The sequence below is a fragment of the Corvus moneduloides genome, chromosome 7 (assembly GCF_009650955.1).
Source record: "Corvus moneduloides isolate bCorMon1 chromosome 7, bCorMon1.pri, whole genome shotgun sequence".
Classification (NCBI taxonomy): Eukaryota; Metazoa; Chordata; class Aves; order Passeriformes; family Corvidae; genus Corvus; species Corvus moneduloides.
The window spans coordinates 26,988,573-27,060,235 of record NC_045482.1 but is presented as its reverse complement, the minus strand read 5'-3'; the positions used below and the strand labels follow the sequence as shown (position 1 = coordinate 27,060,235).

Sequence of the window (71,663 nt, the reverse complement as noted above, 5' to 3'; positions counted from 1 at the left end):
AGAAAAGAGTGTATTCCTGGAGGAATCCAGGATGTAGTGTGGTGGTGTGCACGGAGGATGTTACAAGAAAACTGGCAAGCACCAATGTCAAGGTATTGAACCTGTGTGAAATATGTGAGAGAGAGAGCTGGGGAGAAAAGGAGGATGAGCATGTGGAGAAAGAGCTTTTGAGTAGAAGTGGTGGAGCTTCATGCCCTTCCTCTGCCCTGCCATCTCTCCCTCATCCAGTCAGATTTACCTACAGAATAATGGAAGTGGGAGGAAGAGGGTTGGTGCACAGAGTGTTTGCTGGAAACCTGCGTGGAGGCCTTTTCTGGACAGTAGCCAGAAAACCTGTTAGCAGGAATACAGGTGCATCAGGGAGCACAAATGTTACTTGCAGAGGGAGCAGGTTGGTGCTACTGGTCCTGAAAATGTGTGTATTGTCCAGCCTCTAGCAAAGGTTTGTAAATGTCACTTCATGGGGACATCACAATTACCACAGCCTGCCTCAACCCCCTGCCTTCCCCTTTGTGTGTGAGACTGAGAAGGTGGGGTGGCACCAGGTTTGTTACATGTCCCATTTGCACTGGCACCTGCAGCTGTTTCTCCCACCTGCACTTCTGAAAGCTGTTGGCAGTGTGATGCTATCCCAGGGCCACCTGGGCTAGAGTCCCTGTGACCCCCTGGGCATCTAACAGCGTTACCAGCATTCTTGCAATTAAACAGTGTGAAATTCAAGCACAGAGACAAGGCTTCTCCATTTCAGTCCCAATTGCTAGGACATGCTTACTCCTTTGAACCAAATGGAAAATGAAGAAATAAGAAATCTGAATGCCATGGCTAAAAGAGAAACACTGATTCCTAGAAAAATTCCCAAGGGTTTCCTGATTCTCATTTGCTTGGGTCTGCTCCCCTCATAAATTGGGCAACAGCTGAGCAATTGGGGAAGAGAGTGGAAACTTAGATTACACAAAAATTTGACTTGAAGACTCTGATTTGAGACCCATTTTAACCTAACTCTTCCCTTTACTTCATTTGCTTTCTCTGGTTGGTTGAAGCATGTTGCCTTACCGATGCAGACAGAACAAGGGACTTGCAGTGGGTTGAGAGGCTCCTGTTTTTTCCCTCTTTTGGAAATATCTCAGAGCAACCATCTGTCAGTTCCCACCAGCCTGGATAGCTGCTCTGACAGAAGATAAACACAGCATCTCCCTGCTGAGCACTGGCACTGTGAGAGGAGGGGATGAGGGAAGAGCTGTGCAGGGCTTGGGAGCAGAGCTGAGGGTTGCAGCTGGTGTGAACGCTTTTTGCTGAAGTGAAAACCCACCAAATGGCTTTTCTCTTCCACATGCACCTGAAATGGCTTGTTTGCTACAGTCAATAAGTAGAAATTTCATTTACTGCTTTCTGTGAAGGAGAGGAGGGCGGTGTGGCTGTCTGACAGCCACCTGTGCAGATTTGGTGAGATCTCCAGGGTTAGTTGGAAAGCCTCTTAAGCAGCATGCTGCAGGAAAGGGGCTGGTGGTGACTGTCTTAGTGGTGAACTGACAAGAGATGAGAATCACAACTTAAAATTTCTTGCATCTTAATGGGTTTTAGGTGAAAGTTTGCCAGAACAATGGATAAATAACATAACAGCAAAAAGCCAGTGCCAAAACCAGTAAGTACCAAAACATGATGAGTTACTGCCGTGTTTATAAGGCACATGAACAGTGAGTCTGCTGTGCAGGAGTGAATGCCACTGCTGCACATGGAATGTCAGAAATCAAATCCTTTATCCTTCTATGCAAGTATTTGTTCTGGAGGGGTTGTTGTTGTTATTCACTCAGGAAATGGAAATCTATCTTGCATTTTCACTCTACCCCATAAAACTGCTTCTGAAAGGTTTCTAGCAGTATGCTAATTGGATACAATACTTCCAAAATTTGGTTACCAGTAATTTACCAACAGCTTTACCTAATGCCAACAACAGGTTGGACATAAAAAAAAAAGCTCATGTTTTATATTTCAAAGTTTTCCCCCTAAACTTTTAGCCAAATTCTAGACTCCAATGATTACACCAAGCCTTTATGCATTTTCCCTCCTGCCTGGGATGTGATACCCATTTCCCTCCTTGGTTCCACATTCCCTGCTCCAACTGCTGTGTGAACAAATGCAGACTACACTCACTCATTTAACATAGTCCAAGTCCTGCATCCAGATTAACAAAATTATCCTGAATTATTTTTGACTCTAGTCTGCAAACAGTCAGCTGGTGCTGGCTACCAGTTGCTGGTGCTTTTGATCTAAGGCTTGCACAGGTAGAGCCAGAGTGGATATTGCTGTGCCCAGGTGCTATAGATGCCACAGCTGAAGCCCAGACAGCTTTTTTTCCAATAGGAGCTGAGAATACACATGCATTTTATGTGGTAATATGGCTGCATATGGTTAGAGGCTCTAGGTAAATGCAATTTTTAAATCACTTTCTTTTTAATGAAACTTTCATGCTGTGGAAATCCACGGAGGAAATAGAGGAAACAGATCGTACTAGATACAAGAAAAGCTCGCTCATGTTTGATCTGTCTCTTGTACCCTTTGGAAGCAGATATATTTATTTGCAGCACAATCTCATCTCCACTGAAGTTAGCAGGAAGTCTGCCACCATCTTCACAAGCAGCAGGCTGGTGCCTCTGCGGGCTGATCGGCTGAGCACGCTCTCCTCCTCTGCTGCAGAAGGAAGCACTAATGCGTGCCCTTGGCTGTTTGCTGTGCTAAACCCAGTTATCTGAACCATGGCAGCATCAGAAGCAGTTTTAGAGATTAACCCACTTTTGCTGCCATAAAACTAATCAAGCTGCTTCTTTTTATTTACTAGGGGAGTCCGTTTTAAGTTCTCAGATGCTGAATTGTAGGGGGGGAAGGTAAGTTTTGCATGTTTAAAATGGAGTATTGTATTCATTTAAGGAACAGGAGGGGAAGGGAACAGCAAGCGATCCTTTCCCTGCCCAGAGACTGACAGCCTGGCAGCCCCTGAAACAGAAAAGCCTTTGTTTGCTCCTTCATGGCCACAGTGCCCACAGCTGTCGGGTCCAGTGCTCCCATACTGGCCAGCTCCTAATATTACGAAGAAGCACTGTATCCAAGCCATCAGGGACAAACTGAGCAGATCCATCAAGGCAGAGTATGGGAGACAAGCCAACAGGTCAGGCTGTGTTTCAGGCTGCTGATTTCTTAAGGTGGGAAACCCTGAAAATCCAGGAGGGTTAAGATTCTCAGCACATCTATAAGGCTGTAGAACAAATCTTCAGGGAAAATAACAGTTCAGGAAAGCTGTCAGATGTAGTGGAGGAGGGTGGTTGGAAGGTACTGCTTCTCTTTGAAGTGGGTTAACGGCACTAAATGTGCGCTTTAAAGATCAATTATAATCTGAAACTGTAAACTATCTCACCTCCAACTGTCCTTTGCTGGCTGGGGGGCATGAGCAGCAGCTCCCTCCAGGAAACAGTGTGTGGATGGAAATAGAGGCTGGAAGGTGAGGAAGTCCTAGACCATGTGCTTAATGTTCATGTGGAAAAGTCCCAAGAGTTGCCAAGCTGAGTTATCCCTGCTGCAATGAGAATGTGGTGGTGGGCAAAAGGGACAAACAGGAAGCGTTACTCTTCAAGTTTCAATAATAAGAGGCCCTTAAAGCACAACACATCCTAGCCTCTGGGTTTCTAGCAAGAGCAGTTCAGATGAGCACCTGTGGGAATTAACAGCTCCCTTAGGGCCACAGAGCCCACCTTCCCCATGCTTTATAGCACAGAAGAGCACTGGTAATTCCTCTTGGCTGTAGGTGGTGGCCTGCTGGAGGGGTTAAAGCTCTTTCCTCAGCTCTGGTCCAGGCAGACCTTGAGCCAGCATCTGAACAAAAGAGCTTTGCCTACAGCTTCCCTCAGCCAACTTCAAACTGCAGCTTACACAAACAGTCCCTGGCAGTGGCTCGGAGCAGCGCCGCTCCCGGGCACGCAACCAGGACCTGCCCTGCGCCTTGCCAGCTGCCAGTTCAGCTAGTTGTGAAGTCCCCCTTCTTGCTCCTCATGTTTTCTAAAACACAGGACACTTCTCCTGCCTCCTTTATCCTCTAGGAACCATGACAAACATCTACTAGAAGTATCAGCGAGCCTTAACTCGCCAGAGCCACCCCACTGCACTTGCTGCCCCTTTCACCACAGCATTTGTACCAGCCCTGCTGCTCCTATGTTCCAGCTGGGGAACCATGGGCAAAACTAGTCAATCAAATATTGTCTTGAAAGCATTAAGATTATACCCAAGATTTGGACCTTCCAGACACTGCAGCAAGCAAGCTGAGGGCAAAGGTTTACCTTGCAGGGGGCCAATTGGCAAGAGCTCAGGCAGTAAGGCAAGCCTTGACCACAACTTCTGGCCCAGAGTGAGCCATTTGGAGTGCTTGCTAACAAAATATAATAAAATAGAATTAAATAAAGTGAAATAAAATAAAATAAAATAAAATAATCATTAAAGTGGCACAGAGGAGCAGTTAATAGCCCTCCTATATTTTAACCGCTGGAAATATGGAAGACAACTGATTTAGACCCTCTGTTGTTCTGTCTCGATTAGCTGCAAATGTCAGCAAAACTGATGAAGACAGCAGTGGGAAAGCAGCTTTGTTGTAACAGTAATTGGTTCTGAATTGCTTGACAATTCTAATAGCTTTCAGCTGACTTGGACAAAGGGCAAAGCTATGGGCATACAGCAACACTGAAGTGAGATAAGGGAGTATGAAAAGGCGACAGATATTATAAAATGCAAAAAACCCCACCATCATTTTCACAATCTTTTTCAGATGTCAAGTAGGTGCCCACAGCAGGGGAGAGGAGTCTGAGGAGCACTGGTAGCACTCAGGAATTCCTCCCCAGGAGCCACAGACAGGGTTTCAGAAACAGTTTGCCTAAAAGCAGCTGGCACATTGCTTGCTTTTGGGCTTTGAACCCAGGCAGAGGCTAGGGAGGCAATGGAAACAGAGGTGCACCACCACTGAAGCAAGTCTTCCACAGGAAGCAAACCTACTGGGAGTTCATGGTCCACGCCCCTGCACTGTTCCACTGCAATAGTTCATCTCATTTTTGCCGTTCCTTGGGACATCCCAAAGAGCACACCCTGCTCCTCACACCTCTCTGTGTTATTTTTCCCATGTTTTTATCTCCCCTTTCCCATTTGTTCAGGTCTTTCACTCCATGATATGGCTTCTAAGCCAACTTCCCAGCTGCCTCCTTGCTCTCCATCACCTTTTTTGCCTCTTGTCATGTCAAAAGGTGTTATGGGATTTGGCTGATCTGAAGCTATCAGGGCTAGCTGGCAATCAGCCACCATCAAAGAAAAGGGATGGCCCTCAATTTTCCCTCAGCAGAGGCATTAATAATTTTATCTTCTCTCCAGCCATGGATTTCTACATTGAGCTTATGGAAACTTCTTCTCTTGGACGCCTCCACTTGTCTGCCTAATGTGTTTATATGGACAAGGAATTCAGATTACCACAGGCAGACAGAGAAACAGGCAGAGGGACTGCATGGATGCAGTTGTCTTAGGGAACTATGTTAAAAAGCTGGAATGCTATATTTATGTATGACTGAAAGAAAGAAAAGAAATCGGTAATAAAATAAAGAGGTCTTTACTAGCTTCAAAAGAAAGATTTTTGGGGAGCTGACAGGTAGCAAATAGCTTTATGTGCATCATCTGATGTCTAACATGTGCCCCTAGAGAAACAAAGTCCATATTTCTACATGCTCCATTCATTCTTTGGGAGCCACTTCTTCCTCAGACTGACATTTTGGTTACGTTCATTCCCTGAGGCATTTTACAGGAAAACATAGGAATGTATTTGATTGTTCAGGAGGTACTGAACTTTACATAGATGACATTTGGAAATACACAGAGCTCACGCCTGGGAGCTTCAACAGCTCTGAAAGAAGCAACACTGCTGGGCTCAATTACTTAGAAATGTAAATTTGGGATGGCAGTAATACCAAAACAGGGAGAGAAGTTAGCACTGCTGGATTGCGCTAACCTTGGCTGCAAAGTGTACTGGAATTTCACAGTGAAGTGCCAAAAATGAAGCTTAGAGAAGCTTCTTTTGCGGCAAAGCCTGTGTGAGGAGGGCCACCTTCCTTTGGCTGTCTAAAGCCAAACTCCGGGAGCGCCATTGCGAAAACATCCTAACGAATGTGAAATGTAAATGTTATAGGAAACCCAGGATGTTTCCAAGGTCCCAGTCCCAACAATGAAAACTGAATAATCAGTCATGTGTTTTGGATCCTGCCTTGGTAGAACCGGCTGAGCTGAAGCAGAGTGTGAGGGAAGTACAGGAGCAGATACTTTACCCCTTTTTAGCCCCTGCACACACCCCCTGTGTGAAGGAGAGTGGGTCCAAATAACAACATGCCACAGATGTGAGAACGTGCCCAGTCAGCCTCTACCCCGTCCCCAGCATTGTCAAACCACAGAAGAGCACCAGGCAAATAGTCTGTCTCATGCTGCCAACGGAAAAGACAAGCACAAGCACTGCCAAATGCAGTCACAGGAGAGCTACAGTGACACAAGGAGCTTGGCGAGCCAAAAACCCAAATCTGCCATCCTGGTGATGCCTTAAGAGCAGCCCCCGGGAGATGTTTCATGTTGTGGGTGCGGTGGCGAGTGGCCTCAAGGGGGCTCAGGTGTTACTGATGCGGGACAGCTCTATGGTCAGAGGAAGGTGGAGATCCCGGGGGTGATGCACCCTCCGGTGCCCAGAGGACAAGGTGGCCATGACCCAGGAAAGATGCTGGATCATCATCACCCTGCACTTGCTTAAATGATCACTTGGATTTCACCTGCTTTAGGCAAAGCTGCAGCGTGAAAAAAGGCACAGGCTCCTGGCCATCATGAAAGGTTTTATTTGAGCCCAGTTTGTTCCAGTGACCAGCAAAAGCTGAGCATTTGGCCCCATCACCTGCATTTACCCTCTCAGATCTGGAGTGAACGGAAAAGCACAACACAGTGCCATGAATTTACAGAAACTTGGGACAGAGGAGGGAGTCTCAAATGTAAAGTCAAGATATGGCAAGTCTGTGTAAAATACACATTTCTCACTTGCAAACACACACACATATGGTCTCTCTCCCATTGCTGAGTACATCTTCCAGTAAAATCTCCTCCTAGTAAAATCTCAACTCCCTTCTTCCAGACCAGAGAATGCAAATGGGTTTGTGAACCTTAGTACATCATTTACAGCTGCTGTAAATCTGGAGCAATGTACACTATCAGATGTGCAGGTTTCATTTATAAAGCAGGATTTATGGTTTCACCCCTTAGATCTGCAGATGGGTTTTATTGTGATTTATGCCTGTGTCATGAAGGACCATATATAAGAATTACCTGATATTATCGAGGGACCTATTCTTTTTGGCCCTTATCTTTCTTCTGAAAGCAGAGACTACTTAATCACTGTTAGCTATATACTGAGTACAGTGTCCTTTGTGAATTACCCATATCCCTGTTTTCAGTATTATTAGCTTGTGATGTTAGGACTAACCCAATGAAATAGTCACAGCACTTGCTGAATTGCAACTATATATACAATTTATAAATGACTCTTTGGTGACCGTGTTGGTAAATTTAATTACAGTCTTTTTAAAAAAGACATTACCTCAGCATTAACTGAATGCCAGCCTCAAACTGAGGTATGAAAAAGGCTCTTTGGGTCCTCTGGGTAAAATATTTAGGTTTCTGCTATTATTGTTAGACGCTACACCTCAATAGCTTAAATCATAGGGGAAATTTCCTATTTCTGAGAAAGGTAGAGGCCAGATTTCTGAAAGCATTCAGCTATCTAACCACCACTGATTTTAAAAGGCATTGTAACACTCCAGAGGATCTTGCCTGAAGGAGGAGAGTGACACCGAATAGAGTTTCACTACGTTCCTATTCATTAGGCTCCCATGGTTTTCACCAGGCCTGGATACCCAAGGGTACCTTGTCAGAATGCCACTTAGGTTTCCCCACGTCTCTTCAAGTGCTAACACACCCCCAGAAATCAGACTGAATACATGTTTTTCTTTGAAAGCTAATAAGTCATAGGGTCCTGGAGATGTTTTGGTATCTTACACTCACTAGAATCACCTTTGATGGCCTGGGTCTAACAGCATAAAAAAGTTAACCTATGCCCCTTAAGTGGGTTTGAAACCTGCAGTAATTGCCAGGAGATGCTGCAGTATTTCAACTGATCTATTTACTCTCAGTTATACTAACAGCCAGGTGAAGGCCCAAAACATGAAGCTCCAGAATTGTGCCCTATTCTGTATGTGCTCCTTGGCCTTACAGGCCTGACAGTCCTTTTCTCTGCTTTTGGTCCAGGAGAGAGGGACTCAAAAACTCCTATAAGCCTGGAGCAAGGCACTATCTTGATGAAAGAGGTCTTTGAATCTCCTTTGAATCCTGCTTCTTGCTGATCTCAGCATTAGGACGCTATACAAAATGTGGCAGTGCTGCTGCCTTCCTAGCGACTGTGTGTTGTAAGAGGAGGGCCCAGGAGTGTTTATGGCTCCAGCCACACAAACGGGTCTCAACAGGGATTGGGCTTGAGCCCAGCTTTGGTCTCAAGCACCACAGACCCACCATAAGGGCAAACCTCACATCTAATCACACGTTCATCTAGATGAGGGGATAATTGGAGCAACAGCCCTTTCCCTCCTTCCATTTCTACCTCAGCAGTAAAAAGTGCTCCCGGGAAGAGGCTGGGGCAGTGAAAGGAGCAATCCCTCAGAAAGCACCAGGCTGTGAGGTGTAACTGATGAAACTCCTCTGATGTGCTCTCTGTTGGCCCTGACCGATGAGAGCAGCAGTTTTTGCCGTGCTGCCCCACGTCAGGGAAAGTGTTAAAGTGCTTTCAAGGAGCATTTTCCTCCCTTTGTCCCCCAGGATGTTTGTGAGAGCAGTGAGATAAGAATTGTAGGGAGCACCTTCTTATCTCAGGCTCCCTAAAGATTTTTGCTTTGAAGGAAAAGAACTTACCAGGCATACATCCCTGTTCTTGCCTTACCTGCCATGATGGTAGCTTCTTCCTCACCCATGGAGGAAAAATCCCCAGATTTCTGGAAACAAAGTTGGGAACATGGATCAATCTAAAAGATTCCGGAAAGGATGTCAGGGTCTGATGGAATGGTTCATTTAAATGAATTTGGCTTCAGGAAACGACTCTCATGATTTGAGTCCTGAGTGGTTTTTTACATCCATGTGAAGGTGTGTGATGTGCCAAGACTTTGATCTCCGGTGCTGGCACAGAATCCACAGAGGGTGAGACATCAGGCACTGGGCTTCCCTTGCTGTGGTCCATGTGTGGATGCAACCTCTAGGAAGTCCTTTTAGGAGCTCAAGAGTGGCCTAAGCTGCTGGGATAGGCACAGTCCTTTTGTCTGAGGTGTTCTTAGTGCATGCCTACCAGGCTGAGCCTGTGCAGGGAATTAGAGAAAGAAATGCTAAATTTCTGGATCCCAAGGAGCAGTAGATGCACATGACATTCCTCAGCAGCTCAGCCTGGATGGGGTGGGAGCACTTTGGAGACCCAGCGATCAAAATGACTGCAAACATCTGGGGAGCTTTAAACAGGGAGATACCTTTGGAGTTCATATACACTGAAAGTCTGGCAAAGGCTGAATAGGGTTTTTTCAGCATCGCAGTATTAGATTTAGGCACCCGCATCCCACTTTAGATTTAAATCCTTAAGTAGCTCTAGTTCATAACACTCAAATTTACTTCAAGAATTTTCTTATTCTGTGTGCAGCTTCCCACTGACTGTTCAATTTGCTTTCAGGCTGACAGCCTAAAGCACCTCAGTTTAGATACTTAGCTGCTAAGTAATATATTTTTTTCATCAAAGCAAGTAGAAAACTTAAATGAGGCATATAGATTCTTACCAAAAATTCAGCTTTCAGCAGTTCTTGTTACACCCATTAAAAAAAAAAGCGCAGGCAAAAGTTTTTCAAAAGTACAGAAACTAATTTCTTCTTCAGATTCAAACAGCAATTTTAGAACTGCATGACCCATTTTTAATGCATTCTATTACATCTCCCTATTTTTTCTCACACAAAAATTTAAGAACAAAAGTCTCACCCCCAGAGGAACATCCCACATAGCACAAGCACTTGAAAATAAGAAACTGTGATGTGATGCTCGGTGTTTTGTAGCTTTCTAAATGGGCCTAGAAACATTTACAGCCTTAGCTAATCACATTACATTTGCTTAATTAATGGGAAGAGCCTATGCTTTCAAGCTGACAGGCTTTGATAGATGAGTACAGCTGCCCTGGCTTTCAGCAGCATGTGTGACTGCTTAATGGGAATAGGCTGGGGGACAGCATCGGGGGCAAAGCAATGAAATAAGTGTAGTGTGTGAATACTAGTCGTGCTTACTCTGTGCCTGAGATGGAGAGGTAGCCCCCAGTCCCTGTTTGGGTTAGCTGTACCTGAGACCCCCTATCCCTGCCTGAGGAGGCAGCCCATTCCCTGGCACAGCCCAGACCCATCACCATGTCCTGGGTCACCAGTGCCTGAGGGTCCTCCCACCCAATTGGCATTGTTTTAGGCAGCTTGGGACAACCTTACTGTAAGAAAGAGAGTACTATAAATAGGAGCTAGAGGATGGGGAGAACATCAGTGGTTTCCTAAGCAGAGAAACAGAAATCCTGTGCTAGATGGCACAGGAACCTGCATTTTTCAGAGCTTCTCCTGTACTTAAATCAGAAAAACAGCCTTGTCTCCTGAATTATGTACTCCATTCCTGTCCAAATGATTCCTTGTGTGCTTGCATTGCAGTACATGAGCCTGAAACACATGATATAAGCAGCTGCCAGGCCAAATGCTCTGATGATAATCGAGCCAGTTGTACACACTTTTGTGCATCATACCCCATCCCATCCGACTCTTACTCACCCTATTGCCAACTGCTTCTTGTCTATTTTCTCCAGGAAACAGACTTTATCAGTGTAATTTGCAGGAAACCCTCCCAATCCCAGCTGGAAAGTCACACTCTCTCCCACCTCCCTTCCACCACTTTCTTCAGGCCTTTAAGTTGCTCAGCAGGGCCAATTAAGAATTCAAACCAGGTAGAAAGTGAATATAGAGTAGCGATAAGAGTCAGTGGCATGATTGATGATGCTTATACACATGCTTCTGGCTTGAAAAGCAGTGTCTGGGTTGATTCCAGGAGTTGGGTCTAATTTCAAAAGGATTTTCTGACAGAAAAAAAAAAGAGGGTTAGTAGCACATGCTACAGAAAGCAACTTCCACAGATTATTCCATCCCTAAAATATCAACAAATTACTAAGAGCAAAGTGTGAGAGAACTAACAAGAGCTTTCACTCATACTGATCCTCCTGCACATTTACTGAAATAGGGCTGAGACTGTTTTTTCCTGTGGGTTTCCCAACATTCAGACCTGAAGTGGTCTAAGGTTTTAAACTTACTTTGCTACATGTATTAGGAATAAAGGCTTAAAATTTTGAAAACCTGAGTAGTTATTAACTACAGTAAAAAAGCAAACACTGAATTTCCCACTGGATTCAAATGGACCTGTGAAATTTTTGGAGACAACAAGAGATTTTCATTCATCAACCACTGATATTTGCTTGCAATGCCTGTGGGTCTGTGTTTGTGCACAGCTTTGACATAGTTAAACCAAAAACCCTCATTCCTTGCTTGTCCTTCCTCATCAATCAATGGCTCTTCAGTACTGTCCTGGCACATCCCCTTCTGCCAGCCATGGCAGGAAGGGAACAGAAATCCTATGGAAAGATGTTGACCCAGATTTACCCTGGAAGCTGCCAAGCCCAGGAGCAACAGAAAATGAATGCGGGGCAGACGTCGAGGAAGTGTGTGGACCTGCCAGCTCCACAGTGGCGCTGGCAATGAGCTAGTGGATATCTGGATATCTGCCAGCTGGGCTGCTGGGCATCCGGAAATGCTGGGAAAATGCAGAGGGATGCTGTTCCACGCGCAGCAAGCCCTATGCATTGGGATGCATCAGCCTTCTCCTACATGTGCAGAGGCTATTCAGAGCAATCTAGTTCAGGATGCTTTCAAACACACTTTTGGACCCAAAGGACTGGTTAGCGTTGTGTATATAGGCTGTAACAGGACTGGGAGAGCCCCAGAGGGCCAGTGCACAGGCACTGGAAGAGTGGTTAAAGATGGACAAGGGAGCTGGAGGTCTCCACTAATACTTGGTGCCGTGATGTGTATATGCACAGCCCAAGCTGAGGCATTTAAATGAGGTGTCTGAATTTGGACTGTGGTTGCCAGAGCCCCCGTACTTCCCTTGGAGAGCAGTAGACTTTCCTGTGGCATGATCTGCAGCAGAGTCTGCATTACATGGGAGAGGAGCCTGTCTCACCCAGCAACTGCAGAGGGAGCCATGGTAGTTTGGACTCTGCCCTTGTACACCTAAGCCAAATGCAGAGTTAAATGCTGTGACCAGCATGCCTGTCCAAGAGGGAAGAGTCGTAGTATTTATGTGTTTAAGCAGACATCTGGATGGGACAGCACATCCTTGGTCCAGGTGTAAGACCTGTAACCCTCAGTGGACTGTATCCCGTGGTCTAACAAGAACCACTTCCCTCTGGGGCACACCAGCAGGACTGCTGCTCCTGGCCTTGCTCTAGCTCTTGCCAGAAGTGTACAACATGATTTTTGTTTAGTCATGTGTCTGAATCATCCTGGGATCTGACAGGCACTTACTGCCCTCAGTCTATGTGTGGTTCAACTGGTCCGTGGCTCAGAGCTGGGAGTTTCATCCTGCTGAAAAATGTTAACCATGGTAAGACATCCCGCTTCTCTAAAGGTTTTTGCACCCTTGGTGACCTCTACTTCTTTGCCTTTAAAATGGGACTATCCTTAGCATCAGTAGAGTTCTTGAAGTAGGTTTAGGGTTTTCAGGGTGCTGCCTGTTCTTTTATTTTGTAATCACTGAGCCAGAGTCGGATAATCACCAATGCTTCGTTTAAGGCATTGTTGCATGTGGCAATTCATTACAAAGCCCCAGGGAACAAGAATGAGGTTTTTATTTTAAAAGCTATAATCTCTGGGACACACACAATGTTCTCTCCCAACCCAGATTTGTCACAGCCGGCTGCTATGAAGTGCCATTCTCTGCTGTAAGCCATCTTCAATGTATTGTCATTATAATTCACTACAGACTTTTTTCTTCAAGTGACACTCAAGGAGGATTGGAGGATGACAGCACATGGCAGAGTAAATATAGTTAGGGAGACATAGGAAGAGCCGACTTTTCCCAGGGAGCTTGTGGCTGTCAGGCAGGAGTTTCTTTTTTGCGTCTGAAATGGGATTAAGGCAAAAGGCTCACGGGTTTACTGCCATTCGTGCTCTGGTTCTTTGTAAAAACAAGTAAAACACTGCCTATTTTCAATACACTAGATTAAGATCTGAGCTCACATTTTCCAGGGTTTGGGCACCAGAGTGAGTCCCTGGCAGGGCCTGGTGAGCATAAAGGGGTTTGGGAGGCTGGGGAGAGCTGCCCATGCTGCTGCCCTGGGCTTTCTGGTATGGTCATCAGTAACCTCTTTGGCCCTTGCCAGGCTGCTGCATTGTATGAACAGGGGGGTCTCCAAGTTTGGTTTTGGGGTTTAAACAATCTCCCTTCACCACTTACATTTCAGGCAAGAAGTGTTAAGTTCTTCTGTGCCATACTGCCTGGCCTCCATCTGAAAGGCTCCTCTAACTCTTCCAGCTGACTGAGACCCCTCCTGCCCTCAGAAGAAGCTCCTGCTCTGGTGCCACCTCACAGGCACAACCCTGAGCAGCAGGACTACAATTTAGATACTACATTCAAAATGCTTCAGCAAAGAAAAAACAGTAAATGCCAGTAAGTCTTAAACAAATGGAGAGTCAGTGGCAAAAACTACAACAGAGTACTCCAAAGTACTCCAGAAATGTGATGCAATGAAGAAAGGCTCTTATACCCACCATGATGGATAATATGGATAGAAGATGGAAAGGTAACAGCTGAAGGAGTAAAAGCAACAGAGAATGAAAGGCAGATAAGATGAAGGAAAATGTGAAAGGAAAATTATCTGAGTGCTGATTTGTGGAGGCTTTTCTCTGCTTGAAAGTACCCTGCATCAGCAATGCCAAGCAGTTTTTGTGTAATGCATGCATTGGTGAGCACTCTGGATTACCTTGTGATGGCCTGCCATAAGTCTCTTAGGTGTAACTGAGTGTACATTTAACCATAAAGGTTTTATGAGGGTAGCAGGTCGGGTGGACTACAGCCCCTCTGCAACCCAAGCCTCTTACTCTACTCAGCAGATACTACTCGTCCTGACATTTTTGTGGTCTTAGAGATTAAATATTCAGGTTTGGATGGCAAATGCAAAAACACTTGCTACAGGCTACCTCTGCATGTCACTGTCATATGTATGTGGTCTGGCGTAGCTGACCCCAGTGAAGACAGGCTCGTTGAGCGAGCAAGGCACTGTGCAAAGCAAACAGAAGGGTGATTCTCCAAGCACAAGAAATAGCAAGATTAAGAGTGCAGACAAATAATAATAGTAAAACCCCCTTCTGTTTAAAAAAACTCACACCCATAAACAGACTAGTGATCAATTTACCTGCATAAGTGTCTTTCTGCTTTTCAGGAAGATGTTACGACATGAAGACAGGAATAAATCTTGTAGCAGAATTGAATGTTTTATGGAGAGGTCATTTCTTAATTGAAATTGTCTAGAAAGAAGGATGGCTATGAGTTAAGGTGTAATTGCAGGGCCACATGCCTTTCATATGAATAAAGAAGCTGGTCACAGCTTTTCTGTCAAAATGATTACTGACTTGAAAATTATTGGTGAAGTTGGCATTTTTTGTGGAGTGTGTCTCCTTATACAGAAGTGTTCTCCACTTCTGTTGCTAGAAGCCTAAACCAGTGCAAGGTCTCAGCCACTTCTTTCCCTTATGATGTATAATTGAATAATATCTGATTATTATATTTTATATTTTATTATATTTTATTATTTACTATATTATATATTATATTTTGTCTTTCTTGATGTAAGTCAGTATTTTTTCTGCATTTCTCTCCATTGCTCTTGCCTGCCCACTGCTTATGAAGGGAGAAGCTGAGAAATAAAGCAGCTACAGAATAGAGCCTCCCAATACCTCTGAATGGACAATGTGCTTTAGCAGTGACTGAGGACTCCTTTGAAACCAACAATAAAAGCATCTTTTCTGTCGAGGAGTACAAGGCTCACAGGGGAAAGAGACTTTAATGACACCATTATCTTTCAGGCAATTAGGACTTGCTGGCACAATCCAGCACTGGTACAGGCGCTGTTTTGATTGCACTGCAATGGCTTAGTGAAATGAAGACTGCTGAGACTTAGCAACATTATAAATCACTTTTAATCTCAAACCACCACGGATCAAAATGTACTAACACAGGCATAATCAGAATTCACAGGCATATTTTCTCTTTTAAAACATATGCCTGGGAGCAGAGGCGTCCCCTCCTCCCGTCAGCTCCCCACACACACGGGCTGTGTGCGGCTGATCCTCGCGCTTCTGACCGCAGACACAGGTCTGAGCCTGCCAGCTGTGGGCACGTTTGTTGTCCGCTGTGGATTATATTTTAATGACATACCCTAAGCCTCTTATGCTCGAACAAATGTGCATTTAACTGTCTGTGCATTTGTGCCAGTTTATAAGGTAGAGGGTCAGCCAGCTTATCCCCCCAGCTTCTCTGTGAGGGTACTGTCCAAGAACTTTAATGGAGCTTTCAAAAGCCTCCTGTTATGCAAGGTGCCTTAATGGAGAGTCCTCCTGCCTCTGAAAGTTCCCTCTTGTTGCTAGACACAGTGAAAGGCAAACCATAATCTCTGTGGAGAGTGCCCAGATTTTTTCCTGTCGCAGTGTGTAGCTGGGATGCAAAGCACAGCTCGCTCCATTCGCCTGCCACAACCAGGGGGATTCATTTCATTAGTTTGGAAAGCTATTTCAGAGGGAAGGGAGGTTATGTAGGTCATCAATTCATCCCTGCTGCCTTGAAAAAAGAATTCATTATGAAATTTCACTTTAATTAATGCAATGCACCAGCTTGTAATAGTATTTCATCAGGACATCTGGTAAAAGCACATTAGCTACAGTTTAATGTTAAGACATAATTGAACAGGACTCATGTTGGAGCTTGGCTTTTGCAATATGTTTTACTTCTGCTTCTCCTGCAAGCTGCCAAATAAAGGAATTGTGGGACTCCCTCATCAGAAGGTGATGGACCCTGACCCAAAGTCTGTTTGACATAACAGAAAGGCTCCAGTTAACCTTCACAGGCTCTGGAGCGGGTCCCTGAGGAACAAACCCAGCATCCATCCTGTATTTACATACCAGGTACTACTGGTACCTCCACTGATCTATAGTCCCAAATATAAAGTAACAGCCTTGGTTTTTTGTTCCAGTTCTGTTTGAAAGGCTGTGATCAAATGGTCTTTATAAACCATTTTCTATTGGCTTAACTTAGAATCTTTTCCTATTCTAATTATATGTCTGCATAATTGTTTGTTTTAATACTTATTTGATTATCTGCCCAAATTAATGTCAGTGCAGCAGCTTTCCAAACAGCCATATTAAACGTTCACATCCAAATGGATTTCTTTCTGCCCTTTGTTTCACAGTGATCTGGACTATAAATAAGAACTCTCAAAAGATTTTAGTTATTTAGTAAGTACTAGGTCATGATTATTTAAATCTAACAGGCTAAAGAGTCTTTGGAAGATTAATATATTTAGAAAAATTTGTGAACTGTTTGAAATCTATTTGATTTGAAGCTGCTGTCTCCACTTCTCCTTTCCTTTTTTTGGATAAGTGTTTGAATAGCCAATAACAGTAATAAAAACATCCACCACCAGTGCAAGTGCACATTGTAGTTTCCCTTTTACACTCTCCTCCTTCAGCATTTTTTAAACCATTGTTTCTGGGACAGTTTTACTCCCCGCCCTCACTGAGAAGACTAAGATGTTAGAGAAGCTTTGTTTGCTGTTTAGTTGCTCTTTGGGTTATTTCTGCACCAATAGGCAAGAGAGGGGGGCAGGACTGATCTGGAAAAGCATAGTGTGCCCTTACTAAAAACCCCAGTGCATTCCCAGTGGTGCCAAGCAGTCCTGCTGCCAGCACCTACACTGCACACACATGAAGGGTGTATTGACTTCCCTGCTCATGCCAGAGCCACCCACCCTGTGTGTGTTTGCTGCTGGATATTTTTGCAAGGGGCAGGTGGGGCTGACAGAGACTGGTCTGGGACACAGCCAGTCCACATGGCATGTCTCATCACAGATGCTCTCCTGGAGTTTAATCTATATATAAACCACCTAATTCTGATACCACCTGAAAACATAGCCAAATTGTTCCTGCCCTCAGCTGGTCAATGCAGATAATTCATTTCTTGGAAACAGCCAAATTGCCCCAAAGAGATGTTAACACCCCCTTAATGATAGAGGCATAGAGCAGACCCAAGCCCAGGCCCACACAATCAAATTCAAGGCACTTACCTCTCTCCAGGGAGAAGCAGCAGCTCTGTCCCACCTTTACAGAGCCTGTGGTAAAAGGCTGTTGCAGACAAGAGGCAGCTGGGCAGTAACGAAATGTTGTGCTGTGGCCAGACTGGCTTTTCAGTGATTTTTCAGTGCTACAAGTCCCATACTGGTCACAGTAAGAGAAAATCCAACTTAGACTGTTGGTAGACCTGACTAAGCCTGCAATTTGGCATTAGTTGGCAGTAAAACATAAGAAACATGTAGGCAGTAGCCTGCAGCATTGGTCAGGCTGATGCTAAGCCCTGTCTCAAGAAGCAGAGATAGTTTATTCCACACAGGCATCAGTACCACTACTTACATAGCCAGGTCTGGTGGTCCTCTGAATGCTGGGAGGAACAGTCACACTGGCCTTAGATAGTGCCATTTCTTTGTTATTGTCTTAGGACAACATTGCCAAAGGACCTATCATTTTAAAATTAAGCACTAGCCTCCAACCCTTGGAAACTTCAAACAGCAACTCCTCTGTGGGCTCACATGGCTTACACCTGGTGCTCACTGGTTTATTTTCCTCAGGTAGCCCATCACTGATCCAGTCACTGGTATTGAGGGCTCCATGGGATAAGCAGGAGTCAAGCTTTTGTTCTCTAAGAAAAACAAAGGCAGTCCTGTAAATAAGTCCAAAGGCATTTTACAAAGGATATTTTTTTCCCCCTAAGTAAAGTAGAACTGGTGACCTTTTCCATTTTTAGTTTATCTCTATGATGTGATAAGATGAATCCTAAATTAGGAAGGAGATAGATTGCTTAGGGGGGAAAATCAATTGAAAATACTGAGAAAATGCCACTTATGGAAGCAGCCTATATCTAGTAGGTATTTACAGTTTTTATCAGGGACCGCTGTAACACTGAACCACTTGAGATAGCTGGCCTTAAACCTCTTCTTTTTGCATTTAATATTTATTTTTAGCTAAGTCCATGTTAATTATAGTTTCACAGCTTGAAGCAAATTGGTCACAAGTCCCAGCAGTATTTGATGTTCGGGCATCTCATCAGCCCCTGTTCTTTCTCTACGTTTCAGATGTCTGTGCTCTTGTTTCTTCAGCCTATGGAACAGGATCTGCCACTTCTAAGTGTCCTGACTGCAAGAGGTTGGATTGTTTCTTGAATGCTTTAAGATCCTGAAGTGAAAAATCATTAGTTCTCTACTTCTCTCATTAGTTCCAGTTCTCTATTCTTATGGTAGCAGGTGTCATGTGAATTTTCCAGAACAATTTTTATGTGCTAGAGTAAAACCAACAAAAACCTAGCAGAGTGTCACCTTTGCTTTTAAGTGTTTTATGCTGATGGTGTGACTGCTTTGCTCTCCCCATCTCCTGCTGAACCTCCTCTTCCCCACAAAGCACCTTCTGCCAAAGACTCCCCATCACCACGCTAACCCTGCTGGCCAAAGGGTGCTGGGGGAGACAGAGGCTTCACCAGGCCAAGCAAAAAAACCGTAGGAACGAGACTTTGTGACCAGCTCTGTGGGAAACTCAATGCCAGAAACCAGCATAAGCTCTTATGAAAGTTTGGAGACTGGGATGAGATGAGGCAAGGCAGGAAGCTCCCAGGGGAGGGTAAGTAGCACCCTGTCCCCAGCTCATATCATTGTGCTTTGTTCGACCTCAACAATTGTGTGAGCAAAGCCCGGAGCATCAGCCTTAATTTCGAATTTCCTGCTTTCTGTCGGCTCCATCCCAGGGACGGTTTGAAACACAGCTCTTATTTTGGAGCCTGCAGAAAAGAACTCCCTGCTTTATGGGGACACAGGCAGTTGCAAAGAGGTATGCCCAGTGTCTGTCTGGGCCTGGGCTGAGTCTGGTTGGGCTTGACTACTGTAATGACAGGAGCCCCTGTCACAGAAGCCACATGATAACCACGTCTGTGTGTGGCAGCCCACGGACCAGCTCGTGACTTGTTCAGCTGGGCTGACTTCTCAGCAGAGATTGTCTTAATCACGAGCTGTACAATGTCTCTTGCCCAGATTTGCAGAGGATTTGGCTTTATAGAACAGGGTCCTGATTCACAAAGCTCCTTCCTCCGCCTCTTGCTCCTGCTCTCTTATTGACCAAATCCAGGATGTTGCCTGAGCCCCTCCTCTTTGGCTTCTGGATCTGACCACATGCCCAGTCTGAGCTCTCAGACAATGTTGTACATGTCCTGGTCTGTAGGAGAGAGACCTGGGAGGAGGGATGGAAACCAGAGAATAGTAACGCTTGTGGCAAGTCAGACTGCTGTGTTTGGCTTGGCACAATGTTGCTGGTCCCCCGGGATTTGGCAAAGGGATCCCTAAATTCAAAAGAAATAAAAAAGCTGTCCCAGAACTGCCAGGATTAGGGGATTTTGGCTGCCTCCCCTCTGCACTCAGCACTGCTGAACATCCCCCTCCCTGATGTGAGCCTTCCTTCCCTGGCCCCTCGCTTTGGCACAGCAGTGACACAGTGCCCACATGTTTCTCCTGCCTCGGGAAGTCTTGACCTGCCTGACCTGCTGACCACTTATGAGTGACTTCTTGGAGCTGGAGGGAAGCAGCAGTGATTTGCCACAGTGGTGGGAAACCCCCCGAGACCAGAGCCTACCTCTGTGCTGTAACTCCTTGTGTCTCCCCATCATGGGATCCAGTGCACACAGTCATCTATCTCCCTGCTCTCTTCTGCTGCAAGTAAGTCCTGTGTCATCCCAGAAACCACCTGTGAGATCATCTATGAAATATTTATTCCCCTTGCATGCAAGAGAAAAGGAAGCAAAAGGCCTGCATAATATTGATGGAATCCCTGATAGCCAAATACTGAATTATTTACAGCCTAATTGTGCAAGTGATACTCATGAGATCGCCCAGGCTGCAAGATGCAATTAATACATTTCACAAGATTGGTGACTTCTACTTCAGACTTTGTCTAGATGCATCAGTGAGTCCCTAAAACACAGATGACATCACTTTGCAGGAGAAGAACTAGGGTATCCACAGACACTTGAAATATCCACTTTCTCAGAGCACTGCTGTGAAATAGAAAAGGGTTCTCAAATCACCTACTGGCTGCCCCAAGGTACATGTCTGGAGCTGTTTCAGGTGCTTTGGTGAATCCTTGCCTGGCTGATGGCTGCTACTCCAGAAGGGCACAGATTTCCTATAGGTTTTGTGTTAGAGCTGAAACTCACAGGTAAATGCCCTGGCTACCCCCAGGCATCTCAGATGCCATTAAATACATAAATGCAAGACACACAATTTAGGCTATGCGACCACTGGAGACCTCCCAGCACAGGGAACAGTGACCAAGAATGACAACACTTCCCATGCCACAGCATGCTTCCTCTCCTTTTCATTGTCATGTTTGCTGTGCACTCTAATGCAGTCCTTAATAAATGCACTAAAGCTCCTTCTTTCTGCCCACCCTACAGCAGATAGAGTAGACTGGCCACTGAACCCCAGCTCACAGAAAGCAGATTTCCAGACACAGAGCTCTTCTGTCTGTTCCAAGTTAGATGTGGCACTTGTCACAGGGCCTTGGCTATTTCCCTAATGCCAAACATCTCTCAAGCCCTCTCTCTGCCTCATCAATAAATGAGTATCTGAACTCTGACATTTCGAGTAGACCACAAGTTGAGTCTCTTAAAATATCTTCTGTATTCCTCGTTATATTCTACTCTTAGCAGAGCTTTGGGGGGGGATCACCTCCTTCCCAAGCAGCATTTAGGGACCATGCCTTGAAATCACTGGAGCTGAATAAGGCTCTGGGCAGTCCATTTTGGCCTGAGGATGGTAACAAGCTAAAACAAAAAATCTGAACCAGCATTACAATGCTGTCCTCTCTGTGCCTAATAATGCTCATTTCCTCTCCAGATGAGACACACCATGTATGCCTAAACCCCTCAGCCTGTCCTAATTTGCAAATTCTAGTACAGCTGTAGGTTAAAAGAGCCAGCCAAAATTAATTATTGCAGATTAAGGAACCGAGCAACATACGGCAATGGCCTCTTGTTAAACTGAAACATCTGATCCAAACCAAGCAATTTCAGCCCCTTGTTAAATCTTGCTTCTCTTGTTCACCATCTCCAGTGTTTTGCTGCTGAGCACCATCATCTGAATATGGTTTATTTAAATGTACCCAGGCTGTCACAGAGCAGCTTTGTCAGTGACAGCACTGGCCTTGGCTGAGGCAGCCAAGAAAGCAGGTTTGTAGGTGGCCACCACCTGCAGGCCCGCTCAGATGTGCGGTGGTGTTATTTGGTTTTGCTGTTATCAGGCTTTTGTGCCATTTAGAGTTGGCAGGCAGAGAGGGACAATTAAACTCTGCTCATGCCAAAGGAACATGTATTTATTTCAATTGGGTACTTTTCCTTCTCTTCCTTCCCACCCCCCCTTTCCTTAAACGAGAGACAAAGGTAGACAGAGAAGCAGGTGACTTGGCTTGTACAATAAATGTCATGCACCTCAGAAGTTGGTAAGAAAACAAAACCAGTGGCTGCCTTATAGGCAGGAGGAGCTGAGGGAGAAAACAGCAACATGATTTACCTGAAGGCAGTGGTATAGCTGTGATGGGATCCCAGGTTGGGGAGGTGATGACACCTCTGCAAAGCCAAAACTTAGGTGGCTTAATACTTTTTGTTTGTTGTTCTAAAAATATTATTCAGTGTCTAAAAAAGAAAAAGGAGGTTATTTGGTTTTTAAATACCAATAAATCTGTAAGGTTTTACCATTTTTCATTTTGTTTGAAACTGTGTGTTGAAAGCAAGGTGAGGCTATGGCCAGTTCTACCTTGCCAATTCCTGTTTAACAGAAGAGGAACCAGATTGCACTGAGACAAGGGAATGCTGATTTACCCAGGGGCTGAAGATGATGTTAGGTCACTGGGAATATCAGCTTTTTGGAAATAAGCCCCACATGTGCCCTTACAGGATCCTTCTCCAGACTGCCCCTGACCACAACAAAAATGTCTCTATCCACTGGATGCTCCATAGAAAAATATAAGCCATCCAAAGCACAGTTGTTGCTCTCTGTAATGTGTCACCAATTGGTGTCTCCCTACCCAGGGCTGTAGGTGCTGTGCATGGCAGGGAAGGTGCTCTCCATTTCCCAACAGCCCTGAATATGACAGGGTGGGTTAGGTGGCAGAAGGCTTTGCATACCTCGCTATTTTCAGCACCCCAGGATTGTCAGAGATGCAATCCTTGCTGGAAAACACTCCTTGCCATAAACAAGTTGATGAACATAAAAGAACACAGCCATGCTTTCCCCCATTTGCCACCATTCCATTGTTAATCTGCTCCTTTCCCCTCCTCCTCTGCTCCGTTATTCTGCAATAGTTGTTAGTTGCTAAAGAAACTGAAGAAACAATTAAGAAGCTTTAGAAAAAGCAGATAATTTCTCACATGCAGTGCTGAGTGCACAGCAGATGTGACTCAAGAGACACACATGCTGTTTTCAGGCAAGCATCCCCAAGGGTTTAGATAAAAATAACAAGGATGAGGTGGTTCAGCAGAAATCAAGTTATTTTTAAGTGGAAGGGCTCTAGGGGGTACTAAAAGGGCTCCCTGAAAATGCCATCATCTTCTTGTGTGTGGGATCCCATAGCATTAGTAGTGTATAATTAAAACTATGAAGCCAGCAGTCAGGCTAGACAGGGATTCTGGCAGGGAAGTGGTTACGGGGTGATGGTGAAATGGGCTGGTTGCAAAGATCAGACAATTTCTGATTTACTAGAGGTTTTCAAAGCAGAACAAATGAAATGCCAACAGGGAGATCTTCCTCCAGGAGGCAGAGGCAAGTCTCAAGGACTAGAATATGAAGTGGATGGTTTTGGTTGCTGCAGTTCCATTCAGCCAACGCTGGGAGAAATGCTGCAATGGTCTGGAGCCACATCTCAGCTGACACAGCATGTTGCTACTTCGCTGAAATGTATGGCCCACATCCAACCCAAGAGTCCATCAGAGACACTCCTTTCCAATATCCCCCTGCTTAATCCATCCCCAGCATCTGTCACCATGCCCAAGGGCACAGAAGCAGCAGAGCCAGCATTACCCTAAGCAGCTTGCTGAGCCAGCTGCAGGCTTTTGCCATCTTCTGCCTGTGACGAAGACTGGACAAATTAAGAACATATTTCCATTAGCCTCATTCACCTGAAAAATAATCAGCAGCCAACTCACGTCTAAAAAGTGGCCTGGCAAAGGGTCAAAAGATGAAATCTGGTGACAAATAGACAAGCATGGACAATAAGTTTGTGATGATCCATCATCTTGAATGCATCTTCAATACCAGGATTTTCTGTGCTCAGACACATAAATCTCAGGCATTCATACTCTGCCAATATTTTAAGTCATGCCCACAAAGCATATTTGAATAGGATTCAAGCTGATGAAAAGCGAGTTGCTACTTTTAAATAAGTTTGGTGACCATGTGAATGGAGCCAATGGATTCAATCCAGCAGATGACATTCCATTGAAGACAAATTTGCCACTGCAATTCTTACTGCCAGGAGAGGTGTGAAAAAACACGTGGCCCCTCTGGGATGTGCACAGCCATATTTCTGGTGCTACAGATGGAAGTTTGAACGCTTGCAGGGTTTTTGCCTTGTCTTTTCATAAGGCATATTTAGTCTTTGCTGTTTTCAGGGAGACATTTTAGATACAGTCAGCTTATGAAGAGACACATCCCACTTGAATCATTTTAAAAACACCTCTTCCTTTCAAGTCACCAACTCTTGGCGAAGGAGGGAGAAGAAAAAACATTGAGCCAAAGTCCATAAACAGGTTTTTTTTTCCTGTGTGTGTAAGATGAGCCTGGGAAAAGCAAAACAATTAATCTACCCATGAGTGGCTTTGCAGGGAAAGGTTAAGGAATAATAGAGAGGGATTTAGATTGCACCACTTTACATGCATTTATGAGGGAGAAATTCAACACCCAAATAACAAATTCAGTTCAGATTTTACTTCTTTTCTCCCTTCCCCTCCATCTCCCTCCCCCAGAAATGACATACCCTTCCATTTGTAAATTACTTTAATTTAAATACTTCCAGGTTAACAAAACGTCTTAAGTTTGATATGTCCAAAGTTACAAAACAGAAACAAAACCTCTGGACAAAGGGTAAGACAAAAAAATATAATCCAAGCCCAAATCTCCTTTCCTAAGCTGGAGTTTATGGTCTGTGAGCTGGCGGCCCTCCAGAGTCTGACACAATGTCTGGAGCACCCAGAGCAGCTGGAATTAATTTTCTTCCTCCAAATCTATGCACTTTCATATGAAGTTGTGTTTTGGCGCTGCCGCCCTAGAGAGAGTTCAGTGCAAGAAATTTAAGCCTGGCCGTTGTTTCTTTGCAACCCAACACTCGCTGAGCAAACAACAAAAAGGAAGAAGAGGACAAAAAAAAAATTAAGAGAAAGAAAAGCCCTTTCCCTTCCCCCACACATACACAGACAACTGTACCAAACAGGGGGGCTATTCAAGGCTGTTCAGAAATGGGTCACAAAGAGAAATGTTTGCAGATAAAACCAACACTTTTTTTTTTTTAACTTCTTCCTTTTTTTTTTCTTAATAAACATTATGGAGGCCCCTGGAAGGTGCTGGGGGTGTTTGAGAGTTGAGGTCCTGCTGATCCCTTCCGCCTCCCATTCACACAGCTCCCACGCTGGCCCTGATGTGCAGCTCCTCTCTGGGGGGGGGTCCAGTCCCTTCGAGCTGCCTCCTCCGAGTCTGAGCCGCCGTAGGGAGCCCGAGGGGGCCACGGGGCCGTGTGGGCATCAGCATCGAGCTGCGCTCCTCGCCTGGGCTGGCAGTGGGTCAAGAAGGGAGGAGGGAGGCGTCCAAGGCACTCCCAGGGTGTCCCGTCACAAAATCACACACTGGAGTTTATGGGAGCCCGTGGCTCTGTCCCCTCGCCATTTGGTCTTTTTCTTCTTTTTCTGGCTTTTCTCTGGGATTTGTTGCCTGTTTTGGGAGACAGAGAAGAAAGCAGGCAGGTGAGACATAAGGCTGGGTTGGATCCAGAGCCCCGGGCAGCCTGCAGAGCAGTATCTTGGTGTGCCTGTGCATATTTGCATACATATCTCCATATACCCTTCCAGCACTGCATGGCTTTCCATGCCACACAGCTGAGAACTGCCTGCATTCTTCAGGAAGGAGGAAAGAAGCCATTAAGGTTTATGGCAGGGATGTATGTCCTGCCAGGGCACTATGCCTCCAGTTGCCCTGGGTGAACTGCTGCCTCCTCCCCTGCCACAGGGGCTGCTCTGAGTGATGCAACATCATGTGTTACAGTGCTGCTGACACTCACTAGGGAAGAGGATGAGAGAGATACAGAGAGCACAGAGAAATACACTCTTCTGCCTTTCAGCTGGAATTGCCCTTAGCCAGCTGCACTGCTACAGACTTGGTGATGGAGGAGGGGCTAAAAAATAATAAACCGAAAACTGAGTTTGCTGCCTATGGGGCTCTGCCTTCTCCTGAAAGTTGTGAAGAGCACCTGAGCACAGAGAATGAGCTGACCCCAGAAAGATGTCCCTGGCTCTCTGAAGTCACAGCCACCAGGAACACACAGCTGAGAACCCTCCTGCACTGTGCCATGGAGCAGCCTCTAAAGTGTTCTGTTGAGGGCTTCTCCCTGTCCAGGAAGATGAGGCATTGCCCAAATGTCTGTTTGCAGCTGTACCCAACTGCAGCAGTCACTCTGCCAGCCCAGCAGTGCAAATCCAGCAGAATGCTTTGTGGCTCAAACACCCCATAGGCAGCCTGTAGATGCAGATTTTAGTGCAAGATAAAACATACAAACACTGGCAGTTTCTGTAGATTCAAACCCGAGAGTCTGAAGAGTTCAAAACCAGCCTCTTTGTGATGTAATATGCCAGGCATTAAACCAAGTGTTCATACCAAGTAATCCAGACCAGGATGAGACATCGCTGGGGCATAAATCACTATGGCTTTAGCTGGTGTTTCTCTTACAGCCTCAGCTTCTAAATTCTTGCAACCACCTGAAAAACTCAGCTTTGTCTAGTAAGACTTTTTTTTTTTTAGTGAATATGAAGGCTGGAGGCATGAAAAACATAAAACTTAAGAGCTCAAAACTAGAAAGATGAAATTCAGAAAATACTTTAAATCTGGATAAATACTAAGTAACCACAAGCTGTTCACACTGTTCTGGATCTGTTTTAGAGATCCAGAAACCATGGCCCGGGCCTGCTCAAGGCTTCTGCTGTGACAGTCCCTGTGTACGCACTGCTGCAGTATAAAAGGGGCATCAGGAAATTTAAAACATCTATCGGGTGGACTCAATCACCCCACTCCTTTCTGGATTACTTCCAGACAACAGTTTCTTGCATGAAGCTAAATAAACTGGGAACCAGCCAAGTGCAAAGAGCACAAACAGTGCAACACTGAACAAGCATGCTCACCCTGAGAGCTCACAAGGGCTCTGAGGAAGCCCTTCATTTGCAAAGCACTCCCTCAATGACACAGTTAACAGGGAGATGAAATTTACATTTTACTTGAAAAAGCTCACTTGAAAATCAGAAAAACAATACTTGATGGGTGATGCTACCCTTGACTGTTGACAGTTTGTAACATCCAGAAACCAAGTAAAGCTGCTTTGTGGCCACCGACCAGCCAGATCACACAGCATCTCCCTGCTCTCTGACTTAACCCGAGTTCCAGCTCTTGTGAACATTTCTGGTGCCCTTGACATCACAGAGGGTTTCACCTGGCTGGCAAGGACTTTCACAGTAGCTACTCAGGAAACTGAGGTGTACCGCTTATTTTTGAGGTTACGGAGTGCATTTTCACGGTTTGAAATTAGTAATGCCTCATTACAATACTCTTTTCAGCCTGCCTGGAGTTGTGTTATGTAGAGAAAGCAAACAAAGTCTTTCCATCTTATTTTGGCTGTTTTCCTTTCCTGCAGAGCAGAATAGATAGTGATAAGAGCTTGCTGCAACACAAAAGTAATATCTAGCCAGCTAATGCAGAGTTACAGAACAGTTGGGAAAGAGCTTGGGACACTTCCAACTCAGTTCTCCAAAGACTTTCTGCCCCCTGCTTTTGAGACATGTGGGAAGAGTGGGCAGTACCATCTGCTTTTGATGGAGGCTGGCTTAAGGCTGTGCTAGGATATTCACAAGTACAGATATGCTGTGAATAAATGCCTTGTGGTTTAATTGCCGAGCAAGGCACTTTGACTGCATGGCAGGGAGGAGCATGATTTCAGCTCAGCGCCCTCCCAAAACATGAAAAATGAGGGCCCAAAAAATCTGGCAGACAACTAGTGCCAGAAAAACAAATCTTCTCAGAGAGAACTGAGGTTATCAGCCGAGACGCTGGGATGTGCGTGCAGCTCTTTTCCTGCAGGAGAGCCAGGGTTTGGGAAGGCAGTCCCTCCCTGCTGGCAGCCGGAGCAGGGGTTCACCCATAGAGTGCACGTTTGCCAAAACGAGCAAAGGCAGCTCATGCCAAAACTGGGAACAAACCTCTGCAGTCTGAGGAGAAAACCTGTGGCATAGCCATTAGGTCATGCAGTTTCTCATACAAAATGGCTTAATTTTTCCATTTAGTGGGCAGAAAATGTTAGAAGTCACCTACAACATTAGAATTTTGTAGAATTTTTTGCCAGTCCTTTTTAACCTCTGGCAACGCAAGACCCTGAGAAGACAAAACTATGAAAACCCAAATTACTGGTCCAGAGCTTTCAATGCCAGCGTTTTAGAGCTGATCATTACAGGAGGCTTTGCACTTTTTATTGAATAATAAGATTTTCATTATGGCCACAGCTACTTCTTACTGTGCCTGGTACTGATGTCCTGCATGGGTAACTAACTGCTGGTAACATACCTAAGCAGACACAGGACTAGAAAGTTAATAAACACCAGAAATCTCCCACCCCCATGAAAACCTGTCTCCCCAGAAGTTAGCTCCTGACTCTCTGGGCCAGGACCCCTGCATGTCCCATCCACGGGCAGTAAGGAAAGGAGGAGTGTGCAGCTTACCTTATTACCCTCACGAGATCATGGAAGGCCTTGTCCACATTCAGAGGTGGGTCCTTGGCACTGGTTTCTATATAGGGAATCTGGAGGAGAGAAGCGTATCATGAAAAAGATCACTAACAACCTAGTGTTGGGAGCAAACCAGTTTCAAAATGAAAAGCCTAAAGGCTGGAGAAATACAGGTAAACAAAATGTTGCCATGATACTGTTATCAACACCCTCACGCTTGCAGCAAGGTCAGCGAGCACTTACAAAAGGTCTGGAACAAGCACCAGGCTAAACAGCTGCTATGGGAGCTCTGGGTTTGGGGGAGAATAATCCCAGACTTCATGTCGTCAGATGTTCTCTCCCCCTGAGCTGTGCTCGCAGACATGAAAATAGCCGAAGGTTGTTGAAAGACCAGCACTTGCCAAAAATTCTTGCTTGCCACATTTTATTGGGACTACTGCATGAATATTTCATGACTACAATTCCCCTTCAGTGTAAAATGATCTTCCCCTTCAAAGTCTGACAGCCAGATGGGGCCTCCTAGAGTGCTTGTCCAGCACACTGGCAGATTTATAAAACTGCCTCTGATAAGGTATTTTCATGCATGGCCTTTTCCAAAGCATGTGCATACAGATGGATACAACATGCTGTGCTGCAGTTTGGGTGCCCTGGCTCCAACAGGAACCAGCTTCCTTGGGGAGGCGGGGAGTGAACCTGCCCTGCCAAACTCCCATCGTGGTTTGCTCAGAAACCACCACACAGCTTGTCCTTTAGGCACAGCAAGCTGCCAAGAGGTCTCAGGCTTGTTTGCCTTTAACCTTTCCATTCAGTTCCACCTCCTAAGGGAGTTGTTGTCTCCCTCTGGGTGTTCAGGGCTGCTGGCATTTAGAGGTGATTAGTGGAGCAGCATGTGATCTACACCCACCTAAGACCAATTTCTCAGGCTAAACTAACAGCATGAATAATGCAGAGCTAAGATGGTGGGTCAGATTTATATAGGCTTAACAACCCTGTTAACTTCATTATCTTTAACAAGCTCAGGCACCTGGATATACCTTCTAATGCCTGACTCTGCCTTTTCACTCCAGGAGAGTGCACTTTCTTCCCTCACCCTGAACACTTCTCACCACTTTCAGACACCTTGTATGTAAGTCTTAGTGATGGCCACAGCTCTGCTACAACCTGGTGCACAGCAGAGGCTCTGGTTTCCGTGATGAATTGGCCCTACTGAAAGGGAACTGCATAGCTGCTACTTTGTAGTAGTCAAAAATGTATTTGCAAATGTTTAATTGTAAGCTTTAATTCAGCTGCTAATGAGCACAGATTTCAATTCTGAACACCTTATTAGGTCTTTCAATAGCCCATTAAATAATTCTGCAAACTTACGTTATGTTTTGTTGCCATTTCTCTCCCCTGTTCTCTTGTAATTTTCCGTAAGTGCATTAGATCAACTTTGTTTGCCACCAAAATCATTGGAAAAGACTCCCTGGAAAAAATCAAAACCACCACCCAATTATTAGCAGTCTACAACAAAAATTATGAGCATAAATTTCACTTTTTGATGCTGACATCATCCAACATTTTCAGCTACAGACATACCACATATGTATAAAGAAATATAAAGAAAACCCCCAGGATGTGCTACATATATGTTCACATTGTAAAAACTTGCTTGACAAGTTGCACTCATGCACACATTCATTGTTATTTGTAGGGACTTCAGGAATTTATTGTCACCGCTTTGCAATGCCTGATAATAGCTAAGCCTGAAGATCCAAATCGGTGAAGAAAGATCTACAGAATTAGCCAGAAAATCAACTGAGACATAAAGACAGATCTTGGACAGGAGACTGGGACTCTTTCGCAGCAGTTAAGACATCTCAGTAACTGCGTATCTTGGCAAGATACTGAGGGATGATGGAAGAACTGGAGTCAGTTCATTCCTGCTCATCCACTGAGAGAAACTGTGGGCAAAGAAAAATGGACTCTGGGAGCTGGTGCTTAGAGGGGCATCCAATGGTGAAGAGAATACCTGGGAGCAAAAAGATGCCCGTCAGCTCTTAACCTGAGACAAACTGAAAGCCTGGCAGTGGTAGCTGGAAGGAGGCTGGAGGGAACCAGAGATTTGCTAACTTCCAACACTATTACCTACCATCTCCTGTTTCTAATCCCAGAAAAAATACCCAAACCATCTCCCTCTGTAGTAATACTCAGTATTTCCTTAGCTACCAGGCATGTAAGTGACTGTCTTCACCACCTGAGAAAAGATCCATCCATCCACAGCATATCCTGTGCAAAGCTCTCCCCCTCTACCCTGCAGAAAGCTCCATAGCTCCAGCGATAAACAGTACCAAGGTTGGGAGCCATGGGAGGTTTTGGCAGTGCCACTCTCTCCTCTGGCTTCATGAAACAGAGTAATCAGCTGCTGCAGGGCCTCTTAGCCACTGCTGGGAGGGAGGAGGTCCCTTCTGATCACTGACAGTTACTGCAGTATTGTTGTCTTATATTTAACTTTAAACCCTCCTAAATGATCCCAGTGTTCTCTGCTGTAACAGAGCTGATTTTACTGGGCTAAGGAGCAGCTAGCTGTACTCATTTCTGTATAAAACACTTCCCTGGGTAACTCTGGATTTTCAAACAGCGTTTCTGGGTCATTTTTCATCGAGATGATAAGAGCTCCATCTTCCCTCTGGCATGCTGCCCCACTGCTCTGGCTGGAAAAATACCATACTGCACTCTGCATTTTAAATGAGTCTTAGAGTTATTCATTCTGATAATGTGACTGTGATTTAATGTTAATACCTGAGCATTGATATATCTTGACTCTGATCTTTCTGGAGCAAAATATTTGCTTGTCTGGATTATTTGACTGCTTTTTGGCTTGCAGCACATTGATTAGAAAGGGATTACTTTTGGATGGTATCTCATTTGCCTTGTTTACATCAGGCATAAAACTCTATGGGGACTTTGTTCGCTATTGTAAGCCATACAACTACTAGTTGGACAAAGCTGCTACAGTTGGAAATTTTACTATAATGAAAGTTGTGGAAAGAAACGGGAGGAAGGCTTTGAAAAGCCCTGCTAACGCAGCAGCCTGCAATTCTTTTGGATTTTAAGTTGCCAAAACTGCCTGCTAACCTGAAAACCAGGGTGATGCTCTGCTCCCAGCTACCTGTGGGTTTGGCAGGAGGGTTTTTTTACTCACACTGCTCCCACTGCTTCGATTTTCTGACCAAGCTCAGGTTTTGGATGAAGATTAATACTCTCCTCACGCTCGGAGTGGCGCTGAGCGGGGAAACACAAACAACCTCACCAGCCTGTTTCACTTCCTGCCTCTCACACGCTGCTGCAGTGTTTGCACGGCATGTGGAGGGTAAAAGTTTCAGCCCAGAGCAGAACAGTGAACACATCTTATTTTCACCAAGTTAAATTAGATAAAATCAGCATCGGATTGGGGCAGGTTACAGGAAATTCTGTCCTGTCTCCTTCAGCTTTCAGAAACAGATTTACTTTGCCCCAAGCTAAGCCAGCAGTGCTTAGACTGCTGTGATCTGAGAGGCTGACTGAGCGACTGACATTTTTCTTCATTTAAATGAAATCAAAGAGTGGTTTTTCCTTTACTTTTCACTCTTGTGGGCTATGCTTTGGATGCTTTACTGGAAGAGCTGTCAGCTGTGAACCTCACATGATACGAGTCCACCCTTCCTGTGGGGAAGTTATTCAGAGCTGTGAAAGGAAGCCAGCAACGAGGCCCAAACCCTCTGGTGACTTTTCTTGATGACTTCCATAATTAAAAGCCATTATGAACAGAAAAATTAAGTGTTTCAAAGCTGCAGACATATAAGGGCTTAATTCACACCCCACCCAGTGAGGATGGATCCATTGCCTCTTGAACCATGGGAAGAGGGAGTTATCTTGGAGATAAACCAGCAGCTTCCCCTCACTCTGCCAGGACACATTCATTTGCCATGATTAAACTCCCAGTGCTACCTTCTCCCCTGCACATGTAAGGAGAGGAGAGGCAACCTCTCTTGCTGTCTCCCCAGGCACACAGAGATGTTTTATTCTGTGCAATTGTTTGCTGGAGAGCACAGAGCATTAACTACATTACATCCCTGGTAAGAAATACAGTTCCTTTCAGCATGAATTTTTGCCTCTTCAAGACACTTGTTGACACCCCCAAATTACGCAGGGGGTGTGTTATGAAGGTGTGTTTGGCACAAGCAAGGGAAAGGAAGATGGTGCCAGGACACACAAAGTAATTAGGGCCAAATGCTTGCTGACTCCCTGCTGGTGATCCCAAAGTGCCTGCACTGTGCACAGAGCATCCCTCCCCCCCTTCAAAGCCGAGCTGGTTACCTTCAAAGGTGTCTGATCTTCCTTTCTCACACTGCTCTGCCAGACCATTCTGGCAGAAATTTCTCCCTTCCAGACCCATTTTCACTCCACTGTAACACTACTGACCCTTTATCCATACTGAAAGCGCTTCATGCTTATTACAAGAGGTAAACCACCACTTATTCACCACACTGAGGTCCACAAACCCTCACGTAAGGATTTGTCTCAGGACACCCAGAAGGCAGAAGTTAGGGTGAGATGTGCAACCATGCCCCCAGGGTGGTCAGCAGCATGGCAGGAGCCTGGCAGGTGGGACAGTGCCTGGCCCCGTGGCACCCACCTGTCCTTGACTCTGAGGATCAGCTGGTGGAACCGGTCCACGTGCTCGAAGCTGGCCTTGTCTGTCACCGAGTAGACGATCAGGAAACCATCTCCAGTCCTCATGTACTGCTCCCGCATTGCACTGAACTCCTCTTGGCCTGCAGTATCCAGAACTAGGACAGAAGAGACAAAGGTTTTTAGTTACTGTGAGGGACCTGTAGCTGCTGGCACCACTATGTGTCCTGGGGCCTTTATGCCTCTACTGGGCTTGCTCAAAGACTGTAAGATCTGATGAAATCAAGCTGGATGGACAAGGGAGTTTCTGTCCCAGACCCCACTCATCCTTGTGTGCCTAAGTTGGGAGCAGATGGAGAGGAAGATGACTATGTGGATTTCATTTTCCTTTTCCAGTACCAAATACTGACCACTGAATTTGGGGAGTTGCTCCTCTGGCAAGATACGGCTCAAAGTATTTCACAGCCCCCCAAATTTTCCATCTCTCAGCAAACCCAAGACTGAAAGATTAGGTAAAAGCCAGTTTAGATGTCAGGGATAACCAGCAAAATGCATGGTGAAGCAGAGCTGGGAGACAACCCAAAGTAATAGCTACAAGCATTTTCCTTTTCTCAACAGCTGGGTATTATTTCTAGACAATTTTGTGCTTTCAGAGTGAGATGGTACAGCCTTGGGGAGCTCCCTGTAAATATTTTGTACCAAATGGTGTGGTGATACTAAGGAGATAACTGAAACAGATGGAAAAGCTTTAAGTGCCTTGCATATCCAATACAGTGATTATGCTTCTGTGAATAAATCCATGCTCAAATCCCCTAAAACACCTCAGTTGTGACAGCCATCCAGATGCTGTTCCCCATTAGATTAAACTCCACTAATGGAATCATAACTCACTGGATCTCCATGTATCTGCCTCACAGGGGGTCCCATCACCTGTGGAACAAGCTACCACAGTCTTCTGGGTAAACACCACATACTGATACACACATCAGAGCGACTTCCTGAGCTCCAGCTTTGTATACAGCCAGGATTTTGACTGGCAGGAGGAGGGTACAAGAGGAGTTCATCAGTTTAGGCTGTGCCAGTACAAACATGGGGTGCACTCAAAGTGCATCAGCTGCTCAGAAGTACCAATCCTAATGCATCGTTACACCCCAGAGGCAAATGTGGGACCTTCATGATGACTGGGAACATTTTCACATCCCAGTCGACGGGGCTGGGTAGGTTTTGCCTCTGCTGTACAGTCACAGCATAAGCATCTGCTGCCCACAAGTGATGGGGAAAGCCCAGGGCACTCATGGATGAAGACTGTGGCAGGAGCATACTGCTGACAGAGCAGCAGGGCTTGATACAGGTTTGTCTAGTCTGAATGGGGCCACAGTCCCAGCAAGGTGTTCCCTGTAGGGGTAAGTACTCAGGCTGCCCCAGTTTGCAGATGGGGCCATGATAAAAACCACTTTGCTGCATCAGCACAGGTGGGCACAGTTGGACACGCTGCACATCACAGCGCACCCCACGAGCCAGCCACACCTCCATTGCATATCTGGAGGAGAGACAGCTACACTGGAAGAAGATCTGGAGACCTTCCTTGGTGATGGCAGGCCCTTTAAGGCCTTCAGCCTCATTTGTTCTCCTGCCTGAACTGGTGTTGAATGTCTGTTTCCATGAGCTCTTAAGGTAAAAAGAGCTTCTAGGCTCTTGCAAAGACCCTGAGATTTAGGCTTATTTGCCAAGCTTGCTGGAAAGTCATCTGAGTCTCTCCACAACCTTTTATCCTGCTCCTCCCCTTTAAATCTAGGAAACACGGGTCTCAGCTCAAAGCCATTTAGGCTATTCTTAAGGACTGTACAAAAAAAAAAGAAAAGAAAAAGGAAATAGAAAAACAACCCAAAGAGACTGCACGTGCTGATAAATTTCTATGCCCTGGGCAGAATTGCTACTGTGGAATAAGGCCAGGACTCTGTAGCTGGTACAGAAGAGGAAATTAATCTTTCCTACCTGCCCAACCAGTATGGAGAGGCTAGGCTGCCCTCATCTGACTCCTGCAGCAGCCAGACACGGTGTCAGGGCAGGGAGAGAGCTGACACCAACACACAAACTCAGCTTGTGGGGGAGTGGGAGAGCTCCCCGCTGGGAGCCAAGCCCTCCTGCCCTCCCTCCCCCCGAGACAGGGCAGGTGCCCCAGCACAAGCTGTGGGCAGGAAAGTGGAGATGGATGTGCTGTATCCTGCATGGTAATTTGCTTAGGGAATTCCCCTTGCTCTGGAACATTTGCAAACCTCCCATGAAACACACAAGAAGCATCCAGCTCTGCCTTTGCACCCATCAACCCATCCCCAGCTGCTGCCCCTCCAAAGCTCTGCATCTCCTGGGAGAGGGGACAAGCCCTAGTGGGGGCTGTGTGGATACCCCACTGCATGGGGCTCTCCTACCTTGCCTGGATTTTGGCCCATGGCATCACACTAAACACAGGCAGAGCTGCCGTGTCAGCAGCTGCCATTGAAAGGGAATTCACTTGCAGCATTCATAAAAAGGTGAGCAAGCCCAGGCAGCATTTAAAATGGCACTTTGAAAGTGCAAGTAAAAGACACACAGCAGTGAAGGTTAAGGTTAATCTCAGATGGGTTATTCATACAAAGTTAAGCATCGTGTAGATGGCCAGACAAAGTCCTTGTCTTAACCTTAAATGTGCTCTTCATCAAGGCAAACCCCCAGGCTAACACTTGTGTGCTTTGTGAATTGTAAACAACAGAGGAGAGTGTGATCTGGACCCTTTGTAGGCAGGACAGGACCACATCCTGGAAAGCATCAGCACCAAAAAAGGGCCAGATGCAAGTGGCTTTGCTTGTGGTGTTACCTTGTGGCATAAAAGCTTCAAGAAGACTCCTACCTATAGAAATGGGAAAGTAGCAAGGAGAAACCTTGGGAAGGGGTAACTTGGAAGGTGACTGGCTTCCCAAACCAAAAGCGATGAGGAGATTTAGCACGTTAGCCAGCATTCACCTTCTTTTAAAATTCCTGTTTCTGCAGACAGGATGCCAGAAGACAGAAATAACCACGAGTAGAGAACTTGAGCTGGTACACTTTAAACCAGCAGTTGCCCCACTGGCCGCACATAAATGCCAACGTGTAAGCATGGCTGGACCAAAGCACAACAGGTTTCTCCTACCTCATTCTTCCCAGAACTGAAATCAGACTCATAGGCTGCACAGTGCAGTGTCAGGAACTTCCAACAGAAAACTTGGTGAAGTTCTCACAAATTTGACCAAAGAAGCAAGGAGGAGGATTAATGAAAGCATTTGGGTAAAATGAAGGAGAGAGAAGCCAAGGATGATGTCTGATGTAGAAACAGACATCCAAAGAGAGCAAAGCCATTTACAGCTATCATGAGACCAGCTGGAGACTAAACTAAGAGCAATTAGGCTGTGAGAGCCCAGCAGGGAGGTCTCCTGCTTTGCAGGTAAGAGATTGCTGAGTGAAGAGATGGCCTTTTCCACTTTTCAGTGGATGTGACCCCCAGCTGCTGTGATGAACTCCTTGCTAATTGAATCCTGCCCCTTTAGAGCTCTCCACACCGTTTTCCTGTGAATCCTGACGGGTTATGCAAGAGTGCAGCTGCCTAGAGAGCACTTCTGAGCAGGCACAGGAGCCCAGGAAGACATGGGAATTCGTGGTCCAAAATAGAAGCACTTGGTGCTTCAAGGTGTATCATGTGGCAATGTCTCTGCAACCAACAGTGCTGTGAGTGCCCATCCAGAGACAAAGGCACGTGAATCTAAACCAAGGGCAGAAGCACACTATGAACTCCAAGTCAACAATGGCATTTATTTTTCTGGAGCCTTGGCTGGATTCAGTTCAAACACAGCAGTCCCAGCCTTCGAGGAGCTCAGATCTGGTTGTGCAGGTGAGTTCTTCTCTTTTCACATCTAGGCAAAATTTCCTCCTACGTCTTTACCTTTACATTGCCAGGCAGCTGGGTGTAGAGGTCACCTCAAGAGAGTTTCTCCACTGTCCATGGCATCTAGAGGGGATAAAGACAAACTGACGGGCAGGTTAACCCATTTTCTGTCCTTCAGCCACTGGGTCTCACTGCCCTGCAGCTTGGTACCTAAGCTCATGGGAAAATTTAACTTGAATTGCCAAGTCAAACTAACGAGCCTCAGGCTGAGGAAAGCCATCTCCACAGTCTCTGTCTTCCTTCCATCAGCAGCGATGTGGGAGAGGGTACTGCTATCAGCCATTGGCTTCAGCTGAGGAATTGGTATTTGGGCACTGCACAGATGGAGTACTGGGGTCACAGCTCCTATTCTGTATCCTCACACCCAAATCACCTTGAAGAGATAGGAGGTGCCCTCGCTGTGAACAAGGCAAGGCAGATGTTTCACTGGTCACTGTGATGCTTATGCTCCTTCTCAGAAACAGCCACACTGCCCTGGCATGACAGCTTTCCTCAGCAAAAAACACGATAGGAAGACACTGGGGCTTTTATGAGCCCTTCTTCTGTGCCCTAGCTAAATACACAGATGTTACAACATGAAAAACCAAAGTACTTGAATTCTTGCCCTTTCTTTAAGCAAAAAGAAGAGAGAAGTCTTCAGGAGAAAGGCTTCCACATCAAAACACAGAATAAAGATGCAAACCCTTAAAGGAGCTCTTTCTCTAACAAAGGGCAAGTATTCAAAGCCCTGTGTTTTCCATGTTGCAACATCAAAATTTTCCTGGCAGGAAAAATATCCCCACAACCCAAGACAAAACCTCCTCTTTCATGGTTGCAAAATCCCAGCAATTAAGGGAAGGGAAATACTGTACACACAAATAGAAGAATGAAAGTACAAATTTAACTTGAATTTTAATGCTCTCAAGTGGAGCTACTGAAAGTCTAAATTAGCAGAAAAAAAAGGAGAAAGCGAGCCACAAACCAACCCTTCTGACTGCAAGTCTGAAGTGACCATTGATCTCCTTCTGGCCTCATGGCCGAGTTGATCCCAAGTTTCCCGAGAAGAAAAGCAGACAGTGTGCCCAGGGATGACTAGGAGCAAGAACCCTCAACAAAAAGGGGTGCATAGGATAGACAGGTGGGAAGGGCAGAGAGAGCATGGGGGAAGGAAAGGAGCTTGGTGTGACTGCTTAGGGGTGCACACCAGGCTGTGCAGGTCCAGCCCAGCACAAGGACCCCCAGGGATTGGGAGGAGGTCTTGGGAAGAGAACTAGAAGAGAAACTGAAGCTCAGGAGCAGAGAGGTAACTTCTAGGCTGTGAGAGTTTCATCAAAATATACCAGGGAAAGGAAAGGGAAGAGAAGGGAGACCACAGCTTCCTTTCATCCAACACAATTCCTTGTTTGGCCAGTACCAACTGGCACAGCCCTACAGACAGCTAAGAGTTCAGCCCAATTCCCCAATAAGCCCAAGCCATGTGCTTGTGGTCATCTCTTCATCTCCCTTTGCTTGCCACCTTTTTATCTGTGTGGTGTATGAGCCATAAGGAATTCTGAACCATTGGGAGTTTTCTGCCATATTAAAATATTCCACTTCTGGTTTTATGCCGCGATTAGCAATTCCAGACTGGGGTTTTGCAGCCACACCAAAAAGAAATCCTCTGCTACTTGCTAAGTTAGCCTGCACACAGAAAGGAGTGTGCAAAATTAATCATAGCAACGCAACTGGAGCAGGAGCTAATCAAGGCAGATTAACCCTGGCCTCCACTTAATTCTGACCTCATGTGTCTGTACAGCACCTGCGTGTGAGTGCATTTCACCAAGCACATCACTGTGCTGATTTCAGCACGACCAGCAGGGAATAAACCAAGATAACATATGCAGAGAAAATTTGAGGCTTATCCTAAAGCCTCATTAGAGTGGCAGCAACCAAAAAATGGGCTAGCCACAAATTGCCTATGCATCTTTGATTCAGGTTAAGTGCTCTCTTCCACTCTACAGTACTTGTCCTCCAAACACTGCATCCATGGTCTTCTAAAGCTGGCATAAGGTCAACAATAAAGTGGTTTTGTGTAGTGTTGGACTTGAACACAACAAACGCAGGTCCCACAATCTTTTCAGAGGCAGAGAACTATCACAAACAACTCTTCGGTGAGAAAAATAGACAGAAACGTGCCCAAGCCAAAAAACAAATAGGTAAAAGAAGATTTTGAATGCAGGTTTTGCTCTAAGATGTAAAATGTGAAATAAAACCCTATTCCATTTCAGTCTACTTTCAGTGAGAGATTTCAGCAAAGGAAAAAAATGCAAGTCAAACATTTCATCGTGCTGCCAGTTAGTGCTGTTGAATAAATGTGGGTGGAGGTCTTCATGGAGGGAAGCCAAATGCTTTATGCAAGCTGGCTAGCAGAAGGGTTTTTTTACAACATCATGCTGGTGCAGTTACAAAATGCTTGAAATGCTTTGTACAGAACTGCTCAGGCAACAGCCTGGAAAAGGGTGGGCTGTTTCCCTTTTTTTTGAAGTTGTTGGATGTCTATGTATTTGGCTTTTTAAAAATAATCACTGTTTCTAAAAACTTCAAAACTTATAGAGCCCCTCATGCTATATCCTCACTTGGTTGTTCATGTTCCAAAACTAGTTCCTATTTTGGGTGTGGGCAGCTGCTTCTTCCCACCAAGCACTGCATGAAACGTCAGCTTGCAAAGGCTTTGGTCATAAAGAACAACTGGAAAGTCTAGGATTTATCATGATGCATCTTTACCCTTCCTATCATGTTTGTCCCTAATTTTATACCATAAGTGATTCATGTAACCACAACAAGAGCAGCTGTCCCAGTATATGGTGACCTCTGAGACTGGCCTAGATCTAAAGCCTGTGACAGAGAGCTGAGGCAAATGACACGTGTGTTAGTCAGTCTTGGTGCCCTGTTTCTGCTGGGCAGATGGAAAAGGGTCACATCCTTTTTCAAGCAAGAACTCTGCCCTTCTTCCAAAATTCTGATTATTCAAAATCTCAAGTGGTAGGAAAGAGAAGCAGCTGCAGTTTCACTTCTCTGGCTTCACTGTGAAGCATCTGTGGGCACACAAACTCTGGAAGTCAGGGATTCCCAACATGCCATTCAAGGCCACAGTTGAATTCAGTTCAGCCCAAGTACAGCCACTAGGCTGCATCTGAGCAAAAGAAAGGCTTTTTCATCAAAACAAAGGGTTAAGCTTCTGCTTGTTGGAAAACAATTTCTTTCACCACTGCCATTCAGATCAGTTTGGTTGGTTTTTGTGTTGTTGTTGCTTTTTTATGCTTTTTTTTTTTTTTTGTCTAAACAAAAATTCCAAATATTCAGTGAAAGATGCCTTTTCTACTTTTCAATAATTTGCAAAACCCAGGCTATTTCAGCTAAAATCAGCATGTACAGCAGCTGGTACTCTTATATCAGAACATGGGGCATACCAGTGAAGACAAAGGTTGCTCATTTTAGAGGGCTGGATTCTGGACTAAAAATAATTAATTCAATTCACAGAAGGATTGTGTTTTTCTTTTATACAGGACTGGAATTTTAAAAGTAAGGGTGCATATATACATTATGTGATGATTAATCGGGAGCAGATATCTCTGATGCAGATGACAAGAAGAGACATTTCAGCACCAATTTCACAAATACTCCCTCATATCAACTATTAACATATTCAAATGAACAAATGTTGGCAAGATTAACTTGTTTTATTGTTTGCTGGTTTTGGTTTTTAATACTGAATAAAAGCTGTTCTTTTAAGGACTTCATGATCATTTGTATTCATTAAATTATATCTGATAAATCCTTAAGAGCGCAACTAAGATCTCAAGTTTCCAGACCAAGCTAAGCAGTCTTCACAGCAAAACCCACCAGCATCCACATTCCACCACTCATGACAATCCCCCAGCTTTCTGTCCCCACACACCAGTGACACTTATGCAGAGACACCAAAGATCTTGAACGCCTTCTTGACAAGAGAGTGGAGGTAGAACTCGGCACAAGTGAGGCTAAGTTTAGTTCAGTTGTGTTAGTGGCCACATACATGAACTTGGGTAATTAAGGCACAAAATACTCGCTTGCTTTTATGTACTACCTAATTATTACACAATGCAAAACAAAACTTACAACATTTAAGAGCAAGATTCCCTTTATAGCTGTGGTTAGTCTGTCTCATGCAGCAGAAATGAACAAGCTACAAGCTTTAGGTAATACAGGGCTTTCTCCTCACCTGCTAATAAAGTCACTTTGATTTTGTTGGGGTTTTTTTTTATTTGGGTTTGGTTTTTTTTGGGGGGGGGGGGGGGGGTGTTTGTTTGTTTTTTGTATTTTTAATTGTTTTTTTTGGTTTTTTTTTTTTTTTTTTTTTTAATAAAAAGGCAGTTTTTGTTCAAAGAACTGAAAACTCTTGGTTACAACAGATCTCCAGGCTGGTACCCTATCCATATTTAAATGAAACAGGCAATTAAATATGAAGACATCACACCTGAGTGACTGGAGCTAAGAGCTGTAACAATTCTTCATCGTCACACCGTCAGTGGACAACAGTTTTGATTAAATGTTCTTTCTGGTTATAACCCTCACTCAGTTACCCACTCACTGTTATTTCCCAGGGGATGAGCTCAACCACAATGAAGTATCATTAGCAATAGCCACCTGGCAGTGCTGTAAATTCAGCCTCTGCAGAAGCCTACTCCAAATGTCAATGAGGATCTGTAGGTTTTCACAGGCCTGCAAGAAACATTTCTCTGCAGAACTGGAACCAATGCAACTGGAAGCAGAAGCTTTGCTGGAGACCAGCTGCGGACCATGCACTGCAGCTCCAGTTCCTGCCAGCCCACGGCAGAGCAGGAGAGATACAACATGCTGTGGGAGACACAATTAGGCTCAGCTAGAAGGGAAAGGGGATCACGAGAGTAGCTTGCTTACCATCAAGAATTGCCCATTGCCCATCTATTTCTGTGTGCTTCAGGTAGGAGTCTTCAATAGTTGGGTCATAGTCTGGCACAAAAATCTTCTGGAAAAACTGAATGGTGAGAGCACTCTTCCCCACACCACCATCTCCAACAACCACCAGCTTGTATGTGGGGAGATTTTCGCTGGGAACGGCACTTGTAGCCATGCTTCCAGAGTGCTGAACCTGCTGGAGAAAGAGATCATCTCCAATCACTCACCAGCAATGAAAAGGGCAATATGCACAAGGCAGCTTTTACCTGCTGCCTAAGAAACGAGAGTGAAGGCAGCTCTGACATCCAAAATCCTTTTGGACACAGAAGCAGCAGCACCAACCCTTCCCAAAAGCTCTACTCCCACTCAGACCCAGCACTTAAACATGCAGACAACTCCACCACTGTGCCTTGTTTACTCCTGCCTTGTTTACTCCTGCCTTGTCTACAAGGATTGCTAACTCCCACCAAATGCACATGCAGCACCTACGTCATTGAATATCTTTCCTACCGGGAGTGGGTCCACATGGCAATGACAAAAATCACCCTGGCTCAGTGCACCTGTCAAGCTCCTGACAGTTTCCTGTTGCCAGTGACCAAATCCCATTGATAAGTCAGAGTTGTGCTATTCCTCACTACTTAACCCAAGGTACAGCAAACATTAAATGGTGTGTTTCGTCCTGGGGCCAGATCTGCAGGCAGAACTGGCGGTGATGGATGAAACTGGAGTTAAAGGCCCAATCCTGGCTCTGCCAGCAGACAAAAATGCACTTAGCTGCTTTCTTCTCTCTCACTTTCAAGTTTGAGAAATAAAAACAAGAAGGCAGCAGGCCAGGAACAACAGGTGGTTTTTGTTTTGCCTTTTTTTTTAAAAAGGCCCAAAACCCTCAACCTTGCTGTGGCAGGAAGGCTGGTGCCTGTGGCTGTGACACAGCCAAGAGAGCAGCTTCCCGGCAGCATGGCTACACTCCTCCTCTCACCTCAGAGCTGCCTCTTAAAAGAAAGCTGAGAAAAATTCACTGGCTGAAACTGGGCAACAGCACAGGTATGTGGAGAAAGGAGAAGAGGCAGTCATTGCTGACTGGCCCATTTCAACAGTCAGCAGTAGAGACTGCTCATTCAAGGAGAAGCCAGGCAGGAGGTTCTGTACCTATATGTGCCCTCCATCCCCCCATGAGCAGCAGCAATGCTGACCCAGATCACAGAGGAAATAGGTGGCTATCTCCCAGATCTGAATGACCATTGCATCCTCTCGGAGGTCTTTCACACACTTAAAGAGAAAATAACAAAAAAACCCCATCATAATGATAAGGCTCAACACAAGGCAGTTGATTTTCTTGGTATTGGTTTGGAAGCAACAGCTGCTGGATGGGGAGAAGACCAAACCAGATGAGGTTTCAAATCATCTTACTGCATTTCCTCACAACAACCCCAAGGAAAAGTTTCTTAGCTCTATTTTTGAGTGAGCCACTTTCTCATATTTATGAGACTACACGTCAATACACAGCAGGCTGGGCTGCAGAAAAACCTATGAATGTCATCTAAATGCCTCATTTTTTGCTTGAAAGACCAAGTTTTATTTCTGTGTAATCCTTCTTGGGTCAGATGATGCTCACAGGCTTTTTGAGACACAGACCCTGGCTAAAGCTCTGCCCCTCCTTCCAACACATTTAATGACGATTTTTTGCTTTGCCCATGGCCAAGATTTCACCCCATCCTTCTTTACATGGCGGAGCAGCTCCAGCCAGGCAGAATGAAAGACTGATTGTTACTGACACGGAGGGGGACAGTCTGTGGATGTGAAAAACATACTCCGTTTGTGCACGATTTTTGACCTCCTCACAAACCACAAGCTGCTGCTCAGCAACAAGCATTACATTTTCACTGACATTTTGCACCAGCCCTTTAACCCGCTCCTAAGGAGCCTCAAGCTTATCTTGCATGAAATGCTCCCCAAAGTACTAGGATAATGTTTAGCCCATTGTACAAACTGTGTCTCTGCCCAGCATGCTTATCGGCTGAATTGGGGCATTCCCTTCCCATTGTTTCCAGAAGTTTGGTCATGCTGTGTGTCTGAACCACCAGACTGAGTGTTATGTAGCCTGGGGAAAACAGCAAGAACTGAACTGAAAAAAAAAAAATTAAAAAAAAAGTCAAGAACTGGAGGCTGGTTTGTTGACACAACTCCCTGTATTTAAGGTAATGCTAGCACAACAGATGAAAACTTCTACTGAGTGTCAAAAGGCAGCAAGTTCAGATGTTTCTGCAGGATTGTTCCTACTGCTCATGGAAACACTCCTCTTTCTACTGAGACGGCAGGTCCCATGCTCCAGCCATGCATGTACATAACAAAAACCCTCCAAAAGTCAAGCACTTCAGCCCCTCTACCCCTCCACCTGCCCTGATAACCAAAGCAAGAAGACAACTCATGCCTTGACAAGATTATAACTTAACCAGCTCATGATTCAAACCTTTAAAATAACATCTATCATTTCCTGGAAAAGACTAAACACTCTCAAAGGTGCACAGAGCTACAGGCAAATGCACAACACTTGGGCTGATTTTCATGTGTTTTTGGCAAGAGTACTGACACAGTCCTCAGATGGGAGCAAGAATAAGCGTGTTTGCTGTAGATCTGACTGGGAAAAGTGAAGCACAAGTGTTTTTATCTATTGTCTGAATACAAAGCAGCATGTGGTAATACACTAATAAGCTCTGATGATAATCATCTTACAATTTATATAGTTGTTTATTTTGAAGGAGCCAAGAGAAGGATCCATACCCTACGCTGACAAATGCCGTCAGGGCTCTGGTTTAGTCACTGGAAGGAGGTTGATTTATACAACCATCTTCATATATGCACTGGCAAGACTGGTGGCCTGACAGCACAAGCCAGTAATGCTGAGACAGTCAGAAGTGTGGCTACTTCTGGGGTAGGTAGATGGGAAGAAAAAAGAAACACTGATCCAAAGGTGCCACTGAGGCTGATCTTCCTCAGCAAAAAGTATTTTTTTAGGAGGCAGATTAAACTGCATGAAACCCTATTTACTTGTCCGGACATGGAGGTGGAGTGGAAGGGCTGAGCTATCCCCTTGGAGCAGCCAAGTAACATAAAAACACCAAATTCAGCTTAGTTTGTATGACTGGCCCACAAAATGTAGGTAGTGTACCTAACCCCACCCTCATTACAAAACTTGCCCTGAATGCAGGTGGGTCTGATCTTAGCTTCTGAGCAGAGTTGTGGCCACATATGAAAATGTAAAAATAATAATAAAAAATACAATGGACCCCAGATAGTAGATATTTGATGTGCTGGCGCCCCTTTTCCTGTTTCCAGCTCTGCTGTCCTGTAGGCTGAGATCCCAGGACAAGGCCATTACAGAAGGTCAGCAAGCTCAGAACCAAGCCCTGGATTTGTAGGGGAGGTTAGTGCAATTAAAGACACCGGCTCCCTGACTGAGAAGGCCAGCATGACAGTGATTTACAGTCTCCATGGCAACATGCAACACAAATTGCTTAATTCTGTTATGAAACCTCCAGAAAAAGCTACAGCAGGGCCTATGTGGGAACTACCAAGCTCCCTCCTCCTCTGCTGCAGCTCTCCAAAGCAGACAACTTTAGGGAGCCTATGTCCACATCAGCACTAGGCTGAGCTTTAGCACATACTAATGTATAAGCATGGATGCTGATGATTCCATCAGCCCATGGCCAATGCAATTTTCCTGTCATCAGCTTGTTTTGGTCCGTGGCTCTTCACCCATGGCCTGCCAGAGCTCTGCATAGCTGAGGACACCAATCTCACCCGAGGCTGAGGAAGACAATCAGCCACCGAGGCTGCCAACTACTCCTACGGTTGCAATTAAGAACTCTTCCTCTACCCACATCTCACTCGATTACGCCCTTTTACTCGGCCACTTTGTAAGCATTAGCAGCTCCACACAGTGCCTGCAGGGCTGAAACTCCGCAAAATCTGAACACTTCCCTCTCTGTTCCTCTTGCAGACTGCTGGCTGCAGCCACACAACCACCACGACACACCCAGAGACGCTAGCCAGGTACCAAAATAGTTCAGCCCGATGTGTTATAGGCAATCCCTTGGGCTGGGAACTACTGAGAATCCTTGAAAGACAGGACATGCCCTTTCAGGAGGCTGCTGCTTCCCTTGAGTCATGCTGATCAGGATTGAATGAACTTCAGGAATTTCTCCCTCAAGTAGGCATGACCATGTCCCAAGCCTTCAAGAGCCAAAGGACTCTTTGGTGTATGAAAAACCACTGCCAATTATTACCAAATAATGATTAACTCTTAGCCAAATTTTCTCCAGTCTGTCAGATTTCCTTCCCAGTCAATGCCTCAAAAAGGACAAACTGAACAAAACCTGGACCGTGCTCCAGTCTTCCAGTAGGAAGTCAGCATGGAACAGATCTGTCATGTAGGAAGCCAGAGTCTGATGCCCTTTGTAGTTCTGGCATTACATTTTTCAAAACCCAAGTAAAATTTCAGCTCTCTGAGGTTTTCTAAGAAGGTGGATTCTAACAGGTGCTCTCAACTCCCATCAGCTTCCAGATCTGATGGAGCCCAGCACCTGGTAAGACCTGCATAGGAAATTACAGGCATTTCCTTTTGGAGCAATGATCAAAGCACTATCAGATTACTACTAAAAGGGAGAAAAAAAAACAAGAAAGTCTTAAACCAACTGTCATTTAAAAATAAAATCCTCTACCAAGCAGTAAAGAGCTGCAATTGGCTGGGTTTTGAATGTGGGGGGATGTATCTGTGGGTCCTGGAAGTGGCCTCATCAATTCTCCTCTTGTGCAAGAAGATGCTGTACCCTGAGTGCTGTCTTCCCTGAACTCCTCACTGGTTTCCTGTGCCAGCCAGACCTTTTCTCCCTTTCAACCCAAAATTGCATCACCTCCCCCACTACACAGATGCTGCTCAGATTTACTGTAAGAGAAAGAGAACACACCGGGGGAGTAATGAAGCACTTGAGATTCACACAAAAGGCAGCTAAAGGCAGTAGCTGCCTGATGAACACTTGGTAGTTATTTCAGGAAACACAGAATTATAGCCTGAACAAATAATAATAATAAAAAGCCACGTCACTGGAAATGGCTTAGGTAGTAGGCAGCCCCTCCACCCTCCCCCTCTGCAAATCCCTAAGTGATGTAAGGAGGAGGCCTTGCTGTAGAACTGAGCAGCAGCTTTCCCATGGCCAGGCTGGGTTCAGGGACTCACTTGTTTTTGTTACTGGGAAGCACATGCTTGTTGGTGTCCCAATCTGTATGTAAGTGCAGCACAGCATGAGTCAATCATATTGACAAACGTCGTCCAAAACCAACTCTGCTTCCCTCTCCCAGCTCCTTCTCCACCTCCCACCACAACTCCATTAATCTTCAGCCTGTTTCCCTTGGTGACATAGTGCCCTTTTCAAAATACGTAAGAGGAGTTCTGTCACTCTGACAGGCCAGCAGTCAGGTGCAGAAGCCAGATTTTTTTCATTATTAAAAGCAACAGTTCAGTCAGATTTGGGTCATTCGCAGTTACAGCTCTGCCACTACCAGTTCTGTAGAAGAATCCAGTTATGTGACAAGAAAACAGTTACGCAAGATCCATTCCTGTGTCTCTTAAGAACTCAAATAAAGCTGTATGATTGCCAGTTGAGAGGTATCCACTGGAGGCTGATCCAAGCCTTTTTTCCAAGGTATGAAATGAGAGCATCCTACTCAGTAACTGGCGGCTGGCTCAGCTACTCTTACTTCCATTACTTCTTGTGAATTTAAATCCACCATCCCTTTCTTTACTCATTTATTTCCAAAGCTCTCAGGAGACATCAAGGGATGACAGATTCCTGTATTACTCTTGCAAATTCTTTGCTAGTGAGGCCAGGAATGCCTCTCCTATGTTATCATGGAACCAATGAAGCTGACCTAAACATACTGTAGCAAAAAAGCAGATAGCCAAGATGTTCCCCTGCCCTGCCCAGCCAGAGATAACATAGCAAGAACAAATTTACAGTGGAGGAAGCGGTTTTGAATTCCAATAGCTGCCCTTCCTGCTCACACAATCCCTGGAAATGGGCAGCTTCCCTCCTACACATCCCAGCCTGCTGACACGCCAATAAAAAAGACCCCAAATTCACTGCCCTGGGTGGTTTTGCTGCTCTTAATACTGCTCAGTGAGGTTTCTGAAGCAATAGCCCAGTGCTTCAGCAACGCCCTGTTTGGAGCCCAGATGTTCTGCTGCCTGCATGCAGGCCTGGTACTGGCAATGCAGCCAGATGTGCATGGCACAGCCCTCCCGGCCTCAACCAACATCACCTTAGGCAGGTGGAAGTGGTCCAGGCAACGAATTCCTGTGCTGCAGCATGGAGCTGTGAGGGGATCCCAAGCAGCACCAAGGACTGCCCAGCATGGACCTCCTCACAGCTCCACCCTGCCTTCCCCATATCAGTCCCAAAGCCCCTGCCAAAACAAGGGGTGCATTCCACCCCTCTGTCCAGCTCCTTGATGGCTCATTGCCCTGCAGCCTTATGGGCACCATGCTGTCCACGCATGGCTGAGCCAAGGCGCAGACTTCATGGCACTTATGGATGCTTTGGAGATGATTAATGGATAGAAAGGGTACAGGGCCATCTCATTCCAGTCACCCTCCTGCAAATTAATCAATGTGTTTGGCTACAAGTTTGTCTTCCAGTCAGGCTCAATTTGGTATTTAATGCTTTTTACATCTCCAGTGTTGCTACAGGATGTCTTTCAGGATGTAAATGGCTTTTTAAAGACTCCCTTTCCTCCTGGCAAACACACTTTGCATCTCTTAGACAGCTGCAAAGAGCTGAAGGCTGTGAATTTCCCTGGTAATAGCATTTCCACTAGGGGATGGGTGAATCCTATCAAGTCCGAGAGACAGATGAAGGAAGGTGGGGAGAGTGGGGATCTCCAAGCTATTTCCAAAATCTGTCCTCTACCTGCAAATCTTTCCCAAAACTTGACTCATGTCTATGTCCTTCCTAGGCAAAAAGACTATTGTTGTACATATCCTATGGAAAAACAGACACACTGGCTGTTCATCATGCATCACAGTGTTCCCTGACATTATCTGCGACAGGGCAGCACTAATGTTTCTGCAATACTTCTACACCCCAAGGCACAGGTCAGGCTTGTAGGGCTCTCTATAGATTTTCCCAGGGTCTTGGATCAAGGACAGTCCTCCTGGTTCCCCAAAACACACTTAATACTCACTTGCAGGTACAGAGGAACAGAGAGTATGCTGGTCTGTAATGCTGGAGCTTTAGTAGAGCTTCACCAGCATGGACTTCAGAAGATGAAGGAACAGCTATCTCCCAAATTTACCCAAATAGGCACTTGGCCTATTTTACTCAGAATTTAATGGCGCTAAATCCCAGAACTGCGTGGAAGGCTATTCCAGGCATTTCCCAGGTCCATGCCATTACTCTGTCACTTGGAAGACTCCAAGATCTCATCACTGGGCCCGGACCCATAACAGTAATTTTTTCCAGGCTCGTTACAGTGTCTGCCAAGAGCATAAGCCTCCTATTTACGTACAGCATGCTGGGGAGGTGACTCCATACTTGGCAAATCCAACTGCTTGTCTCAAAGAGGAGGGTGGGCAGAACTCAGGGCTGGGTACAGGGATGAGGAGTGGGATGAGGGGTGGATGCACAGCCCCCTCCTCTGCCTCACACGTGGTGATGCAGGGTTTTGCAAAGCCACAGCATTCCATTGAACCTGCCTGAGGACAGGGTGCATGTACACTGCCAGCATCCCAGCCATGTGCCAGGCCAGCCCTGATGCCTCTTCCTAGCCCCTCTCTTTGGCAAACCCCTTGGCTGTCAGCTCTTTCCCTGCTATTCTCCTTCCACTCTGTGCCAGCCGGGACAAGCCATCCTGGTGGCAAACACACACCTCAACATTCAAACCAGTGGGCAAGTGGCCAAACTACCCCTGAGGAACAGAGTTTACCCTTGCAAGACAAGTCCACTCCTATCAAGTGCATTCACCCTGCCAGCACTGGAGAGAAGCCTCCCATGAGAATACCTCCTCAGAAGAGAGGTACCAGTGTCCCAGCTGGTGCTGCTCGGTACCTGCACTTTGTTGTTGAATGCCCAAGCTACGTCTCAGGTGTCATGAGTGGATGAATCCATAGAGCAGCAGCTGAAAATCAACACATCTTTGAAAGCACCCTGACTTTAGGGTCAGCCAGCTGACCCGACTTTAGACCCCTGTGGCCACCCCTCACCCCCCAGTTTCAGCAGAGATATGCATTAGGATACCCTAAGTCTGGCTCCTTCTACACTCAGCCTAAATTCTCTGCCTTGACTCCTAAGTCATTCAACTTGCAGCTGCGTGGGAGGGTGTATATGTACATTCATTAACACTTCCATTATGTCCCGTGGTTTGGCAGGTGGTGCTGCATTATGGATTTAAACAGTGCCAGCAAGCGAATCTACAGCACTTCGCTGGATTAGCATGCTATGGGAAATCATACCTCAAAAGTGTTTTGCGTTCTCGTGAAGCAGCTCCGATGAACAAGGCAACAGCAGGGCTCCAACCACCACTACACTGTGCAATCACAGGAGAAATTCACCCACAACTTCAGGGAAAGATAAACCCCCTCAAAACTTGATTACCATTTGGTGCAGGAAAAAAACCCAAGAAAAAGAAAAGAAAAAAGCAACAGCAGATTCTCTTGCCAGTTAAAGGAAAAGAGAGAGGCACACCCACTACTGCCACAAAGCATCTTTTCACACACACTAAACAATAACACCTGCTTTTGCCCTAGAAACTGTTTTCACATGGGAGAAACACACCACACCCTGTTATACTCATTTCAGAAGTCAGCTTTCAAGGTACGCAGCCTCGCAGCACCCTACGCCCAATGTGATGCCTCCTTCTGTCTTATCATCAGGCTGACACTGACAGATTTGCAGAAATTGCACAGTCAGATTCCCTGAGAGGATGCTGTCCCAGAGGGATGAGAAGATGTGCTGGGCTACAGAGCAATACAGACAGTGAACACACCACTGAGTCTTGGAAAAGAGGCAGGTAAGGACCTTTGATGGGACAAGAGGCTAAAGCATCAGTTAAACACCGGTATCACCACACTGCTCGTCATTTTCTGGGGCTGGACCACACTCACCTTTCCTTAACTGTGAGTGGTACTACAGTGCCACTGTACACCGCAGTTGTACCTGCAGTGCTACAGAGCTCCTACAAGGGTACAGCACTTGTGCTTTACCTGAGCAGTAGGAAAGGTCACTTCACAGGTAAGACCCTGCATGAACCAAATGAAGCAAAGTAACTGGACAAAGTTTCTGAGTCTAGACTATTAAGGTAAATCAAGAGCTACCTTCAAAGATGAACCCCTGGTCCTTGATTAGCTCTTCCAGATCATCGCTTTGGTTCAATTGCTCTGCTGTCCTTCTGTCAGAACATGTTTCCTTGCTCAGGTTCTTCTGAGTTTCAATCTCCTACAGACCTTGGCTGAGAAGTTCCAAAGAAATGTTTAGGTTCTGCCATAAAATGGATTTTTACCTTCCATCTACCACACAGCTCTGAAGTACAGTTACCTTGCTGCAAAGTTGTAACCAAGTCAAGATACCAAAATCCCAAAAACAGTGGGATGTAGCATTATGTTGCTCTAGCCTTAGGGTAGATCTCATATGCCATTCTTATGCCTGCACAGTGCCATTATTTTTAAACACCGAGCAAAGGGATTATGGATTAGCCTTAATCTTGGCAATTCAGGTAAATCTCTCATTTGCATCATATTTTACATACCAGACTCACAGAAACAGCAAAAAATTTGTATTTGACCTTTCTTTGTACTGCAGAGTTCTCTGCAAGGGACATAGACCCTTACATGGAGTTGCTCTCTTATGCTTCAGCACCTTCAATGACACTTCAGACATAAAAGTTTAAAAAAACACAACTATAGATATTGTTTTTTTATATCAACCCAGTGAGTTATAATACAACATGATATGATTTAACCTGATGGCATCTTGATACATCTCTGCATATAAAAATATCTCTATTAAAAGCACAGATACAAACAACATGGAGGACAGCCACTTGAAAAAAAATAAAATAAATAAAGCCTCAAAGCATTAAGGCCTGGTAAGGGACAAGACTACTTTCATCCTGCCACAGCATATTTCAATTTAACCACTGCATCTCTCAGCACTTTTGGTTCATATTCTTTTACCACACAGAGACACAAGTTTGGTATACGCCCAGCCTTAGGAAGGGGAAATGGTATTTTGGGTCACCAGTTCCACCCACGGTGTCCACCCACCCCTCCACTCAACAAGGCTTTTGAAGTGCACCAGCCCCAAACAGGAGCCAGCATACATTAGTCTGGGGTCAGGAGGGCTTGGAGATTTTGTCAGCAAGTCCCTCGCCTCCCGCTGCCCACGAGGACACCCTGCCCAGGGCTGCTGGCACATCTGCCCCAACCATGGACACTAGCAGGCATTTCCTCAGCCCTTCTGTCATTGCCTTGAAGGTGGCAAATCTCCAACCACAGCCCAAGTTCTGCAGTTCTTCACTGCTCTGGCTGAGACAACTCTTCTTTGTCCCTGCCTACTTCTCAGCTATGCTAGTCCACCTTCATGAGGCTTCCCAAACCCACATGAACTGCAGATACTCTTACTTTGCTCTATTCTCTTTTACCCCAAACCAGAGAACTGCTCCCCATGTTTTGTGCAGCAGAAAGATTTATTCTTATGCTGCACAAAATCAAGCAGATGCTTCGAGGCAGGATATGCCTGAAAACATAATTTTTCTGCTTTGCTTCGATAGCCTAGCATTTATTTCCATATTCTTGTGGGGTTGGTATGTAAACAACAGAGAGTAACTTGCTGTGCTCAGGAGACCTTAAAATAAGAGTCCTATTTCTCTGTCCTCCTGGATACAGTAAGTCATCCTCCTGAGGTTCAAAGAGTTTCTGGAACTCATAATTTGAAAACCCATGGAATAAAAACAGGGTTGCTGGAGATCTTTACCAACAGAAAAGTAGATTGAAACTGTTCTGTTATTTAATAATTCAAATCCCAGATGCCTAATTAAACAGGCTTGCTACATTGCAAAAAGAATAAGGAATTATATATTCTCTTAGCTAACTTTGCTGATTAACATTAAAGCCTTTTCATGCTCCACAGGCGTTCCGTCCAAGTCAAACTTTTGACGACTTGAAACTTAATACTCCACAAGTAAATCTCATGTAACAAAACCCTTGCTGCTCACAGGACTAGGGTGATGCAGCAGCTTGTCAGCATCTTTGTGCTTCATGGAGCTATTCTGCAGGATGCACAGAGGAAGTGATGCCCAGCAGAGCATTTTAACAGAGCATTCAGTATCTCTTCAGACCTGCCCAAACCTCAGGAAAAGCAAATGGTCTGCACAGTTCCTCATGCCTGACATATTCCCTGTTTGCAGATTAGATCTGAAAGCATCCACAGCCTGTGGAGGAAATAGAAGTCTCTCTCAAAGCACTCTGCCCTTGAGCTACAGAATATTTTCTTAGGGAAGTGCTGCAAGTACTCATTCAAGTCCACCTCATCGCTACAGCTCATCACAACCTTTGGACTTTCTAATTCGGAGCTACGATCCTTCCCCAGCTACCACCAAGGTCTCTTCAGGTAGCAATGAAGCACAGAGTGGGCTCAGGCAATACTTGCCTTGTTCTCCAAGGGCAGCTGTGTCAGATGCAGGCAGGTACCTTAACAGCAAGATCATGCACTATTCTGAGAGCTACAATGGTAGTGTCTGACCTTGCACTGTTGCACAAAAACAATTCACAGCAGCTGAGGGTTTTTCCAGAGCACTGGGGCATGTCTCCTCCTGTTCCAAGGTTAGTTAGGGATTCTTGTCCCCACAAAACACCAGCAGCCACCAAACCAGTCTCAGTCTGCAACTGCAGCTCAGCAGCAAGCACTGCTGAGCCAAAGGGATTCCTTCAGTGATCTCCTCCCTCCCAGCTCATCACCCCACAGCACCAGCTCTGTGAATGCCCCTCATGCCTCTTTCTGGGATTGAGTGCTTGGTACTGAATAACCTCTTTCAAAGAGTCCTTGCTTTATAGATAGATGTTCCCCACCCAGCAAGTGTTGCACTTAGGCTGGTGACACCAATACTTCCACAGCAAGTATTACACAAGACATCAGCTACATATTTTCTGAAGATCACAATCTCTACTAAACTGCCAGCTGTCTATGCAGACCACTCAAGAGCTATCTGGGTATGCTAAGTACAGATGACAGACCTGATAACAGTGTCTGGATGTGTCCAAGAGATTAAATTCCATCTGCATCCTGTTACTTTTGTCATTTCGTACCCCTTCAGAGTCTGCGTTTCAACAACCAACTGGTAAAGAGCTTGTACCACAGGATGACAGATTTAAGAAAAAGGTCCTTTAAATGCGTTTTTGGAGTCACCAGGTACTTGAAGACATGCTACAGTGGGTGTTTTAGTAGTTCTTTAAGTGGGAAGGCCAGTTCAAGATAAAAGTGGATGTGATTCTCACTACACTGATGTCGATCAACATTCTTTTAATTTTGGTTGGGTGGGTCTTTGTTCCAGCTATTGCCCATCAGACTCACCATGAGGCTTAGCGCTTCTAGCAACGCAAGGAGCAGATTCCTACTCAAAAGCTTTTCAAACTCTTATATTTGCAAGATGAGCAACTATTTGTTTCCATAAACCAGAGCATGACTTGCACTGGAAAACAGAACAGGCTGCAATAGTGTACCATTCAAAACTATATCAAAGGAAGCTTAAACACATTAATTTTTATACTGATATGACCAATTCTTAAAAAGAAACCCCAAAACAAATCACAAGAAAACAAAATTAAAAAGTCCAATAAAGCTGGAGATTTCACTTTAATTATTATTTTCTGCACACTTCAAAAACTCCTCCTTTCAATAAGTGGATAAAACAGAGGAACTGCAGAGCCTCTTGCTATTGCCAAATTTGCATTTTTCAGACACATGGTGCTGTCAGGGTTTGTTCACAGAGTCCATCTCCATTGTTGGCTCACCCAGCAGTGAAATCCTAATCCCAGTCCTTCCTATAGCTGTGACAAGAACTGAGACATGCTGGCAAGCAGACACTTGGAAAGCCGAATTCACTGGCACTCTCAATTAGATCGCAATTTCATTAAAGAACTTCTAAATAAAACAAACTCCAACATTTGCACTTCATAATTAAGTGGAAGCCAACTGAATTAGTGTCAAGACATGCCATAAGTGAAAGTATCCGAACCCTGGCATCCCTGTGTCCCCCTGCAGCTCTGAAAGGAAAGCTCCAGCTCCAGCAGCAGACCCTGACATTATGTCTCCTTGGGACTGCAGCTTCTGTGGAGGAGCAGGAAAAGCTGAGACATGCCAGGCTCTCCCTGCTCCCACTCAGGGTGCAGGTACCCATTCCTATGGTGCTGCAGGCATGGCCTGGGAGGCACAGCAACATCCCTGCCCTGGCAGTGACCCAGGAGTGACTTTCCAGTGGCAGAGCAATAACCTCTGGGAGCAAGTCAAGCTCCTGCCCAAGCCCAGGGAAGTCAGCAGCACTGAATGCTCCTGGGTTTCCCAAGAGGAATATTTCACTGTAACCCACACACAGTACATAACATGGGCCCAGAGCGAGGCACAGCATGACTTACAGCTGACTTCAGCAGGCTTTAGTTTGATCCGTAAATCCTCTAGACACTTCACAGGAATGTTGCTCAACTCCCGCTGCCTTCAGCCTCACAAGAGGTAGACATAAATACTTAGCATTAGCATAGCTCCCCATGACTCATTTTTTCTCCTTTTTAAATATAGCATCCTATAAACGTGGATACATTCTGAGCAATAAAACTCACTTTGTTACTGTTCATCATGCAACCATAACAAAAAATTCCTCCTGCCAGCTTTGGACAGCTTCCTCCACCAAACTCAAAACACTGGTGACCCCTGATCACAAGGCTGAGATGGAGTAGTGGAGGCTCTGCTCCATCAGGGAACCCAGGCAGCACAGGAACACAGCACTATGGCAGCAGATGTGGAGCTGGGCAGAAAGCTCCATCATCAATCCAGCCACTCATATCAACTTTATTAAGAAGAGCAGAGCTGGCTCTCTGTACAGGAAGAGCAGGGGTTTGCCCAGAGGAACAGTTTCAGTAGCTGAGAAGCAGCCTGTGCCAGCCTTGGGCAAGCCACTCACTGAAAAAATGGTGGTGGAGGCATCTCTAGCTGGTGGATGCTCCCCATTCTTCATTTTCCCCCAGACATACATCACCTCCCTCCCTCCATTACCAGGCTTGAGCTTTCTTCCTTAGAAAAACCAAACCCACATTGTCTAGCCAAGCAAATGTCACAAGCTGCTTCAGAAGCGCTGAGGAAGAACCAGATGGGAAAAGCATGAACCAGAGCTTGTTGGTTTTCATGGGAATTACCCAGTTTCAGAACCCTCCTGTCTGTCCTGCTGCAGACTTTCTTGTGTGATCAATCCTCCATGCTGTGTTTAGCTTTACTGAATACTTCAGTTCCCTAGCTGTACAAGTGAGATAAATAGCAGGTCCCTATCTCACAGGTATGGTGCAAAATAAATAGATTTTGCATTACAAGTGTTACAGGAATGCTTTAAAAATTGCACAGATATCAAGACTAATCCACCACTGCTCAAAAAGAACCCTAGGACTGATAGCAAATTAAAATCTTACCTACACAAACATTAGAGTATGCAAGACTGTTTTCTTAGTCTATCTGTTCCTTCTGATAACCATGTTTGCCCCGGTGACTTGAACTGTTCCAGCCACAAGTTGTTTGAATTCAGTGCACCAAATCCTGTCCGGAGAAATATATGCTTTGCTCTGTCTACAACAACAGCTGAGACATCAGTCATCCTCTCAGCTGTCCTAAAGACAAAGCTAAAAATGCATGCTCATATCCATCCTGCTGTCAGGTGACTGAAAAGTACATTTTTACCTCTTGGACCTCTCTAGTAAGATTACCCATGAGAATTTATTTACCACAGTATTTTTCTAATTGTTTCTCCAACATTCTTATTTAATATCTGAAATGAGTGGAGTAGCAGAGCTGCCACTCTCATCCTAGAAACTGGCATTTTAAAGACAAGATAAACAGAAGCCCTTGCTTAAAACTTCCAGCTTAAAAAATAAATTAAAAAAAATAGGAATTTTAATAGCTTAAAAATTTAATAGCTTAAAAAGTTAATTCCTATTTAAAATAATGACTAAGAGTCTGAGGAATCTAACTCCCAAAGTCACACAGGTAGTTTTAAATATGTTACCCTTTCAGAGTAATTATGCCATCACAGTTCCAGTCAAAAGCTGATGAGCGTTACTAATATATGCTGATGAGAGAACCTGAACATGAAAGACCTTCTTGATTTATTTACACTCCAGTAAATCACAAAGCACACCAAGACTTATTTTCACATATAAGTGTAACAGACCTGACCACAGGGGATATTTAAGGAGGTTAACCCACAGCCCAGGGAGTAGGTTTACTGTAAACTGGCTGCAGACTGATGCAGTTGTACTTGTTTTCACTGGAGATTATGGAAACTTGGAACAGCTGTTTGGACTTCAGTGGACTAGCACCAGTCACTACATAAACCAGTGGCTTGGCCCATTACCTGAATCATTACAAGTCACCATTCAGATGCAAAATAGTCCCCAGAAAGTCCTCAGTGACATTCATCTCTAGACCAAGAACTAGGCAGATGCAGTCAACAGCTGGGATGAAGAAAGAATAAACCATTTTTACCACCCTGCATAAAGTTCTCTTTGGACAACATTCTTTCCAGAAGCAGACCTTCTCAAAGAGAAGGCAAGGCAGGCATTATGTTATTTGGGAGAAGGTGAAGGAGTGCCTGGAACTTTTTAATCTGCTCTTTAGTAGAAGAAGAAAGTAAAAGAAAGTAGTTAAAGATTTTAGTCTTGAGCCTATCAGTGTCAAACTAATTCTGAGTCAAACAAAATTTAGCCAAAAATTAATAAATAACTGTACAAGCACTGAGCATTTCTGCTGGTCAGTTCTGGCCAGAAGAGAAGCAGCAGGAAGGGGAATCCCATCCAAGAGTGTCTCAGCTACTTAGATGCCTTCTGAAGTATCTCAGCTATATTTATGGTCCCAACACACCCCACAAAGAAGTAATATCCACTACCCCATTTTAGAAAGAACAAAAGTGGACTCAGTGAGAGGCAGATTCATCAGTACCTGCAAGAGTTGCTGACCTCAGTCTACCCACCTTTGGCCAGTCTGTGAGAGAGAAAGTACTTGGGGGCATGTTTCCCATCCCTTCACCTAGCTCCAACAATTGGGCTGGTCTCTCAGATGAAACTTATCTGCCTGTGAAACACTGAGCACCACTCACTGAAAAAGCAGTGTCTGAAAGAGCAAAATTGCAGGAGAGTCAGTAATGAGTACCATAAATACTACCAGTAGAGTAAACTACTTAAAAATACTGTTAACCTCCCCCAACCCTGTCCTGAGCCCTTCCCTCAATCATTATTTCAGGAGACATATTTTTATACAATTATTTCATTATCTAATGGCAAGCTGGCTGCCTGTTCTATCTCTATGCAAGATTTCCATATATATTACTCCTCTGCCGACATTTTCTTACACATACACGTGCATGTATCAGCAACTGCTCCACTACATTCTCAAACAGAGAATAAAAGAGTCATAAATCTCAAAAAAATGAGTATGCCAAAAATTTCAGTATCTGAAGTTACAGCTGTTCATTTCTCCTCTCTGTTCAGAAAGAGCCAGTCATGGCTTACTGCAGATGTCATTGAAGTAGATGGAGTTGCTCTAGATGTACTTAGGATACAAACACTCAGGATGTGACCCACTGGAGTGCTGAAACTTTGTTTCCCCATGGAGAAAAACACACCCAGTGACATTCAAGTAGAACAGGAAGGTTATTCTTCCCTCCCCAATGAGTATTTTCTCTCAAGCACCCCTGTAAGCAACAACAGGAGAAAGAAGCAACAACTCCACCAAGGAGTGGGCTAATGTTCCTCCCATCTGCCAGTCCCACGCTCTTTCTGTTTTCACTTGGACCAAATCCTTCCAACCCCTTCTGCTTTGTACTTCATTAAACTTGGGTGCTTCACACAACAAAAATAGTGAAAGGTCACTTTCAAGGCACATTTCCATATCTTTTAGCACCACATCTCTTCCTCAGCCCTACCTTGGAAGCCTGAAAATGAATTCCTTATTTTTCATAGCGAATCTGTCCCCTGAACCCTGATCTACTTATTTATGACAGTAAAAGCCTATGCAAACACCACCACGCAAAAACACTCCCCTCTTCATTCCTGTGGATTCATGTTAATATTCTCCACCTCTAGAGCCCGAAGTACTCCCTGCATTGAGAGCTGCACATTCCCATGCTGAGGCACAATCCCTCCTAACTCCACCTGTGCAGGTAAGAGGGATGAGCAGTCATGGAGAAGTTACAATGCTGAGGCAAAAGCAGCTCCACAAAGTGTAGGGGCACTGCTCCGCACTAGAGGCCCTGCATGGCTCCAAAAGCTGAGCAAGTCTGAAGGAAGGAGCCACCAGAAGTGACAGCATGGCTGAAGCAGTGACAAACAAATAAATCAGGCAAAACCAAATTATTAAGAGTGGCCAAGCTGAAGTCTGGAGCCTAAAACTTTTACAGGGCACACTGATTCATCCTAAAGACCTGACTCACCTGGAGCCAGCAGGTCAGTAGGATTGCCAGACTTGGCAGCTGTGGGTAGAGGTTCTTGGCTTGAGCCCAACCACAAAAAATAATTCACACCAAAGGAAAGATGACAAAACTGAAAGGGCAGAAACGAATGAAGCTGAACAGTTTTCCTCAAGGAGCCCTCCACAATTAAGAGAGGGAAGTAGAGTTTCTGCCCCAGTATTGTCAGCCCTGAAACACCACTAGGAGCACATGGTGCAGCTAATGGGCCGTGGAGGTCTTGGGTACAGAATGCTGCAGTTAAAGAAGAGTCCTAAGAAATCACAGCACAATGTCAACAATAATGAAGCATCACATCCATTTTTCCTATATGCACCTGCCTTACACTGCCCTTGCCAATGACAACACCACCTCATGTACAGGACTCCTCCTCCTTCCAGTCCCCAAATGCCATGTCTCCACCAGTGCCAAAAAACATGTGTGGGGAGAAGGAAGAAAGTCCTCTCTAACCACATTCTGACACAATGTTATTCCTCCTCAGTGTTAGCCTCAGTCCCAGTTTAAGATAAAACCATCCAGCGCAACACATACCAAAACTCCCCCCATGAAGAAGGCAAGTTTAGTTTCTGCAATTCTTAGTTCCTCTGCAAAAAAAATTTGAGCTTGTGAAAATACCCACCAAAAACTTCAATAAATACAGCTGCTTCTCACATCATTTCTGAAAAGAGGTGCTGGGCCAGCACTGGCCCTAGTGCAGCTGCTCTAGTTCAGGAGTGATGCTGGTGGGGTGTTTGGCCCTCTGCAGTCTGGGCTATCCACTATCATATTGGATATCTCCTGGAACAGAGGAGCAAAATCAAAGAAAGACAAATTGATGCAGAACTATAATATGAAGCTATTCATACCTATTTTCTAGATACACTATTATTTTTAAGGAGATGCTGTCAGCTTTGTATTTTCAGACTCAAGTATCTAGAAGGAAAGCCTACCTCTCTTAGGCAGTCCAAAGCTCTATTACAGAGAGGTGTTTTTCTTTAAAGCTACTACTTCATAATTTCCTTGCCACACCCCTTGTTCTTTTTCTTATCTTTCTCCTAACCTTTCTTAAATTAATAGACCCCGTTCTTGCAAATCTGTTTTTACAGCTTCAAAGCAAGAGACAAGTACCTTTCATAAAGAAAAATGACAGTTTTAGGCCTTTGAAATGCATCTCTCTTGTGCAGAAAGAGCCTGAGCTAACCAGATAATTTCAGAGTGAAAATTCAGAAAGCACATCTATAGCTGGTACGACTATAAAGTTGATTCGCTTTTCTTAATATCAACTCTTGTATGAACAACAGTTTCCAGGTAAGATGTACATAAACATTTCCAGCCAATAGCATCCCTTTAAGCCTGCCAGCAAAATCCAGGCTTAGATGATTTAGGCTACCTGAGGAGTCGGTGGTTTAGATTTTTGTATTTCCTTGACATTACTCAAGAACAGTGCCAGCTGACAGTGCTGAAGGGCTACAGCCCCCTGTGCTGGGAAAAAGCCTCACTCTGGGGTCAGGACTCCCCTGAGCGCTTTGCTCTTCTAAGAAAAGCCCTATCTCCAGTCCAGCCTGCCGGTGGGAAGTCCCAATTTGTTTCACGACGTGATCAGCTCGACAGGGAGGGTCACTGGAGCAGAGGAGTGAAGGATGCTTGCGACTGATCCACCCGAAGTCTAACACTTAACTTGCTCCTCAGCTTACAGTCAGCGTGGCTTTATCTTAGTTTCTCCGTCTAGGAAGCAGGGCTTTATATGCTGTTTCTAGGGCTCTTGAGCCATTGATTAAAAAAAACAAGCAAACAGAAAACCTACAAGTTTTCTTTCTAATACCCAGCAATCCCAATCACAAGATCTGAGAAATCATTGTCCTATCTGCGGTTCAGTTTGTTTTCTTGAAGCAGAGAGTAAAAAAGCAAAGTAAAAGTAAAGTAAAGCTAGAAAAAAACCTCCCAGACCCGTACCTCCTCCTCTCCCTGTTTCTTCGTAATTGAAGATAGCATCACTATCCTTATAAAAGTTATGGAAGCTTATAGAAAGTACTCAGTGATCCAAGAGCAATTTTAATGCAAGATAAGAAACCTCGCCATACCCAGATCACATCAGAATACACCCGCGGTAGGAAAGTAAAACATTATCGTGGCTCTGAATCTGTGGCGGGGGCGTGTAACCCCTGACACCAGAAAAAACCAACAAGCCCTCAACTTACAAAAATCTTCCATTACAACGCGTAACTCAGAGCGACCCCTCTCCTCAGCGCACACCCAGGAGAAGACACGGACCGCACGCCGTTCCGACCATTGCGCCATACATTCCCTTTTCCCGGCGCTCAGCGGGGCAGGGACCCCGCGACCCCCGCAGCCCACCCGCCGCACGGAGCCCCCGTACCGTCCGTCCCGCGCCCGGCGCCCGGCGCTGCTGCGAGCGGCGGCTCCGCGGCGACAGCCCTTTCTTCCCAACACCGAGCTGCGGCCAGGGAAAGCGGCGGTGCCCGGGGTGCGCTGCTCCCGACGGGGGGGCTCATGCCAGCGTGCGGCGCCGCATTTCAGCAGGAATCGCTGTGGGGAGAAGGAAGAAGCAGAGGGTGAAGCTCCGCCGCCGTTACCGCCGGGTGTCACGGCAGTCCCGCCCCTCTCGCAGGCTTGTCACGCGTGGAGCGCCGAAAGTGCGCGGCGCTGTCCCGCGCCCCGCGGGGGACGGGCAGAGCAAACCTAGGTTATTGTTTGTTTGGCCGTACCCCCCCCGCCCCGCTCACAGAGCGGAGCGGCACCGCTCCGAGCCCGCTCCCCGCCCGCTCACCCGGGCTGCGGGGCCGCGCCCTCAGCGCCCGCCCAGAGGCGCCCGCGGCCGGGCAGCGCCGGCGGCCCCCGCACGCTCTCGCCCCGGCGGCCGCGGCAGCGCAGCCCGCGCCCGGCCATCCCTTATATCGCCGCGGCGGCTGCTATAAATAGCCCGGCCCCGCCGCCGGGGGCCGGGCCGGGCGCCGCCGGAGGGGGATTCGCGGCGGTGCGGGGACCCGCCGTCACCTGCGGCCCGGCCGCGTGTGGCACTTGGGACGCGCGTGGGTGCCGCTGTCCGGCGGGCGCGGCGGCGGCGCGGCTCCCGGGGGTCCGGGCCCGCCGACCCCCGGCGCGGCAATGGGCCCGTCCGCCGCCGCCGCGCGTTAAGGTGGAGCGGGGCGGCAGCGGCGGCACCTTAAACCGCTCGGGCCGGCTCTCCCCGCCCGGCACCCCGGGCCCCACGGGGCTGTGGCTGAAGGGGAGCGGACCGACCCTCCGGGCCGCGGGGTTTGTGCAGCCGCCAGCAAACGAGGAGGAGGAGGAGAGTAAGCAGCAGTTTTTTTGTCTGATGTACGGGGCAGCAGCCGGAGGGCGCAGACTGGTACAAGCGCCGTTCAGGCCACATGAGCACGGCACACACCGAACCTTGGGAACTGGCTACTGTGCATACACAACTCCCCTTCTCCCCCTCCCCCATATATATACATATTCATACTTAATACGAAGAAGCCTCATCGACTTTTATCCCAATAACAGAATTCATGTTTAATACCAGAGCTAATCCTATATAGCACTTGGGGAACACATGGGCAGTGTTACTTTTCTTACCTCTCATTTGTGCCCTTGGCTGACAATGGGAGACAGAACTAAAGCAGTGCTTCCCATGTCACCCACAGGCTCCTTTGCCACATTACACCTTGCACCTAACACCAGCAAAAGCTCTGCTCCCGCACCTACACACACTTACTGACACATGCTTCCCTCACAAAGGATGCTGGCAATGTCTGTGTGAGAGTAATCCATGGCAGGAAGGATGTGTCCTACCACAGGAGCACCTTGGCCACAGCCCTGCAGGGTGCTCAGTGCTGACCGCCCAGAGCATCTCAGGAGGGCTACATTTAGGCACCTGCTGATTTACCTTGCTGTGTCAGGGCTTACCTCCCTGGTGGTGTGCAAAGCAGAGGTACAGGAGCTCAAAATGGTTCTTAAACCCAAGTGAACAGTCCCAGCTCTCCTCCTGTGCCGAATTAGCATTACGTACACTCCAGTAGTCCCCAGAAAGATCTACCCAAAGAATTTGGCACAGCACTGTGGCGTGCACAGAACAAGACAGACTCCGTGCTCTCTTTTCCACACGTGTAAGAGGCAGAGAGAAGCGTAGTGCCATTTTACATACAAGATACATGAGTATCTGCCTCAAAATCTGCATCGGTCCAGCAGCATGGAGGAGGCGAGAGGGACCAAACCAGGAGGATCCCCACTGGCTTTCCCAACCAAACTGTGGGACAGATGTGTTTTGTTCACATGAATCAACAGCTGGTTTTGTAAGACATGCATGTCAACAGGAGTCACATGTTTGCACCTGAATTTGGTGTGAAACTGAGCTTCCCTGCTGGTTACAAATTTTCCTTCTGAAACAGTCTCCTCATATTCCCAGGGCAGACTGCTGTGCAGTGATGGAGGTGACCGGTTACGAGGAATCAGGTTTTTGCTATCAGCACATCTTGCCACCAGTGAGGGCAGAATTGGCAAAGCTGCACACAGGAGGTCATTTACACACCCTCAGAGGTTTGGAAATATTGTCAGTAAGTGCTGGGGACATAGCAGTCCTAGGACTGATAGGCCAAAGATTTCAGGTTTAGATCTTTAAATCTGAGCACCCCACTTTGTATTTGGGTATCTTGAACAGATCACCCTTCAGAGCTGCACATTTCTGCTTCTGTGGAGATAGGTGCATTTTGCCAACCAAGCCAAATATTCAGACACCTAAACCCAAAAATCTGTGATGCAATTCATACCAAAGTCAGTAGCATTTGAGAGGAAAAGCCTGTGGCCTGGCTCCTGTATGTCAGGTATCTGGGCTATTGCTCAGTTCTCAGTAGCCTTCCAACCCATAAGAAATACTAAAATTATGGACGGAGGAAAGCCAAAAATTCCTCTTGCAATTCCAGCCAGTATCTGGAGCAGCATTAAATTTCTTGTAGTACGTATTAGTTAACAACATTGCTAAAGGGGAATTGCTGCTGTGGTTGAGCCCTTATACAATACAACTCCTATTTAAGTGCATTTTTGTATCCTGCTGACTCACCCCAAGGAGCCCTCAAAGAAAACATCACGTTCAGTTTGACAGCAGAGGCAGTGGCATGAAGAGCCTCCCCTTTACCAGCCCTCCCTGGGGGGATGTGAGTGCAGGATGGGCGACACTTCAAACCTTGGAACGAAATACAAAGCTAAAAGAGAAGAGTGCTTTAAAATTTCAGCCAACATTTCCCCCACACAGATTTAAGCACATGACATTTCCAGTCTGTTTCAGCTTCAGTGAATAGATTAAAGTGGCTGTACAGCCTCTGAATTCCTCAAGGCAGATTATACTTCAGGTAAGTTCTCACTAAATCAGAGGATGCATTATATATGTATAATACTTCCCTATTAGGTCTAGATAAATGGGGCTGTTTATTATCCCATATTAAAGCTGAATAGGCTAGTGCAGCATGAGCCTCTTGGCTTGTTTTGTTGGCACTTCCCTTGCCCAAGCTCTGCAGCAGGAGGATGCAAACACGAGGGTTTGCACAGCACCACAGCAAGGCAGGGACTGTTTGCACAAAAAAAGGAGAAATGTTTTCCCTGCAGGAACAGTGCAATGGGTAAGATTTTTGTCCATACAAGTTCCTGCTGGTGCCACATAGCCAGGGATAAGAGGTCACTTCGGGGAAGTCAGAGGATGGAGATGGGGTTTGAGGGGATGCAATGGCCCTCCCAAGAACTAACCCGAGGTGCTCCTGGCATCACTGTCTGGAGCACAGGCAGGTTGTGCTGGAGCAGGGAGCTGTACCTGCCTGCACCCTGCAGAGATAAATGCACCATCCTGCACCAGATCAGACCTTGCTAGAGCAGAAGTCCTGCGGGCTTGACCCTTGGTGTTGAATTTGGAGAAGAGCACAAGGAGACCACAGCCTGAACCCTGTCTGATGACTCAGTCTCAAATGAGCTGCAAATAAAAAAGTTGAGGTTTTCCTACACTGCCAGTTGACTCCAAATCTGCATGAAACCAATGCAGTAGCTTTGCTGCCTCTGTAAGTCCAGTTGGTCAGAGATAGCAGATCACTTCTTCGGGCTGTGGATGAGCAATATTGCTGTTTTTCTATGGACTAGGAACAATGAAGCTATAACATAGCTTAAACACCTGAGATTGATTTCACCAAATTTCTCTGGTGCTTGGCACAGACCACGGTGAAGCTACTTAGCAGTAGAGGACATCTAGTGATATTCACATGCAACTACATAAAAGTGATGAAAGTTCACATGTGACTGCCTCAGAGTCAGTGAGGCTGGAGATGGGACATGGTGTGGATGTGACAGCTGCGGGAGGCCTGGGACAGGCTGACCATGAGCACCCTCTATAAACGGGTCATGAAGAAGAAACCTCCTGAGAGACTTAGGGAACATGCAGTGAGGGCACAGGTAGGAAGCTCAGGGGAACTGGTGGCGCTGCACCTTTTAAGGAGACATTACAGCGAAGTGCAGATCTTTTATTTCTATAGCAAAGACCATGTAATCGGGGATACAGAGATTAAAATCAGTCGTTTTCTTTCAGGAGTCTTTGCTTTTATCTCAATTTCTCTTTCATGTGACTCATCTTGAGCACACGATGCAAACATCAGCCTCAAGATCAAGATTTTTTTTCTCTAGTACAAGAGATCAGCCCTTTCTCCATGCCCTTTTACAGCCTACTGCTCTTTGTTCTAGGAAGGATACAAAGAATACTTCCCTCCAGGTTATTTATAACAGGGGATTCTCTAGAAATATTTTTCCAGACATATTCCAGGCCTAGGATGAGGAATTTGGCTGTGAAACAAAGAGACTGCTAATTTGGTTTCTAAAAACGCAAGGATTGGCAGAGCTTTGAAAAAGAACATGCTTCCCTGAGGAAATAGAGTCATTTTATCTGACACATCCTTTGAATGGAATTATTCCCATTAAGATCACTGTTAATTTAGGAGTAAGGGCTTCACATTTGAGGTCTCACCATCTTGCCCTTATTTCCATGTCAGAAGCACTCAGTTTACAAGTGTTGAGGAAAGCTGGGACTTTCATTACTCCTAATACAACCCAAGGAAAGTAAGTTTCTGCTGGCCAGATCAGATCCTTGGAAATAGCTGTGCAAAGATACAGTACCTACTCAAAATGCAAAGGGTGATGTTGAAAGGCCTCAGTGACACGGGCGAAAGGACAGAGGAAAAGGCTGCATTAGCAACTGCAACAACTGTTGATTCTTGTGCCCTTCATGCATTTATGTTATTTATCAATGGACTATATTTAGCAATCATAAGACCAGAGCATGGAGCAGCCCCAGGTCTTTGCTGTGCTCTCCAGAGGGCAGCTGGTGGCTAGCAGAGACTGGCACAGCTCTGAGAGATCCACAGTAGCTGCTCATACAAGGCAGGAGTAATTTCTGCAGCACACTGAGTCATTGTAGGAAGGAGACTGAATCTTACCCAATTTCCGAAAGCAGAAGGGCTCTAAGCTCTCTTGTGGTGAAACAGAAGCTGGCAGAGCACATGTTGTTATATGGCAGGCAGGGAGGCCACTTGAGACACATTCAGGAGGTCTTCATGTGAGCAGCAGTGAAGGACACTTCAGAGGCTGAAAGCTGCTGGTGTTGAGCAGTGAAGGCACAGTGCAGCTGCTTCAGTACTGGAGACCCACAAATTAATGTATGATGTGAGTTTCAAGGCAGAGGAGATGAGGAAATCAATGACCCAGACAGAAGGGGAGATAGTGCCAGATGAAGCCCGATGACGACATTTCCAGGCAATTTGTTCACACTGCTGGGTGAGCTGCTTGAGGAGAGATGGAACAGATTAGAGATGACTGCATATACTTTGCCCAAGAGCAAGACTGTGAGACACAGTTGCAAGAGCCTTGGTGGCTGTGCTGCTTCCATGCAGAAATATTAATAGCTGCTTCTCTTAACTATCAGAGCATTAGCTCCAGCGATTTTACCATTTGTGCATGTAAAAAAGCAATTACTTTTCCTCTTAGGGATTTCATCCGAGGAATGTACAATGTTAGTCAATTATGTGTTCACTCACAAATATAGTTTGGTGAAAAAGGCAGGCTCTCAGGGGAATTTGAACCTGACAGGACACAAGTCAATCAGAACTCTAGCAAAATTTAGCTATGAAAATAATATTCTAAGGAATGTAGTAAATTCCATTTTACTGGGAAAAAAGTGACAAGGGTGTCTTATGTTGCACTGGCAGTTTCAGGGCAATAACCTGCAGAAATGTGACCTTGAACAGGAAGAAAAACTAGCTAATCTGTCTAATGAATATATTTGGTTATTGCTCAGGTTTCTGGCTGGACGTTCACCACACATCAGGAGCTCAGGCAACAGAGTTAAGTGCAGGGAAAAGACAAGTGGCCTGTAGACTGGCTGTGTGCTGCAAGGCATAAAGACAGGACACAGCAAGTGGAAAGTGAGGTAACTTTTAGCATTGTTTCCATTTTGATGGTCTCAGCTCCACACAGAAGTGAGCTTATCTTCTGGGACTGCTTGAGCTTGGGTCAGGTCAGTTCATCACCACATCTGAAATGCAGCAGTATGGTGCTCTGGAACATGCTGTGTCTTAGCCTGTGACTCCAAATACAAAGCAGGGAACACACCCTGAGAGATACTATACTGGGAGAGCTGTAGCAGCTGCAGTTGGTGGTGGCTCTGTCCTGCTATTCTCTGGAACCTCCCTACAAGTTATTTATTTTTTCCTAAGCTCATTTCAGTCATCTTATCCAGTGATCTTACGCATCTTTTGGGCTGCTTCCATATGGTTAGAACAGATGATCCTGCAAGAGAAGAGACAATACAGGCTTAGCATGGAGACTAAGAAACACAGGCGCCCAGGATTTCCCACATCTCTGCCCTTGCACCTGGAGCTTATTTCTGCTGGTGCTGCAGACAGACCATAACTGTATGCACAAGTGCTATGTGTGGGTGACTCTGCCCACGTGCTCTGGAATTGGCAGGGCTAATCTGCCCTGCCAGTTACTGAGGGCAATACCTTAATAAAGCAGTTGAGCTTGTAGTGGCTGTCAAACCTACACTGGGACAGGGAATCTGCTCTTTACTTGTCCCTGTTCACTTGTATACAGAGCAGAATGCTATAAACAGAGCTATAAATACTCCTGTGCCCACTGAATGCTTGAGGTCAGAGCAGATCAGCATAGCAATTCCTTCTGGCTTTGAAAATAAGCTATGAATCAATGCATTCATTGCAGGCTGAGTATCCCTGGAATGAGGCCGATAGTGCTGCTCCAAAACATTGGCATTCTGGGCAAGAGCACTGTACAGAACGAGATACATGATAGTGAACAACACAAAGGGCACAAAGCAGCCAGGTCCCTAAAACCTACATTTGGCAAGAAGTAATTCATCAGGACACCTGGATGCCAAATCTGGAAATATCTGGTGGCTCAAGGAAATATTTATAGCCCTCTGAATGGCAGTGATGTTTATTTATAAATGATTTGTTTATAACCCTCTGAATGGCAGTCAGGTTACATTTTGGATCTCTCGCAGCTACGTCTCAGCCTCCATGCTCTCCATGTGAAACTCACTTTATCGGCTTGTAGTTGAGGAAGCAGGACAGGTGAGAAGATGGGAATTGACCTGGAGGTGGAAAGCCAAACCTCAGCTCTAGGCAGGACAGCCCATCTGTTACCACCCTGCAGGCCCAGAGAACACAGTCAGGAAGGCAGGCAGGACACATGCTACTCAATATTGCCAAGAGCAAAACCTAATGCTCTTCAAATTCCTTTGTTATAAACATATATTATAGTATTGGCTTCTCGCAAAGTATTAAGGTAGATACTATATAATGTTAGAAATGCTTTTTGCTGTGTGGATGTAGTTTTCTCTCATTTTAGCAAGAATGTTGGCAAATGTGAGCAAGTAAGATAACCTCCAAGCGAGCAGAGGATGAGGCCTGAGAAGCTGCTAATCAACACTTTGTCCAGAGAACAAAAGGGCCCAAAGGCTGCTCCGCCCGGAGAACGGGCGGCCAGGAGGGTCCGAGAGCTGTTATCACCGCTCTGCCCGGGGGGCAAAGAGGCCCAAAGCTGCAATCAGCCCTGACTGTCTGAGGAATTAAGAGATCCACCCTACCATCGACTCTTACCTAGCGGGCCCAACCCCAAGAATCAAAAGAAATAAAACCACAAGGCAGAAGACTACGCATGCTCTAAAAAGGCAGAACCAAGGAGTGGCCATGCAGAACAGCTCCAGGAAAAGTTTTAATATGAATAGAGAACAGACAGTAAAAATGGTATAAAAAGGACTCACCTCGAGCATCAGGCGTGCTCGTGGCAGAGCGCCAAGGCACCCGGCCGTTATCCCTTTGCTTTATTTTATGTGTCTCTTATTGTCTTTATATTAAACTCTTTAAATTCTCACAGGAGAGTGAACCTCGTTTTTCACACCTTCAAGGCCAAACTCCCTACACGGGGAAAAGGTTTTAGATCCAGAACCCAGCTTTAGATTAATCCAGCTCGAGCCAAGCATGTGAATGAAGGTCCAGCCTCGCTACGTCCTTTATGGGAAATCCTTGTAGTTACAGCTAGAAGGGATGCACCCTCTGAATCCACCTTGGGTGTCTTCTGCAGAGACACAGTTCTCTGATTTCTGAAAGACAGTTTTATGTGAAAACAACCATCTCCGGTAAATTCATGATGCTACTGGCCCAAAGACTACAGTAGCTGTGGAAGCTGGTGAGGGGTCTGGAGCACAAGTCCTATTAAAAGCATTTGAGGGAGCTGGGGGTGTTTCACCTGGAAAAACAGAGGCTTGGGGGGAACCTTTTTGCTCTCTACCACTCCTTGAAAGGAGGGTGTAGCCAGGTGCGGGTCAGTCTCCTTTTCCAGATAGCCAGGGACAGGGCAAGACAAAATGCCCTCATGTTGAACCAGGGAAGGTTAAGATTGGATGTTTGTTGGAAAAAAATTATTCACTGTTCGGGTGGTCAGGCCTTGGAACTGGCTGCCCATGAAGTGGTTGAATCAACATCCTTGGAGGTATTTAAAAGATGTGTAGATGTGGCACTTAGGAACATGGTTTAGTGGTGGCCTTGGCAATGCTGGGTTAATGGCTGGACTTGAGGATCTTAGAGATCTTTTCCAATGTAAACGCTTCTATGATTTTTGTAGAAAAACATTTCAGAGAGATTCTCCCTTGAATCCTCTTTCTGATTAATATTGTTCTTCTCCCCCTCCTTGCCAACTTAACAAATACTTCTGTGTCTAAATAGCATTTTTGGTCCATTGCCTGTTGCAATCAAAAGAACCTTCTTATTGACTTCTGGGACAGTCAGGCCCAGCTATTAGTGAAATATAAAAGCATTCGAACCCCACACTACTGGGACTTTGTGTGTAAATGGCATTACTTGCCTCCTCCTGGGGTTGTTCATGAGATCAGGACACAAAGCCTGTCTTTTGGGAGCCGTCTTTCCTTCAGAAGCCTGCTTGCCTTTCTATCTCATAAAGACAGTGAGAAATCCTTAAGGGTTTTCTAACTCCCATTCCTCAGCAGAGAGCCCCAGCAGGCAAAGGCTTTGTCAGGCAGCATATTAATGAAACAGAAAACATGACCTGAATTTTTATAGCTTGTACTTAGCAGGTCATTTACTTGTCATGAAAAGGGACACTTTGCATTGGTTGCCAATAATAGCTTCAGAAAAGCGAGCACTTAGCTCTCATGTTTAATTCCTATGAGGATGAAGGGTGAGAGGAGGAGCCCCCAAGCTGCTCCCTTACCCCCACCCCATGCTGGGATATTCAAATTATGCTGAGCACTCTTCTA

General features: G+C 45.7%; 1 protein-coding gene across 4 annotated transcripts; it reads right to left on the bottom strand.

Moving 5' to 3' along the window:
- Positions 1 to 24,469: 24,469 nt before the first annotated feature.
- Positions 24,470 to 62,515, bottom strand: MRAS (muscle RAS oncogene homolog). 4 transcript variants are annotated; one of them, XM_032114774.1, is made up of 7 exons: positions 62,202 to 62,513; positions 60,465 to 60,622; positions 42,059 to 42,272; positions 33,191 to 33,344; positions 29,899 to 29,998; positions 28,528 to 28,607; positions 25,039 to 25,483 (listed from the first exon to the last, which is right to left on the bottom strand). In XM_032114774.1, exons 3-7 carry the CDS (start codon positions 42,249 to 42,251, stop codon positions 25,384 to 25,386), a joined length of 627 nt encoding a protein of 208 aa, XP_031970665.1. In that variant the 5' UTR covers positions 42,252 to 42,272; positions 60,465 to 60,622; positions 62,202 to 62,513; the 3' UTR covers positions 25,039 to 25,383. The 4 variants fall into 4 exon arrangements, with proteins under 4 accessions (XP_031970663.1, XP_031970665.1, XP_031970664.1 ...); XM_032114772.1 differs by lacking the exon at positions 60,465 to 60,622 and having other exon boundaries at positions 24,470 to 25,483; positions 62,202 to 62,512; XM_032114773.1 differs by lacking the exon at positions 60,465 to 60,622 and having other exon boundaries at positions 42,059 to 42,269; positions 62,202 to 62,512.
- Between the last annotated feature and the right edge of the window lie 9,148 nt (positions 62,516 to 71,663).

Bases quoted from the DNA above. Each gene is read 5' to 3' on its own strand.
- MRAS (XM_032114774.1), bottom strand. From the start codon at position 42,251: ATGGCTACAAGTGCCGTTCCCAGCGAAAATCTCCCCACATACAAGCTG. The intron at 33,345-42,058 runs GTAAGCAAGCTA...CTTCTGTCCTAG, and splicing joins GCAATGGGCAATTCTTGATG to TTCTGGATACTGCAGGCCAA. The intron at 28,608-29,898 runs GTAAGTTTGCAG...TCTCTCCTCCAG, and splicing joins AAATGGCAACAAAACATAAC to ATTCCCTATATAGAAACCAG.